General features: G+C 42.4%; 1 protein-coding gene across 2 annotated transcripts; it reads right to left on the reverse strand.

Moving 5' to 3' along the window:
- Positions 1–5,616: 5,616 nt before the first annotated feature.
- Positions 5,617–34,333, reverse strand: LOC109875530 (EGF-containing fibulin-like extracellular matrix protein 1). Of its 2 annotated transcripts, XM_020467865.2 has the most exons (9): positions 34,124–34,333; positions 31,982–32,072; positions 21,227–21,272; positions 20,522–20,797; positions 11,906–12,025; positions 11,596–11,715; positions 11,138–11,261; positions 8,313–8,505; positions 5,617–7,215 (listed from the first exon to the last, which is right to left on the reverse strand). In XM_020467865.2, exons 2-9 carry the CDS (start codon positions 32,060–32,062, stop codon positions 7,054–7,056), a joined length of 1,122 nt encoding a protein of 373 aa, XP_020323454.1. In that variant the 5' UTR covers positions 32,063–32,072; positions 34,124–34,333; the 3' UTR covers positions 5,617–7,053. The 2 variants fall into 2 exon arrangements, with proteins under 2 accessions (XP_020323454.1, XP_031655491.1); XM_031799631.1 differs by lacking the exons at positions 31,982–32,072; positions 34,124–34,333 and adding an exon at positions 22,767–22,889.
- Between the last annotated feature and the right edge of the window lie 37,756 nt (positions 34,334–72,089).

The following is a 72,089-nucleotide window of genomic DNA, read 5'->3' on the forward strand; positions in this document are numbered from 1 at the left end:
TTTGAAAAGTCCACTAATAATGTGATGTGTCTAAATCCAAAGTGTCACTTAATGTTACTCAATTTATATGAAGGGAAATAACATTGTGATCAACATTTTTAATCATATCACTTCAGTAAATCATTTTTGATGACCTCAGATTTGAGCATTTGAGGCCTCCATTTCATTTGTGTTACCTACTCCTACTGGTGACACAATGTTATTATGATGGTAAAAATCATTTAAAGTCATTGAGCTACCATATTATTTGATTAAGATTGGGAAGATGTCCCCAAAAACATTTCAATAAGAAAAATAATACATTTTACCAAAATGCCATGCCCAAATGCCACCGTAATTGAAGAACCATCCTGCACACACACTTTTTAATTGATTCTGCTTAATGTAAAGTGTCTAGTTAGTACGTCATTTCTAAAATGTGGCATGGGGACAAAAATTATGAAATTATGTGTTAATTATACTCTAGTCCAAGAGAAAACAGGAGAGCAGTTCAGTGGGTAATGCAGGTAGAAATGTCATAGTAAATTAAGGCTATTGTATGACTCACAGATATTTAATTAAATTGATTTAAATAGGCAAGTCAGTTAAGAACAAATTCTTATTTTCAATGACAGCCTATTTTCAATGACAGTGGGTTAACTGCCTCGTTCAGGGGCAGAACAACATATTTTTACCTTGCCAGCTCGAGGATTCGATCATGCAACCTTTCAGTTACTAGGCCAACGCTGTAACCACTAGGCTACCTGCCACCCCAGTTATGGATTATTGTTGTTGTCCATTTGTAATCTGACAATAATAAAACTATCTTTTCCTTCTTGATTTTGAATAAATAACAGAACCTGTTGAAGACAAAGTAAAATGTAGCTCTTTTTTTAAGAAGCAAATATTCTCAAAAGCTGTGACAAACTTGTGCTTGGTGGAAATACACTACCGCTCAAAAGTTTGAGGTCAGTTAGAAATGTCCTTGTTCTTGAAAGAAAAGCACATTTTTGTCTGCTCTCTCTCTGGCTTCGAGGTCACCTGGCTGCTCATTATGGCTCACACCTGTCACCATCGTTACGCGCGCCTGCGTGTCATCAGACTCACCTGGACCCTATCACCTCCCTGATTACCTTCCCTATACATGTCACTCCCTTTGGTTCCTTCCCCAGGCGTTATTGTTTCTGTTCCAGTGTTGAGTCTGTGCGTTGTTCGTGTTTCTTATTTAGTTTCGTGTTGCGTTTATTTTATAAAACACTCCCTTAACTTGCTTCCTGACTCTCAGCGCACATCGTTACAACATTAAAATAACAGCAAATTGATCAGAAATACCGTGTAGACATGGTTAAAGTTGTAAATGACTGTTGTAGCTGGAAACAGATGATTTTTAATGGAATATCTACATAGGTCTACAGAGGCCCATAATCAGCAAGCATCATTCCTGTGTTCCAATGGCACGTTGTGTTCGCTAATCCAAGTTTATAATTTTAAAAGGTTAATTGATCATTAAAAAAAACCTTTGCAATTATGTTAGCACAGCTGAAAACGATTGTTCTGATTAAAGAAGCAATAACAATGGCCTTCTTTAGACTCCCTAGCTGCTGGTTTTATCAGTCCCTCTTCCTCTCCCGCCGGCGCAGGGTTCTTCGTGAGGACAAGGACAAGACCCTTCGCTCGTGCATTGACTACCGGGGACTCACTCATCTTCTCTATCTTCGAGCCGCTCCAGGGGGCCACTGTGTTTTCCAAGCTGGATTTATGGAATGCCTACCACCTGGCGCGGATACGAGAGGGGGACGAGTGGAGAACCGTCTTCAACACAGCCGGTGGCCTCTACGAGTATCTGGTCATGCCCTTTGGCCTCACCAACGCTCTGCTGTGTTTCAGGCTCTGGTGAATGATGTCATCTGCGACATGTTGAACCGGTTCGTCTTCATCTACATTGACATCCTCGTCTTCTCCCGCTCCCCTCAAGAACACATGTGCCACATCCGGCAGGTCCTTCAACGCCTTCTGGAGAATCAGCTGTTTGTGAAGGCGGAGAAGTGCGAGTTCTATCACACCACCATCCTTTTTCTGGGTTACATCATCTCTGCTGGGAGTGTCCAGATGGATCCTGGGAAGGTGAGAGCAGTGATGGATTGGCCTCAGCCTACATCCAAGGTGCAGCTGCAACGTTACCTGGGGTTCGCCAACTTCTATCGGCACTTTATCCAGGGTTATCTGGGGTTACAGCACCCTGGCTTCCCCCCTGTCAGCACTCACCTCGCCCAAAGTTCCGTTCACGTGGTCTCCAGCTGCTGAACGGGCATTCCGGGACCTCAGACATCGCTTCACCACAGCTCCCATTCTGGTTGATCCTGACCCATCTCGTCAGTTCGTGGTGGAGGCTGATGCTTCAGATGTCGGAGTGGGGGCTGTCCTGTCCCAGCGTTCTGCCCTTGACCTCAAGCTACATCCCTGCACCTTCTTCTCCCATCGTCCTCTCCCCAAACTACCCTCTGCCAAAGAGAAGGCCCAGCTCATGGACTGCCCGTGGACATGGTCTCCGACCAGGGTCTTCAGTTCTCGTCGCAGTTCTGGAAGGCGTTCTGCACCCTCATTGGGTTGTCGGCCAGCCTGTCCTCCAGGTTCCACCCCCAGTCCAATGGCCAGTCGGAGCGAGCCAACCAGGACCTCGAAACTACCCTGCGCTGCCTGGTCTCCGCCAACCCCACCACCTGGAGCCAGCAGCTTGTGTGGGTCGAATACGCCCGCAACACCCTTCCCTGCTCTGCCATGGGCCTATCTCCATTTCAGTGTTCCCTGGGCTTTCAGCCCCCACTCTTCCCTGAGCAGGAAGAGGAGGTTGGCATACTTTCCGCCCAGATGTTTGTCCACCGCTGTCGTCGTACCTAGAGGAGAGCCCGGTCGGCCCTCAAGACCATCTCCAGGTATCGTCGACAAGTGGTTCGCCATCGGACCCTGGCTCCCCGGTATTGTCTCGGGCAGAAGGTATGGCTATCCACCCGGGATCTGCCCCTCTCCTTTCCCCATCTCCAAGATCATTAACCCCTCTGCTGTCCACCTTCTGTTGCCACGTACCATTCGTATTCATCCTACATTCCATGTGTCTATAATTAAGCCCGTGTCTCACAGCCCTTTGTCTTCTATTTCTAGGCCCATCCCTCATCCCCATGTCGTCGATGGCCATCCGGCGTACACGGTGAGACACCTCCTGAGGGTTCGACCATGGGGCAGGGGCTTGTCCCCGCTAGAGACATCCTGGACCTAGCCCTCATCGCCAACTTCTACCGCCGGCACCCCGGTCAACCAGGTATGCGCCCAGGTAGGACGTTTCACCTGTCTTTGTGATTGTCTCCATCCCCCTCCAGGTATCGCCCATATTCCCCTTTATCCCCTGTGCATTTATACCTGTGTTCTGTTTGTCTGTTGCCAGTTCATCTTGTTTGTCAAGCCAACCAGCGTTTTTGTGTCAGCTTCTGATTTTCTCGTCCTCCTGGTTTTTGACCCTTGCCTGTCCTGACCCTGTACCCACTCACTTGACCACTCTGCCTGCCCCTGACCCTGCCTGCCATCCTGTACCTTTGCCCCACCTCTGCCTGACCTGACCCTGAGCCTGCCTGCCGTCCTGTACCTTTGCCCCTGTTGCTGTAATTAACATTGTTACTTCGAAACAGTCTGCATCTGGATCTTACCTTGAAACCTGATAGGATTAGCTAACACAATGTGCCATTGGAACACAGGAGTGATGGTTGTTGATAATGGGCCTCTGTACGCCTATGTAGATATTCCATTAAAAATCAGCCGTTTCCAGCTCCAATAGTCATTTACAACATTAACAATGTCTACACTGTTTCTGATCAATTTGATGTTATTTTAATGGGCATTCTGTCAAAAACAAGGTCATTTCTAAGTGACCCAAAACTTTAGAACGGTAGTGTATGTTAACTTGCAAGAATGTTTTATATACACTGCTTAAAAAAAGAAAGGGAACACTAAAATAACACATCCTAGATCTGAATGAATGAAATATTCTTATTAAATACTTTTTTCTTTACATAGTTGAATGTGCTGACAACAAAATCACACAAAAATTATCAATGGAAATCAAATGTATCAACCCATGGAGGTCTGGATTTGGAGTCACACTCAAAATTAAAGTGGAAAACCACACTACAGGCTGATCCAACTTTGATTTAATGTCCTTAAAACAAGTCAAAATGAGGCTCAGTAGTGTGTGTGGCCTCTACGTGCCTGCATGACCTCCTTACAACGCCTGGGCATGCTCCTGATGAGGTGGCAGATGGTCTCCTGAGGGATCTCCTCCCAGACCTCGACTAAAGCATCCGCCAACTCCTGGACAGTCTGTGGTGCAACGTAGCGTTGGTGGATGGAGCGAGACATGATGTCCCAGATGTGCTCAATTGGATTCAGGTCTGGGGAACGGACGGGCCAGTCCATAGCATCAATGCCTTCCTCTTGCAGGAACTGCTGACACACTCCAGCCACATGATATCTAGCATTGTCTTGCATTAGGGCCAACCGCACCAGCATATGGTCTCACAAGGGGTCTGAGGATCTCATCTCGGTACCTAATGGCAGTCAGGCTACCTTTGGCGAGCACATGGAGGGCTGTGCGGCCCCCCCAAAGAAATGCCACCCCACACCATGACTGACCCACCGCCAAACCGGTCATGCTGGAGGATGTTGCAGGCAGCAGAACATTCTCCACGGCGTCTCCAGACTGTCACATGTGCTCAGTGTGAACCTGCTTTCATCTGTGAAGAGCACAGGGCGCCAGTGGCGAATTTGCCAATCTTGGTGTTCTCTGGCAAATGCCAAATGTCCTGCACGGTGTTGGGCTGTAAGCACAACCCCCACCTGTGGATGTCCGGCCCTCATACCACCCTCATGGAGTCTGTTTCTGACCGTTTGAGCAGACACATGCACATTTGTGGCCTGCTGGAGGTCAGTTGAAAGGGCTCTGGCAGTGCTCCTCCTGCTCCTCCTTGCACAAAGGCGGAGGTAGCGGTCCTGCTGCTGGGTTGTTGCCCTCCTACGGCCTCCTCCACGTCTCTTGATGTACTGACCTGTCTCCTGGTAGCGCCTCCATGCTCTGGACACTACGCTGACAGACACAGCAAACCTTCTTGCCACAGCTCGCATTGATGTGCCATCCTGGATGAGCTGCACTACCTACTTTATTTTTTGAGCAGTGTATTAGAGCTACAAGTTTACTTCCTGCCTATAAAATAAGACATTTTTATTGGCAATTTTCAGTCTTTAATTACATTTTATTATCACACCAAGAAATAATTTCATATTGATATGTAGCCACATGTGGTTCCACATAATATTGTTGCCAGAACTATGTATCTATATGGTAGTTATATAGGTATATTATATAGGCAGGTACATTGCAACCACAGTGTAGGTACACATTGTTATTTATAGTAGGTCTACAACTGTTACCTCCTTAACACTTTTTACAAACAGACATTTGCTCAAAATTGACTGTTAAAACCATAGAGATATGCAATACTGTAATTACACTACCTACCTATATATAGTACATACACAGTTGAAATGGCATGTTATTGGAAGTGGAAAACATTTGATTGAATTGAGCTTCCCTGTTGATTGTCAAGCATGACATTTATTTCCAAAAATCTTATGGAGTCAAATCCTCTACTTAAAAACCTGAGATATCTCAAATTGTGATACCATGACTCCTTATGAAAGGCACTCTGTGTTGAAATGACCTAACTGTTTGTTGCAGATCGTTGATTGGAAATGCTGTGCAGGATCAAAAGGCACTCTGGCACACATACAGACATGTTAAGCAACAATTCCCCTGCCTATATGACCAAACAACACTGCCAATGATTTCCTGAAAAGTATCATTTTTGCGTCCAAAAGCGTTATTGCTTTATTCCCAATGGGCAGAGGTTGCCGAGCAACTCTCCGATGGGGGTTGACGTGATCATACATTTCCATTCGTTAAGGATGCCATTAGATTACAACACATTGCAAAATGTTCCATCACTGTCCTCACACTACAATTGTAACCCAATAAATCACACTTCACCAATAAGCTTGACTGTTTTAGGTACCTTTGTCTCTCTTCTAATCTCGGTTAACCCAGAACTAAAATCTCACGTAATTTGGTCAGAAACTCGAAGTCCGTCCAAGAGATAATCTCTCTTCAAGAAAACTGATACAGATATGTCTCTTTTCAAAGACAATTGGTATTTATAGTGACATCACATTGCATTACTGTACATTTCTTTTCAACTACATAAATGAAAAGCTCTCCAAACAAACAAAATCAGTGATCTTTAAAGGGGATACGATGTGATTGTGAACCTCACTTGGCAACTATGGTAAAAGATAAAAAAGGGCAAGTGTGATTTCAAACACTGGTAATTTCTCTATAGGAAAACACATCTTGACTAGACTAAGGTTGAGATTTCACAAAGATTTCAATGTAATGAGAACTCCTACTACTCTGCAATACATACATTTAGCAAGGGATGAATAAGAAGGATTGTGTTCAATTTAAGTCACGTTATGCTCTTACTATGTTATCGTTAGCCAGTGATGCATAAAATGACTATTTTGTGGCCTGGCTATTTCACCCTCCTGCTCCTACAGTATGTGCTCTGTGTGTGTGTGTGTGTGTGTGTGTGTGTTGGTTTTCACTGCAATTATCCAATGGTTCCTTCTCTAAGAAAGGAATACACACTGAGCTAAAACAAAACAATTTCACCCAGTCCAGTGCTCAACCAGCAGATTAGACAATATACATTCAATCACAATTTATACAGCCATCAATTTGAATGAAAACTGGCCAAAACAGGACAAGGACCAGGAATGGGAAACCCTTGCATGGAGTATGTGGATATCTCTATTAGATCCAAGCAGTACAGAGAGTGTTAGGCCTTGTGAGGGTCTGGCAGGGAGTAAGAGGGCTGAGTAGTTTTGCATTTTATCCACTAATGGATAATATGAGATATGGGGACAGGTAAACTGATCTAAGATCAGTGCCTAAGAGCAATTTATAACTGGAACTTAGAAGGCATAGGGTCCCACGATGATGGTGAGCCGGAGCAGAGAGCTGGAGCGGTAGTTGAGGGCATTGTTGTGGGTGACCATCTCCAAGTCGACCACGTGCTCCCGCGGTCCGGTCAGCGGCTTGGTCATCACCAGCATGGCGCTGACGTTACTGGAGCGCTGGTAGGTTAAAGGGATTATTTAGGTTAGCATGTTCTGAGGATGCTAACAAGGGTTCTATCACTACCATTATTTTACACTTGTTGGATAAAAACAAGCAATTGTCAATAAACATTCCTAAAATGTTGATAGAACAAAATACGCTAGACTAGAGTGGATAATGTTTTTGTCTGTGAAATAGATAAATAGCAAATGGCAGTGTAAACACTTTTTTGCGCATTTGTCACAGTAAACTTGCAGTCACACGGTGCTATGTTGTATGGTCCTTCTACTACAACTTGGGGGAAAAAATGCAGTTTATTAGGCTACAGATGAAATAAGTAATGATACATTTTACAGAGTGGTGAAAGTTCAGTGAACTTGATGCTCCTTTCCAATAAATATTGAGGGTCTTAATTTGTATGCTGGTGACATGATTATCGGTGCTTGGCTGCCAATTGACAAATAAAACTGATCTTGCGCTTATCCATAATCTCATCATGTATCCTCTGCACTATGTACAGCTGTTGGCTGGAACAAAGCACATTTGCTGTTTATCGCAGACTTTTTGTGCCAAAACTATCGACAAAGTTAAAAGTGGGATGGAAACATATTGAACAGTTTTTTATTCTGTAAATTAAGTACCTTTTTATGTGCACTTCGTCATTAAGCACAGCTTTTTAGTCGCAAGAAGTCAGTTTGATGGAAACACACCACTGCTGGTAAAATTTGTATAATTTTTGGTGCAAATATTAGAATATTTGCCTCAAACCTACTTTTTATTTGCTTCAAACTACTTTTTAGATATCCAATAATAAATGATTTATGTGGGAAATGTGTGTGAGCTATCCATTTAAGGGTAAGGGATCGCAATGAGGGGAAGTCAAAAGATGATTTAATTAAAGGGACTGTCTCACATGATATTCCCAAAATAGCAAAGGGCAACCAGAACATCTGAAACCACCCCCTACCACAAATAAGTGTTTAAATAACAGTAGATGAGAGATCATTCAATTACGCTACCACTTAGGTAGAAAAGCAAGTGACAAATGCTGACACCATCTGACATGATGGTAATGTTAATGCCTGGTGAGTGACTGAAACATCTCTGGGCTCACCCTGAGGAAGAACTCCCCTCCCTCGTTGCCAGACTTGACCCTGAAGGTGTTGTGCATGTTAGGATAGACGCTCGTGGCCTGGATCTGGAAGATGTCGGCTGGGACGGAGCGCTCCGACGAGATGCTCATGTACTTGTAGACGATGGACGGTGGCAGGCCTCTGCACACTGTGGGCGACTGGCAGCTGCAACGCCTACAGACATGCAGAGACAGAGAGAACCATTGGATGTGGTCATGTTAGCAGATACTTTTATACATACGGCCTGTGGTTTTTAGCTATGTGGTCATTTTAGCAGACACTTTATCAATCTCGTCCTTGTGGCTTTGTCTACAGTATGTGTTTTTTTTAGCTAGCACTTTTATTGATGTGGTTTTGTGTAAATGGTCATTTTAGCACTTTAATACATATTGTTTTAGCTATGAGGTCATTTTAGCTGACACTTATCCATGTGGTCCATGCTGTCTGTAACTCCCCACCAATGTGTGTAACTTATGTTGTAGCCTAGATACTGACTGAAAAGCAGGGGGGGAAAAACACTTACACTGCCTGGCTGCCTCCTGCTTATAGTTGCAATTATGTAATCTTAACCTTATTAACCTAAATGAGTTTATACGTCATGTCGATCATATCCTCCTAATTTTTGAGAATGGTTTGATCCCTCGAAGGTATAGGCCAAGTGAGAATAAAAGGCTGAGTGAGGGAGCAGCGGAGGAGCAGAAAGTGCGTAAAGTTTTTTTGGCGTGAAGTAACACGTAAGGTTGTTTAGTGCACGGGGGAAAGGAATCCTCAAAGTCAAATCAAATGTTATTTGTCACATGCTTCATAAACAACAGGTGTAAAGTAACAGTGAAATGATTACCTCCCAATAATGCAGAGAGAAAGGAAATAGAGAAATAATAGAAAAGTAATAACACAAGTTAATAAAAGTAATAATAAACACACAATGACTTGGCTATACACACAGGTAGTACCGAGTCAATGTGCTGGGGTACGAGGTAACTGAGGTAGATATGTACATATAACTAGGAATAATGTGACAAGGCAACGGGATAAATAATCAACATTAGCAGCAGTGTACAGGGCCTTCAGAAAGTATTCATACCCATTGACTTATTCCACAGTTCGTTGTTTTACAGCCTGAATTCAAAATTGATTAAATATTTTTTTCTCTCTCACCCATCTACACCCAAATACCCCATAATGACAAAGTGAAAACATGTTTTTAGAAATGTTTGCAAATTTATTGAAAATGAAATACAGAAATATCTAATTTACACAAGTATTCACACCCCCGAGTCAATACTTTGTAAAAGCACCTTTGGCGGCAACTGAGTTAGGAAGGACGCCTGTATCTTTGTAGTGACTGGGTGTACTGATACACCATCCAAAGTGTAATTAATAACTTCACCATGCTCAAAGGGATATTAAATGTCTGCATTTTAATACATTTTTTATCCATCTACCAATAGGAAAACCTCCCTGGTCTTTGTGGTTGAATCTATGTTTGAAATTCACTGCTCGACTGAGGGACCTTACAGACAGTTGTATATGTGGGATACAGAGATGAGGTACTCATTCAAAAATCATGTTAAAGACTATTATTGCATACAGAGTGAGTCCATGCAACTCACTACGTGACTTGCACATTTTTACTCCTGAACATACAGTATTTAAGCTTGCCATAACAAAGGCATTGAACAGTTTTATTTGTAATTCATTTGCAAAAATCTGGAAAAACAATTCCACTTTGACATTATGGGGTATTGTGTGTAAGCCATTGATCCAAAAGTCTCAATTTAAATCAATTTTAAATTCAGGTTCTAACACAACAAAATGTGGAAAAAGTCAAGGGGTGTGAATACTTTCTGATGGCACTGTATGTGATGAGTCAAAAAAGTTAGTGCAAAAAGGGTCAATGCAGATAGGCCCTAGAAATGGGACTTCCTCTGACACCGCCTGGTATAGAGGTCCAGGATGGCATGGAGCTTGGCCCTAGTGATGTACTGGGCTGTAAGCATTACCCTCTGTAGCGCCATGCGGTCAGATGCCAAGAAGTTGCTATACCAAGCAGTGATGCAGCTAGTCAAGATGCTCTCAATGGTGCAGCTGTAGAACATTGAGGATCTGAGGGCTTATGCCAAAATCTTTTCAGCCTCCTGAGGAAGAAGAGGCATTGCTGTGCCCCTCTTCAAGACTGTTGGTGTGTGTGGATCCTTAGTGATGTGGACACCGAGGAACTTGAAGCTCTTGACACGCTCAACAACAACCTCGTCGATGTGAATGGAGGCATGCTCAGCCATTTGTTTCCACGATCAGTTCCTTTGTCTTGCAGACATTGAGGTTGTTGTCCTGACACCGCACTGCCAGGTCTTTGACCTCCTCCCTATAGGCTCTCATTGTCGGTGATCAGGCCTACCCATAGCCGCGGGAAGTAGGGGTGCTGAGGGTGCTGCAGCACCCCCTGATAAATCACAATAAATAAAAAAAATACTCATAAAAAATGAATAATAATAACCAAATTAGTGCACTAGGCCTTTATTACTCCTGTATGAGCGTAGAAAAATACTTCTCAGCAGAGCAGAGAAAAATACCCCCCTCCGTTGACAGCAACCCCAGCCCAAAACATCATCCCGTCAGCAAATAAAGGTCATGCAGCCACTCTATGTGGTCATTTAAGGGTCCATACTATGTATACTATGTAACCAACTGGATTTGAACCTGGGTCTCCTTCACCCCACAATACTGTGTTAGCCCGCAAAGACTTCAGGTCCCAGTCAAGGTCATCATGTGATTATCATCATGCATTTCACCGGACCATACTCACCCCTCTCCTGTCTTCACATAGGGCTCATGGCAAGGGTTCCTGGGGTAGCAGCGGAAACCGCCAAAGTAGTTCCAACACATCTCGTCCTCGCGGCAGTTGTTTCCTGTTTCACACTCATCTATGTCTGTTAATGGAGAAAAAATGTAGTCAATGGTAATTTCAATAAGAAAATAGCTTAAAATAGATTGAGTTTAGTGCAACTGTCTTGAGGTCTTTGTAAACAAGCAATGCGTAGCTTAAAACTAAATGTGAAACTATAACTATCTCATGTACTGTTTGTTAATCAAGTCAAATACTGACTTTATACCAAGATACAAGTAAAAATCTAGGCCTAAAGCCAATGAGTTATCATTGGGGATTCAGGTAAACAGGTATTGAGATTCATTATTATGACGTACGACTTGCTGCTGGTGTAAGAGAGGGCTAGATATTATACTAGTTGAAACAGGCCTATTTACCTTGGCACATTCGGTTGCCTTGGAGCTGGTATCCCTCGGGACAGGCACAGACATATCCTCCAGGCTGATTCACGCACTGCCACTGGCACATGTAACTCGAGAAGGCGCATTCGTCGATATCTACGAATATATAAATATTATGAAGTCAACCCTTAAAGAGGAGAAGGCTGACAGAAACTTCTCAGGAAAGAAAATATTAGATGTGAGTGGGGGGATTGTGAAATTGTATCAGTATACATTAAGGTACTGATAAATATACACGGAGATTACCAAACATTAGGAACACCTTCCTAATATTGACTTGCAGTACCTTGGCAGGAGGCTTGGTTAGAGGCTAGCTCATAACCCTGCTCACACTGGCAGATGAAGGAGCCCATGATGTTGTAGCACTGGTGCTGACAGGGGTTGCTCCCCTCACACTCGTTCACATCTGCAAGACAAGGAGGGACTAATAAATTAAAATAAAAATTGCAGAAAGGCAGAGCGGAAGTGGAAAAAGTCAAAATTTCAGGTCCATTATGATATTCCAAGAGAACAACTTGACACATACTGTATAACAAGGCAATTAGAAATGCTAGACGGGCTCATTTTTCTAACTTGATCACTAATAACCAGAATAATTTGAGATTGCTCTTCTCGACCATTGATGGCTGATAAATCCTACCCCCGCAAACTTATTTGAACTTTTCTCCACATCTAAATGTGATGAGAGATAAGATAAAAAACATTAGGCTTGGTATCAGCCAAGCAAGACCTGATGAGAAGTTTGATGATATGTGCCTACCATGCAAAGGCACTATGGATTTATTCTCCTTGGGTGACACAGACATGCTCAGGAAAGTTGTCACGCCTACTCCCGATCTCCCGTGTCGGCGCTCAATGTCGCCGGTCTAACCACTGGTCCTGGCAACCCACATTACACACTTCTGGCAACCATCATTACGCACACCTGCTCCCGATCGTTATGCACACCTGGACTTCATCAGTACCTTGATTACTTCCCCTTTATCTAGCCCTCAGAAGCCTCAGTCTTCAGGCTGTATTGGTTTTGTCACGTCTGCTCCCGCTCTTCCCTCCCTCTGGCGCTTGAGGGCGCCAGATTGCCTTGCATCACGCACTCCTGCCATCCATCACGCACACCTGCCTTCCCTCGTCACGCGCATCAGCGTTATTGGACTCACCTGGACTCATTTATCACCTGTTTATTTCCTCCCCTATATTTGTCAGTTCCCCAGCTCTGTTCTCCACGGCTGCATTGATTGTTTTTGTCTTTGTTTTCTGTATGCTGACGCTGTTCCTGTCTCATTCTATGTCCATTATTTATTAAATGTTACTCCCCGTACCTGCTTCGTCTCTCCAGCGTCAACTCGTGACAGAATGCAGCAGCCATACATACGAAGCATCGGGGAGTACTGGCGTTCCAGTTGGTATGGTGGCATCGGCTCTGGGTCGCCACCGATGGAACCGTGGTTGCCTAGCCAGCTCGTCGGGCTTCCACTCCCTCGCTGGCTCGAGAGATTTCTTGGCCCCGGTTGGCTCGGATGGCGCCCATCCCACGTTGGGCCTCAGCTGGATCGTCAGTTCTTGTTTGCCCAGCCGGTCCATGAGTTTCTTTTTTTAATTTGTTTGTTTTGTTGGTGACGTCAGGGTGGATTCCACCGCCGATGGAACCGGGGGTGCCTAAGCCAGACCGTCGGGCTTCTCCGCGGCTTTCGATTGTTATTGTCTTCTGTATGCTGACGCTGTTCCTGTCTCGTTCTATGTCTGTTATTTATTAAATGTTACTCCCCGTACCTGCTTCAGAATAGTGCCTCAACAAATGGAAACAGCAGAAAATCCAGACATCTCCAGAGAGTCGGCGAACAGGGACACCTAACCCCACGACCAACTGGCGCAATTGGGTACGGCTCAACATCATCCGAGGGGCATCACCTCCAACTAGTGAAGGACCCTCTACCACGAGCTGCCCCAGCGAGCCAGTCCCCAGCCCATCCAGCAGTCCACCCAGGTCAGCGATGCCCGATTGTCCCGCCTGTACAAATATGAAGGAACTTCATCTAAATGCCGTGGCTTCCTACTCCGGTGCTCCTTTATTTCACCCATCAGACAGGAGCCCGTACCACTGAGAGGTCCAAGGTTGCCATAGTCATTTCCCTGCTGACTGGACGGGCGTTGGAGTGGTCTACGGCGGTCTGGGAGAGAGGTGAGGGGTTCCTATGAAAGGTTCATGGCTCTGTTCAGGGCGGTCTTCGATCATCCAAAGGAGGGCAGAGAGGGAGGTGAGCGCCTACTCCAACTCCGGCAGGGTGCCCAGACTGCTGCGGAGTACGCCCTCACCTTCCGGACTGTGGCAGCCTCCAGCGGATGGAATGAGCCAGTACTCTGCACCTTATTTATAAGGGGACTGTGCGAAGAGTTCCAGGAGCTAGCGTGTTAATACGACAACCTCTCCTTGGATACGGTCATCCTGATGGCCACCTGTCTGGATAACCTTCTTCGGGAGAGTCAAAACCGCCATCGCCATCACCTCCTACCTTCCTTATTTGGCCATCCTGAGACAGAGCCTGAACCCATGGATGTAGGGTCCACACACCTACACGCAGAGTTTGGGCTCTGTCCCTATTGTGGTCAGGAGGGTTACCAGCTTCGGGTGGAGCCCAACCAGGGGTCCACAAGGGCAGAGGGACAGTCCCGTGATCATCCGTCTCCTGGGGTAGGCGTGAGTATTCCATCGTCATCACTTTCCACCAAACCTGTTCTGGTTTCAATTTCACTGGCTGGCTGTCCCTCCTTTTGTCTTTACAGCTCTAGTGGACTCCGGTGCCATGGGGAATATCATTGCAGACAACACTACAATGGTAGGCTTGATTACCAACAACGACGGCCTACAGGGAGGAGGCGAGGGCCTTCTCGGAGTGTGGTGTCAGGAAAATAACCTCACACTCAATGTCAACAAAACAAAGGAGATTATCGTGGACTTCATGAAACAGCAGAGGGAGCAGCCCCCTATCCACATCGACGGGACAGTAGTGGAGAGGGTGGAAAGTTTTAAGTTCCTCGGCTTACACATCACGGACAAACTAAAATGGTCCACCCACACAGACAGCGGGCTGAAGAAGGCGCAGCAGCGCCTCTTCAACCTCAGGAGGCTGATGAAATTTGGCTTGTCACAAAACACTCACAAACTTTTACAGATGCACAATCGAGAGCATCCTGTCAGGCTGTATCACCGCCTGGTACGGCAACTGCTCTGCCCATAACCGTAAGGCTCTCCAGAAGGTAGTGAGGTCTGCACAACGCATCACCGGGGGCAAACTACCTGCCCTTCAGGACACCTACACCGCCTTCACAAGAAGGCCAAAAAGATCATCAAGGACAACAACCCCCCGAGCCACTGCCTGTTCACCCCGCTATCATCCAGAAGGTGAGGTCTGTACAGGTGCATCAAAGCGGGGACCAAGAGACTGAAAATCAGCTTCTATCTCAAGGCCATCAGACTGATGGCCATCACTAACATTGAGTGGCAGCTGCCAACATACTGACTCAACTCTAGCCACTTTAATAATGGAAAAATGTATGTAATAAATGTATCACTAGCCACTTTATATAATGTCTACATACCCTACATTACTCACCTCATATGTATATACTGTACTCTATACCATCTACTGCATCTTGCCTATGCTGTTCGGCCATCACTCATTCATATATTTTTATGTACATATTATTATGTACTTATTCATTCCTTTACACTTGTGTGTATAAGGTAGTTGTTGTGAAATTGTTAGGCTATATTACTTGTTAGATATTACTGTATGGTCGGAACTAGAAGCACAAGCTACACTCGCATTAACATCTGCTAACCATGTGTATGTGACAAATAACATTTGATTTGATTTGACAAGGCCCTCGCCTCCTCCCTGAACATCACCTCTCCTCTCCTTTTCCGGTTCAAGCACTGCATAGTCAACCACTGGGAACTGGGACAATCAGACACATCACATCACAGCACCACTCATCATCACCATGGGACCCCTGCACCGAGAAATCCTTCCCTTCCTCATCATCGAGGCACCAGTACACAAAGTAATCCTCGGCCTCTCGTGACTCCAACCATCTCGTGACCCCACCATCTCCTGATCGAGGTTGGAGATCAACGCCTGGGCACCCAGATGTCGGAAGACCTGCTTTCCCTTACCCTGTGATTCCATGTCGGTTGAGAGTCCTGTGGTTGCCCTCCAGGCCAACATCCCGGAGGTAACCAGGATCTCCGGGAGGTTATCTCCAAGACCTGTGCTACCTCTCTCCCTATTCGTAGCCCCTGGGACTGTGCCATTGACCTGCTAGCAGACTCTGTGCACTGTCTACCCACTGTCGGTGGTTGAAACCAAGGCTATTGGAGGAGTACATCCAGGAGGCTCTCTACAGGGTTTCATCCATCCATCCACTTCCCTGCGACGGCAGGCTTCTTCTTCGTGGCCAAGAAAAGAGGGAGGTCTACGTCTGTGCATCGACTACAGAGGTCTCAATTCCATCACCACCAAGTACCTCTACCCTCTCCTGTTGGTGCCGGCTGCCATCGAACAGCTCCACGGGGCCCTGTTTTTTACTAATCTGGACCTGCGGCGTGCCTACAATCTGAACAAGGTGTTCGGGGACATGCTTGGGCGTCAGGTGGTCGTGTATATTGACGACATCCTGATCTACTCGGCCAACTTGGAAGATCACACCGCCCACGTCCGGGTAGTCCTGGGACGCATCCTGTAGAACAACCTGTACATCAAAGTGGAGAAGTACCAGTTCCATCAAGCCGCTGTCTCCTTTGGATACCGGATCAGCCGACAAGGAGTGGTTATGGATGAAAGGAAGGTCGGTAGAAAGGTCAGGGCCAGTCCCAACCAACATAAAGGGACAACGTTTTTTGGGGTTTCCCAACTTCTACTGCCGCTTGATTAAGAACTTCAGCTCTATCGCCTCTCCTCTCTCTCCTCAAGGGTGACCCCCGCAAGTTGGTGTGGAGTCCTGCAGCCGATGAGGCCTTCCACCGACCGAAGGGGCGTTTCACCTCGGCCCCGTTGCTGAAACACCGAGACCCTATGCTGCCCTTTGTGGTGGAGGTGTCCTGAGTGCACATATCATTCCGCCCACCCGAATCATTGTCCTCGTGCTTTGGGATGTAGACATCTGCCAAGCTCTGGAGAGGGATCCCGCGCCTGCTAGCTGCCCTCCGGAGCACAGCTACATTCCCAAAGAGGTAAGGGATTGGCTGTTGACCTGGGCGTACACATCCCTTGCCGCTGGACACCCAGGTATCACCCGCACCATTCAATCCATCTCCGCTAAGTACTGGTGGCCAACCTTGGTGCACGACATCGTCCGCTACTTCAACACCTGCTCCGTATGTCCCCAAACCAAATCTCCCCGGCACGCTCCAGCAGGGAAACCCTTTCCGTGCCTCAGCAGCCTTGGTCTCATCTGTCCATTGATTTAATCACTGATCTCCCCTCTTCCGGGGAGATCAGCACAGCCAGAAGAGGACTGGCCAACCCTCAGAGCCTGGTTCCTCTCTAGGTTCCTTCCTAGCTTCTGGCCTTTCTAGGGAGTTTTTCCTAGCCACCGTGCTTCTACTTCTGCATTGCTTGCTGTTTGGGGTTTTAGGCTGGGTTTCTGTACAGCCCTTTCTGACATTGGCTGATGTAAAAAGGGCTTTATAAATAGTTGGAGGTGTTAGATGTGTGGGAGAGAACACTGAGTCTGTTCAGAAAGCTCAAAGGCTCAATGCACCATTCCCCTCATACCCTAGCCTGCTTCCAGATATGTTTGTGCTGTATTTATTGCCAAATCCTATGGTCATTGACAACACAAACAGATCTGAGACCAGCCTACTCTTACCCTGCTGATGTAACTCATTTTATGACGACAGTGATGGACACAAGGTGAGAATTATGTCATCCTGGAGGCTGGTAGTCTGTGGAAACAAGTTCCCCTTTCAACCACACACACACACATACACACACTTCCAGTTAACAAAGCCCGGCTGACCCTGCTTTTGGCTGGTGGGATTGGGAGGTGAATAGCTCTAATGATCAAAGCTGGCCTCCACTCAGCATATATGAGGGGAAAAAGTGACGATACTGTCACCCTGCAACCTTTTTTCCCTAGAAATTAAGACCAGTGACAAGTTGACATGCTGACAGAGGTGAACCAATCCTGAAATCAAACTTGAGTTTGATGTAGCATATGTGTAATTAACACACTGTGCCAGAAATACGAGTGCAAAGACCATTAAAATATAGTACTTCTTGCCAGAATTGGATAAAACTACAATGTTGAAATACAACCGCACTACAGAGTGCATGCACATATTGTCCCCCACCCGCCCCCAGAACATTTCATACAAAAAGCTTGGTTTACAAAGATCCCTGTGTCTTTGCAAGAATGCTGTGCCAAGCACCCCTATATATTCTCATTCCGTCAAGGTGTCAGGTTCAAAATGCTTCATCGCAAGGGGACTACTGAGGGAAGCCCCCCCCACCCACCACTTCAAATATGTAAACATCCAGGATGAGAAACCACTGTTTTGAGAAGGGCACCAGCTCTTCCTTTGAAATGACGAAAGAGAGTAAACAAGGGAACTAAGCTTCTGAAAGAATATGCCGCAGACCAAATCAAATGCTAAAGACTAAAGCCCATAAGTAAGCACATGCAGTGATGTTGTGACTACTTTTTTGGTGGACCTATCCGTCCATGTCTGAGGTGGATGAGATGTGGGATGGCTCTAGTCAGTGTCTGCTGGTTGTCTCCTCTTTGGCGCTTCAATAATGAGTTTCTATTGAACCTTACAGTCAATGTATTGATTGAACAGTAGAATACTCAGGCTCTGTTCCAATACTTTAGAAATATGTCCTTCCTTCCTTGGGGAGAAATTACAAATCACTAATCTGACCAGGTTGGATTGGGGAAAGCAATAGGGTGGAAATCAGTGATTACAGTTCCTAAGGGTTTACCTAGTCCACTTCTAACACAAATGGGGCACAGACCTCTCCAGGCTTTTGAGCTGTGCAGGACGGAAATGAAGATGAAGACGAGCTAACTTGTCAAAAATAAACTTGCCTGTAACATTGTCACAATTGAGTTAGGAATATTGTTACCTAAAGCAATCTTACTGGAAGCAGCCACTCATTTTTAGGAACTAATTTTAAGTTTGTCTCCACAGATCAAATGCTGAGGTCAATTCAAAAGTGTTTATTTATGCCCACATTTCCTGGAAAAGGAATCCCTAGGCTGTGTTCAGTAGGCACGTAGTGGGAAAAAACTTTCGGAAACAGAGTGAAATGGGGATCAACTATCTGAACTTACCCAATAAGAAATACTTGTTTTCGTTTTCTATTGCAAAACGTTTTTGCTACTGTATATCCTAATGCACACAGCCCTGCTTTCTTCAGCAGTGCAACATAATAATAGCATGGCTAATTCCCTCCCTATGCCTTCCTCTTGGCCCTAACCCTTCAATGTTTGCCTATCTGGAAGGTGGAAGCATTTTGATGAAGCTATACCACTACACTGCTCAAACCTTTCCAGATCTGTAAACATTAAAGAATTAAGGCTGGAGTTAAATCCCGCCCTGTGAACTTTTATTAATGGTTTAAGTGCCACGGTCTTATTAGCATTAGTTACCAGACTCGCAGGCAGCATGTGGCAAATGTTTACCAGTTGTAAGAACAAGACACTGCAATAACCTTTCTTGGTAACAGTGTATGTTTTGACTGTGATGACAAACTGGAAAAGTATCAATGCAAATGACTAAAGCCATTTTCTTTGGAGATGTTGCATCGTCTTGATTTTGTATCTGACACTGTATAATACTGTACAGTACATACCACTAATCTGTCTGCCTTTAGTTTGTGAATCACTCCAACTTAAGGACAGTCCCTCTGATGAAAGAAACAATATGATTAAATGAGAAAAAAATATGTTTCAGGAATGTGTTGTTGGCGACCATCTCCTTCCTTCCCTGAGCTCGGCTTGGCTGTCGCCCCATGTTGATTCAATGGTTTATGTAACAGCAATTGTTTCCCTCTACTGCCAGGATTTGGCATGTTGCAACTTGACTAAAATCTTGCACCGTTTGCCAACAGGAGATTGGAGGACGCACCCACACGCATGTACACACACACACACACACCCACACACACATGCATGCACACGCATGCACACGCAAACAGAGACAAATGAGGACATTCTTTAATGACGGCTGCAAATCCATCATCCAAAGAAAGAGAGCAAAGGGGTAAATGGAAGTTAAGTGGTTCCCCACTTTACAGATCAAACACAATGAATCTTCATAACCTGCAGACAGCACATAAACTGTTCATATACGGTGTTATTGGCTTAACAAAATAGGACTACATGTAGTGTAAGATCTTCGTGCCAGTAAGGAATTTCACTAGAACTGTTTTCATACAAAGTGCTCTAAACTTGAAAAGGGACTGCAATCAATTTGAATGAATTCCAATTGGAATGAATCCTGAATTGACTGAATGACAATATGTGATGGCTATCTTTTGCCTCAATATCTGTTCATAAACTAGCATCGGTAGTACTCCAGAGGGAAATCTGCCTGCTGGGATTGCTCATGCAAATTGGGGCTCCTGCAATGCTGAGTACTGTAGCCTTAGTACTGAGTTTGTATAACTGCACTGCACTACAGTCCACTTATAAGAATCAACCTCTGGTCAAAAACTGTTTGGCAGATCCATTCCTATATACTTCAAATTACATTCGTCAGGGAGTGATGGAATCTTTGTATGTAGGGTTAAAATGATGCTGGACACTTCCATAACGAATCAGGGTATTTGTATTTTACTATAGTGTGCCCTAATCCTAATAAACACGCCCAAGTTAAGTTGCGTGGGCTTACTCTTACCACGGCAGTAGTTGAGCTCGTCCACCACAAATCCCGCGGCACACTGCATGGTGCCCTGGCTTTGGAAGGGGCTCTGGATGACCCGTCGGACAGGCAGAGCAGGGGCGGGTGCCAGAGGACGCTGTTCCTCCACCAGAGGGGCCACGGTGGGCTCGTCGTCACCATTACTGACGATGATCTGGGCATTCTGGGGCAGGCAGAAGTAGCCTCCGAAATGGTTGATGCACCTCATGCCGCCCTTGCAGGCGTCGGCCACCGTGGTACACTCGTTGATGTCTGAAACAGGGAGGACTGCATTCAGAGACAGACCTGGGTTCATATAGTAAGCCACGGCTTATTTTCTTTCAACTACTTAAGCTGCGCTTGATTGAGCTTGCCTGGCGCAATGACACCAGTGGAATAGCCCCAAAAGTGCTAATCCCACCCACCTGTCACTCCAGGTTGGAAAAAAACTAATAGTATTTGAACACAGGTCTGGTCGGAGTGTAACACCACCAAGTCAGCATGAGTGTACCAGGAAAACCCCCACCTCCACCATCAAAATGCTTGGTATACACATACTGTATGGTATGTGTACAGTACGGTGTCTGCTAGAACTGATCGTATCTCTTCTATAGTGCTATTCAATTAATCTACTAATCAATCTATTCATTAAGTCAGAAACGTACAAGGACATTTGACAAAGTGTTGATAAGCACCTCTTACCTTTGCATTCTTGTCGTTCCATGTCAAATGTATAGCCATCTGTGCACTGCGAATAGAAATAAGGGAGGATAAGTATCTGGTCCTCAATTGATTGGTTTGTTGATTGATTGAGGGATTGATTGATTAATCGATTGATTAATTGATCTACAAAATACGTATCACATATCTCTGAAGCTTTACAGTCTACATCTCATTAAATATGTAGTCTTATGCTCATTTGTTATGCCACTTTGAGCCTATATATGAGGAAATCAGGCAGACAGCAATTAAGGAGTCAGCCTGAAGAACACCTGTGTCTCCCTAATTCACCCCAAAACAATGTGTTTAGTCTGTCGCCATCCAGGGTGGAATGTCTGCTCTCCTCGCTTGCTCTCTTCTGAGTCATGGGACTTGCCACTGTGTGTGCACGGGCATGTGTTGTCTCTAGTCTCCATGAGTCCAGACTCATGTTATTACCTCCATAATTCATCAGCTCCAACAACAACAACTTCAACTACAGTCATTTGTCGAGAAGGAGACATCCTCCACTGGAGACATGCCAATGCTATCCCACCCCATCAGTGTCCATTCCAAGCCCTCTGTTAATTTTCATTAACGTTCACTTGGTACATGAGTCAGGGTGGGGGTCAACTCACATTTCAATCCAGGAAGTGAATGAACATTTTAATTCATAAAATGCAAATTGTCCATTTTCTTACAATGACGATTTTCATTTCCTGAATTAAAAAATGTAATTGACCCCATCCTTGACTTGAATGAAATACCACTTTGAAAAACGTATATTGTCCTTCAGTACTGGCTCTTGCTTGTGCTGCCAATTACAAAAATAAGTTTGTGGCTAATTTGCTGCAAATTAAGTATTGTGTGACATAATTTTGCAAATGTTGGCCACTGGTGGTGAATCTGCAGCAAACCTTAGGCAACAATAATATTTATTGCCACTAGTGGCAAACAGTTCGCCAGAGTTTTTTTCTGACAAACAATTCTCTCAAGATTCTATTTTAATCTGTGGCAAACTTGTGGCAACAATATTTAATAGTGGCAAACCAGAAGTAGTTCCAAGACCAGTAAGCATTGATGACCAGTCGGTGGGAGAAGACAAATCTATTGGAAATGCAAACCAAGTGATCTACCTACCGAAGTTGTACAGTGAGTGTCTAATTTATTAATTAAACATCCTAATAAACTTAAATCATGTTAGCTAATTGATGCCTGTTTAGCAGTTTTATGGGATAGAGTGAAACACATGTTGTTACAAACTGTCAGTGCCACAGACTGGCTAGTCCTCAGCTAGTGGCTAGCGCTTAGCTATATAGCTATCATATTTTTGCACAATTAATGTGGTAGCTAGCTAGCTAACTAATGACTTGCCTAAACACATTTTTAGGTAAAGACTTGCTGTCTTGTAATAACAAATGTCAATATGCTAGTGTCACTGATCAGTACCATGTTAGCTAGCACAACAGCTAAGTTAAAGTAGCAACAAGCAATATGAGCTGACTTGACCAGCTCAATATGAACTGACTTGATCAGAGCAAACCTTAACTTTTGAAGATGGATCCCCTGCCCATACCCGTCCTGTCGGAAGAGGATGCATCAACACCCTGGAAATATGTTTGTGGTGTCACATGTGCTCCCTGTCCGGCCTCTAGGTCACCAGGCTGCTCGTTATGGCGCACACCTGTCACTATCGTTATGTGGATTATGACACTCACCTGGACTCCATCACCTCCTTGATTACCTCCCCTATATATGTCACTCCCTTTGATTCCTTCCCCAGGTGTCATTGTTCCTGTTTCAGTTTCATGACTGTACTTTGTATTATGTTTTGTTTATTGATTGATTAACTCACTCACTCCCTGAACTTGCTTCCCGACTCTCAGCGCACATCGTTACAGAATGACGCCTCACCAAAGTGAAGCATCAGGGATTGATACATTCTTTTGGAGGTGATGTCGCGTCCGGGTGTCAGAACCGGAGCTACCTGGGAGGCCTTAGCCGGTTTGTCAGATTCCCATGCCTCGGTGGGTTCGACGGGTTTCCCTGCCTCAACGGGCTCGATGGCTTCCCCCGCCTCAACGCGCTCGACGGGCTCCCGTGCCTCGACGGACTCCCGTGCCTCGACCGAGGCAACCGAGGAGGTCTCAGCTGGCTCATCAGGCTCTCCCGCCTCAGCCGGTTCGTCAGGTTTCTGCGCTTCAGCGGAGGCGACCAGTCCTCTCCTAATCCCCGGAATCATCCCTGTACTTGGCGTCCTGCGGCTGAAGCTGAATGTGCCGGGGAGGGAGTACTGTCACGTATGCTCTCTCTCCGGGCCTCTAGGTTGCCAAGCTCCCGCGCCTCAGCTGGATCGACAGGTTCCAGCACCTTCGCAGTGGTGACTGGTTCGCTCCTGATCCCCGGGATCATCATCTTGGTCCCCGGGATCATCATCTTGGTCGGAGTCCTGCGGCTTGAGCCGTGCGTCGGAGTACTGTCACATGTGCTCCCTCTCCGCACACCTGTCACCATCGTTACGCTCATTATGGCACTCACCTGGACTCATTCACCTCCTTGATTACCTGCCCTATATGTCACACCCTTTGGTTCCTTCCCCAGGTGTCATTGTTCCTGTTTCAGTATCATGTCTGTGCGTTGTTCATGTTTCTTGTTTTGTATTATGTTTTGTTTATTGATTAAATTACTCACTCCCTGAACTTGCTTCCCAACTCTCAGCGCACATAATTACATGTGGTGCATTCACTCATAACACTTTTCTGTGATAAATGAGTGTAATGTAATCTTCAAGCTTGATAAGGTAAGCAAATTCATACATGTAGTATTCTCATAAATGTAGCCTGCTATACATTTCATCTTTGCAAAAATCTGCTCTTTAAACTGCTAGCTCATCTTGATCATGTGTTGTTCCTTCTCTTTCTAGAAGCAAACAGTTACCAAGCAGAAACACAGATTGATTAGTTTGAATCAGTTGTGTTGTCGCTTGGCTGGAGAAATATCTCATACTGTGGGTCTCTAGGAACAGTTGGCAACACATTTAGATTTAATAGTCCTGAGTCCCAGTTTATGCTAGCAATTATAATTTTTTTGTATAGCATTTGCACAAGGTAGAATCATTTGTTTTCTTGTTGAAAATATATAAAATGCCAGTTTCAGTAAGAAGCATAGTAAGATCAAGGCAACTTTAACAGCTGACCCCAGTAATTGTTTTCAGTATCTTAATGTTTGTGTTTTCTGATTGTGTCAGTGCATGCAGTCATTAAGCATTGTACGAAGAACAAAGTTCACTCAAAGGTAATAGTTCTGAACTGTTTTTTAATTTTCTTTTAACTTCCATTGGTTGAAAGCAAATTTCTTATCAGTTATCACTTAGTTCATGAACATTTGTTAGTTAAACATCCTAAGGTTAAAATCCCCATAGTGTTCACATTTCTCTCATGTAGGAAATATTCAGTCTTTGCTCATTTTTTTTCCTTAGCATGCTGATAATCATTTCAAGTTGTATTGGATTTATTTTTGTATCTGTTATTAATACATTTAATATATGTAGTTTAGTATATTTAGTACATTAAGTATGTTTAAATGAACTTGCTGCTCACAGAGAAGCTAAACAAAAAGTTGTGTGATTGGTTTTATGTAGATAAGACATTTAATCAGTGTTGAGGAAGCTACTCAAAGTTTTCCAAGCTACCAATTACTTCACACTGGAAGAAGTTAAACTACCTTTAACAAACAGTTTACTTAACTATATCTGAGAATTAGACGTTCATCCATGTTGTTCAAATGTCAAATTTCGAAGTTGTTGCAAACGTCACATTTTGATGTTTTTAAAGGTTAAGTTTAGGCATTAACTCTGAATGTTTAAGGAACAAGGTAAAGTTTGGGTTAGGCTTAAAACAAAAATCTCAAAAACAACTTTCTATCATTGGATTTGAACTTGCAACCTTTGGGTATCAGAGGCAGATGCTTACACCCACATATGCCATCCCTGTCCACAATGCCCTTGCACAGCATTTCCCAAACTCGGTCCCCAGGTGCACATTTTGGCTTTTGCCCTAACACTACACAGCTGATTAAAATGATCAAAGCTTGTTCTTTAGATCCTTTTTTGATTAGGCTGTGTAGTGCTAGGGCAAAAACCAAAACGTGCACCCCTTGGAGTCCCGAGGACAAAGTTTGGGAACTTCTTGTCGCGCGTGGTGGGGGTGAGCAGGTCATCTGTTCATCTGTTCACCCACACACGCTCGCAATTACCAATAACCCATCCACAACCGCCCGACTATAAGTGATGAAGTGAAAATCTGGAGGCCCGGAACCGACCCTAACCCGTAATATAGAAATGTTTTTGCTGTAGGCCACAGCCAGAGACGGTAGAAAGATTTTGACAGGAGGTGCATGCTTTTTTTTTGCATGATTAAGATATGTTTCTGCTTATAATTTCCAATTTTTTTTGTAGGCTATTTGTTAGTCAACATATCTATAGATACATACAGCTTCTCTTCTGTCATTTATGTGACTAAATAAACCCTTGCTCGCCAGAAGAATGCCATATATCTATTGAATGAATGCTTCAATCTAGTTGACATTGGTTCTCTGTCATCTATGCTTCTTTAATGGAGAAAACATGTTAAGGGACCAGTGAAAAAATGCAATAACGCCCCCCCCCAAAAAAATAAAAATAAATTTGAAAATATTTTCTGTGTAAAATGTCCAAATTCCATCAGTTTGACCGGTTGCAAGGAAAGGAAAGAGAAAGCTGTGAAAACGACCCAACATATTTCTGATAAGATTTCAGTTCGGCTTGGATGCATATTTTATGTGGTTGAAATACTATTAGCTTTAAGGATGCTGATAAAGATAGCATCTCTACAGACATTATCTTTTTTTCACATTTAATTTATTTTAATTTATTTATAGTTTTTTTGTATTAACACCCCATTTTTGTCCCACATTTTGTGGTATCCAATTGGTAGAAGTTACAGTCTTGTCTCATCGCTGCAACACCACGCGTCTCCAAAACACAACCCAACCAAGCTGCACTGCTTCTTGACACAATGCCCATCCAACCCGGAAGCAAGCCGTACCAATATGACGGAGGAAACACCTTACACCTGGTGACCTGGTCAGCGTGCACTGCGTCCGCCCCGCCACAGGAGTCGCTAGTGTGCGATGAGACAAGGATATCCCTGCCGGCCAAACCCTCCCCTAACCCGGACGACACTGGGTCAATTGTGCGCCGCCTCCCATGGGTCGCAGCCGGCTCCAGTGGCACAGCCTTAGACCCCTGCGCCACTCGGGAGGCCCCTTACCTTAATTTAACTAGGCAAGTCAGTTAAGAACAAATTCTTATTTACAATGGCGGCCTACACCGGCCAAACCCGGTGTAGGCCGGGCCAATTGTGAGCCGACCCTATGGGACTCCCAATCACGGCTGGTTGTGATACAGCCTGAATCTAACTGCACATTAACATTCTCTCAAGATGCTGAAAGAAATAAATAATATTTCTCCACTCCGGTTCCTGAGTCAAAATTTTGCCTACAGTTGGTGTATCATTTTACTGGAAGAAATGCTTCATTCTGCAGGAATTAATATTAAGATTATAGACCTACAGTCAGATTTAATTTATTCCATCTGAACAGTAGGCTACAGTAGGCTATTATTTTCTCTTTATTCAACCTGCCCCCCACCCGCCCTTCATCCACACCATATTGCATGACCCTAAACCTGCCTTCCCCGCAGTATAACTGTGGGGACTGCGGGTTATGAGTTCAGAAGGCTGTCAGTCAAAACCCATACAGAGCTGTGAAGTGGAGACCCTGAGATCTGACGTCATGTATAGCATGTTCAAATGTAAGCACATTTTATTGTTAGATGTTATTGCGAGTGTAGTAAAATGCTTATGCTTCTAGATCCAACAGTACAGCAGTATCTAACAGGTAATATCTAGCAATTCCACAACAACCCTAATATCTAACAAATTCCACAACAAAACCTAATAACACAATCTAGTAAAGGAATGGGATACGAATATATAAGTATAAAATATATGGATGAGCAGTGACAGAACGGGAAGATGCAATGGATAGTAAAGAATAGATAGTAAAGAATACAGTATACATTATTGCTCAAATGAGATGAGCAATGCGAGATATGTAAACATTCTTAAAGTGGCATTATTAAAGTGACTAGTGTTCCATTTATTAAAGTGGCCAATGATATCAAGTCTGTAAGTAGGCAACCGCCTCTGTGCTAGTGTTGGCTGTTTAACAATCTGATGGCTTGAAATTGAAAAACAGCTTCTATCTCTCTGTCCCAGAATTGCGACTCCACTTTGTCTCTATATTGACAGTTTGCTTGTTTGATTGCCTTATGGAGGGAATAACTATTCGGCCATATTTCCAGTCACCTCGCCATGATTAAATGCGGTGGTACGTGCTCTCAGTTTTGCACGAATGGTGCCATCAATTCACAGTTTCTGGTTAGGGAAGGTTTTAACAGTCACAGTGGGTAAAACATCTCCTATACACTTCCTTATAAACTCCCTCACCGAGTCAGCATATACAGTGGGGCAAAAAAATATTTAGTCAGCCACCAAATGTGCAAGTTCTCCCACTTAAAAAGATGAGAGAGGCCTGTAATTTTCAACTATGACAGACAAAATGAGAAAAAATCCAGAAAATCTCATTGTAGGATTTTTTATTAATTTAATGAATGGTGGAAAATAAGTATTTGGTCAATAACAAAAGTTTATCTTAATACTTTGTTATATACCCTTTGTTGGCAATGACAGAGGTCAAACGTTTTCTGTAAGTCTTCACAAGGTTTTCACACACTGTTGCTGGTATTTTGGCCCATTCCTCCATGTAGATCTCCTCTAGAGCAGTGATGTTTTGGGGCTGTTGCTGGGCAACACGGACTTTCAATTCCCTCTAAAGATTTTCTATGGGGTTGAGATCTGGAGACTGGCTAGGCCACTCCAGGACCTTGAAATGCTTCTTACGAAGCCACTCCTTTGTTGCCCGGGCAGTGTGTTTGGGATCATTGTCATGCTGAAAGACCCAGCCACGTTTCATCTTCAATGCCCTTGCTGATGGAAGGAGGTTTTCACTCAAAATCTCACGATACATGGCCCCATTCATTATTTCCTTTACATGGATCAGTCTTCCTGGTCCCTTTGCAGAAAAACAGCCCCAAAGCATGATGTTTCCACCCCCATGCTTCACAGTAGGTATGGTGTTCTTTGGATGCAACTCAGCATTCTTTGTCCTCCAAACACGACAAGTTGATTTTTAACCAAAAAGTTATATTTTGGTTTCATCTGACCATATGACATTCTCTCAATCTTCTTCTGGATCATCCAAATGCTGTCTAGCAAAATTCAGATGGGCCTGGACATGTACTGGCTTAAGCAGAGGGACACGTCTGGCACTGCAGGATTTGAGTCCCTGGCGGCGTAGTGTGTTACTGATGGTAGGCTTTGTTACTTTGGTCCCAGCTCTCTGCAGGTCATTCACTAGGTCACCCTGTGTGGTTCTGGGATTTTTGCTCACCGTTCTTTTGATCATTTGAAACAGAGTATGTTACAATCCTAGATATCTCTTTGGAAAGCAACTCTTACCCTGATTTCGTCAACTTTGTTAATTAGGGACTGGACATTAGCGAGTAATATACTCGGAAGCAGTGGGTGGTGTGAGCACATCCGAAGCCTCACTAGAAGACCGCTCAGGCGCCCTCTCCTCTGGAATCAGTTCAAATGCCCTTGGAGGTGCAGACTGTCACGCCCTAACCATAGAGAGCCCTTGTTTCTCTATGGTGTAGTAGGTCAGGGCGTGACATGGGGGTATTCTAGTTTAATATTTCTATGTTGTGTTCTAGTTTATATTTTCAATGTTGGTGTTTTGTATGATTCCCAATTAGAGGCAGCTGGTAATCGTTGTCTCTAATTGGGGATCATATTTAAGTAGCTATTTTTCCCACCCGTGTTTGTGGGATATTGTTTATGTTAGTGTGTGTGGGCACTACGACTTCACGGTCGTTGTAAGTTTTGTTTCACTTTGTATTAAAAAGATGTGGAACTCAATGCACGCTGCGCCTTGGTCCGATCATTTTGAAGTTTGTGACACAGGCAAAGAATCCGCTTTGGGAAAATTGTATTCCTGGTCGTAGTGCTGGTTGTGCTGGGAAGTTGATGTCTCTCTGATATCCAATAGTTCTTCCCAATAGTTCTTCCAATAGTTCTTCCCGGACTAGAAGCGAAGCTGCCATCTCTATCGGCGCCATCTGTGGCTGTACAGTAATGTTGAAAACGTGTGTTCAAATTTACACTCTTGTCAGTGTCCAAATCTGCCATTTCCAACCTGTATACCCGTATAAGTACGAGGGTAAAGGGCTACCTAAAGTTACTTTGAAAAAGTAGTTCACTGCATTTAAACTACCTCGTGAAAGAATGATCATGTAAATCTGAAATGTCATAGACCACAAATTGCAAGAACAGATCACGTTGAATTCATATCTTAACAGAATGTTTTTGTGTTTAATAGACCATGTTTTAAGTGAGAGTTGGGCAGGTTTCATGCCTGAAAAATAAAGTAAATGATTGCATAATTTATAACATTTTTGCAAACAAAGTATTATGTAGTTCCAGTAGTTAGCTGCACCACTACCTGGTAAAAAAGTTGTTAACTACCTAGATTTTTATTTATCTCAACTACCACCAAGCTACTGGAAAATGTAGTTAAATTACTAGTTGAAATATGCTGAACAAAAATATAAATGTAACATGTAAAGTGTTGGTTTCATGAGCTGAAATAAAAGATCCCAGAAATGTTCCATGTGCACAAAAATGTATTTCTCTCAAATTGTTCACAAATGTCTTTCCATCCCTGTTAGTAAGCATTTTTCCTTTGCAAGATAATTAATCCACCTGACAGGCGGATATCAAGAAGCTGATTAAGCATGATTATTACACAGGTGCACCTTGTGCTGAGGACAATAAAAGGCCACTAATATGTGCAGTTTTTCCACACAACACAATGCCACAGATTTTGTTTTGTGGGAGCATGCAATTGGCATGCTGACTGCAGGAATGTCCACCAGAGCTATTGCCAGAAAATTGAATGTTAATTTCTCTACCATAAGCCGTTTTAGAGAATTTGGCAGTTCATCCAATCGGCATCACAATCGCAGACCACGTGTAACCACACCAGCCCAGGAACTCCACATCCCACTTCTTAACCTGCAGGATCGTCTGAGACCAGCCACCTAGACAGCTGATGAAACTGTTGGTTTGCACAACAGAAGAATTTCTGCACAGACTGTCAGAATCCGTCTCAGGGAAGCTCATCTTCCTGCTCCTCGTCCTCACCAGGGTCTTGACCTGACTGCAGTTCGGTGTCATAACCAACTTCAGTGGGCAAATGCTCACCTTCGATGGCCACTGGCATGCTGGAGAAGTGTGCTCTTCACGGCTGAATCCCGGTATCAACTGTACCAGGCAGATGGCGTCATATGGGCGAGCAGTTTGCTGATGTCAACATTGTGAACAGAATGCCCCCATGGTGGCAGTGGGGTTATGGTATGGGCAGGAATAAGCTATGGACAACAAACACAATTGCATTTTATCAATGGCAATTTGAATGCACAGAGATACTGTGATGAGATCCTGAAGCCCATTGTTGTGCCATTCATACGCTGCCATCACCTCATGTTTCAGAATGATATTGCAAGGATCTGTACACAAATCTTGAAAGTTGAAAATGGCCCAGTTCTTCCATGGCCTGCACACTCACCAGACATGTCACCCACCCATTGAGCATGTTTGGGATGCTCTCAAATCAAATCTATTGGTCACATACACATACACATATTACCCTCAATGTTATTGAGGGTGTTTGTGCTTGTGTTCCTAGCTCCAACAGTGCAGTAGTATCTAACAATTCACAACAATACACAAATCTAAAAGTAAAAGAATGGAATGAAGAAATACATTAATATTAGGACGATCAATGTCGGAGTGGCTCTGGATCGATGTGTATGACAGCGTGTTCCAGTTCCCGCCAATATCCAGCAACTTTGCACAGCCATTGAAGTAGAGTGGGAGAACATTCAACAGGCCACAATCAACACCCTGATCAACTCTATGCTAAGGAGATGTGTCGCACTACATGAGGCAAATGGTGGTCACACCAGATGCTGACGGGTTTTCTGATCCACGCCCCTACCTTTTTTAAGGTGTGTATGACCAACATAATCATATCTGTAGTCTCAGTCATGTGAAATCCATAGATTAGGGCCTAATGAATTGATTTCAACTGACTGATTTCCTTATATGAACTGTAGCTCAGTAAAATAGTTGAAATTGCTACATGTTGCGTTTATAGTTTTGTTCAGTGTACATGTAGTTCACTACTCCCCAACACTGCATTAAATGTTGTTAATACAGAAAGTAACCAAAAATCTGAACTAATTGGTATATTCATATGTTGCAGGAAACAATAGATGTTCGCTACAAGCTTTCTAGAATTGTTTTCCAGAAGTTTTCCAGAAGTTCCACAAGTCACTGCAAATTTGACGCCAGTTTGCCACAAAACTGAACATTTGACCTTGGCACAAACTTGTGGAAAATTGACCAAAGAGTTGCCACAACTGTTGAACGGAAGCCGGTTTTTTCGGTAAGGAGCTGCGTCTTTTAGTGCCATTTTGTTGTTGCAGCATGCACTGTAGTGTATGCATGTGGAGGTTGTGAGAGTGGCACTTGCCGTGTATGAGATGGGTTCCTCAGCCTCCTGCGAGACGGCCACGTTGACAACAACACTCAAGCACAAGTAAATCCGTAGCATTGTGACGTCCCTGCGACATTGAGAAAAAGATTGAGTGAGAAAATGTGTTTTTCAAGTAAGTGTCCTTGTGAACATGTTGAGTCTCAGAATGTTCCAGAAATGTCTGTATACATTGGCAAAATGTTTGCAGAATACATATCATTTGGTCCAGTTTTCTTTATGTTTCACAAATGGAAGTCCACAACCTTCCTGTAACATTCCCATGGCCAGTACTCACTTTCTAACACATGCTGAGGAAGGCACTAAGTTGAGATCTGTGTCAGCATGGACATGATTCTCACAAACCAAATTCATAGCTCTGTCCGTTTTATGTTATATTATCATGAAAGTATATAAGATATGATATGATATGCTGATTATAACATTATATGGTGCATACATTATAATTGCCATTACTATTTGAAAATTGGCATTATGACCTGTATAGCAAAACTTCCTTAATGAAGAATTCAGCACATTCTATTACTATTTAACTATTTTCCTAAGCTGGATAGAGCAACATCCCCTTTGCACGATGTCCCTTCATTGAAAACAGGAAATGCTTGGAAAATCATGTTCAAATTCCAGGGCATGACCTGTGGCAAACTTACAGTAATACCACAATGCCTAATGCTGGCATATCGATATTGCGTATCCAGTGTCTGAAAAAGTAGGTACTGTATGTATTAAGGTTGTCCCAAATAGTGGGTCAGCTGGGATGCAGACACTAGTAAATCACACAGCTATGATTCTGCCATTCTCCTCCATAATTACAACAGTGAACTTGACTACAGAATAATTGGCTGTGTGTGTGTGTGTGTGTGTGTGTGTGTGTGTGTGTGTGTGTGTGTGTGTGTGTGTGTGTGTGTGTGTGTGTGTGTGTGTGTGTGTGTGTGTGTGTGTGTGTGTGTGTGTGTGTGTGTGTGTGTGTGTGTATGTGTGTGTGCAGAGTGAAAACCAATTGTAAAGCGTCTTTATTGCACCATCAGTTGGTGTATGTTGTTAAGAAAAATAATTACATCAGGAGAGTAATTGTTAGGCAAGTACAAACATCTCCATTGGGAGCCCAGCCTGGTCTCATAGACTAGATGTAACATAGTAAAAGTAAATCCAGGACACCCAATTTAGTATGATATGTTCCGTTTGGTATGGTTACATGAGACAGAATGTTACTTAAGGGAAAATCATAAGGAGGTTGGGTGTATAACAATGTGAACATCTAGCAACCCAAAAGGTTGCATGTTTGAATCTCAAAGACAACTTTAGCATTTTTGCTAATTACTTACTACTTTTTTTAGCTAATTGGCAACAACTTATCATTAAAGCTAATCCTTCCGCTAACCTTGCGACATCCACAAATGAATACTTACCATAAAATAACTAAATGGATTGTCTCAAATGTACTTACTGAATGATACAAAATGCTCTGAGACCAGGTTGCATTCACTTTTTTTTGGCAAAGGTTCAAATCCCCCTCCAGCTATCTTCTGAATCACCCTATCAGTTTAATGTTTTCTCTGAAAGTACATCCCCATTCCGCGTTTAGCTCTTGTTAATAATGTAAGTACTTTAAAGTTTAATAAATCATTATATCCTATTGGTGTCGTATCTAGCGTTATCAACATAACATATTTTAACACTAATCGCCCCACGTAGTAACGTTTGAGTTACAAGATAAACCACAGGCTAGATAGCCAACTATCTTCCCAGGGACTAAAGATGAAAACTACCAAACTGGCTAAATCTGGCACATTAAATGTTAATTAATGTGCATTGTCCCTGTCAAATACATAAATTGGCCTAGAATAGAAACGGTCAATTCCGACATGGTGCGAATGTCTGATGCAGCGATTATAAACAAAACCAATTTCCGATTATAACAATGATGCAATATATACAAACATCATATATTGGATTTGTAATAAATGATTTAACGTCTCCTGAACAATGCGCATTCAATTCAACAGATCAAATGTAGATTTGTATCATAATGACATGCAACCTAATTTGGAGTAGTGCAAAATGTAACGTTAGGCTATGCAATGTACGGTTTCATTTGCATTCGATAGGATTGCAATTTACCTGTAAAATTACTTTTTAGTTGGGTGTGTATCAATATTGAATTGATTATTTTCCTCCGGAGGGTCCCGTCAGAAGTGATGGTGAGTCTGAAGAAGCAACTTCTCCCTGAAATCAGTACACTTATGTACAAATTACCAGGGTATCACAGGGTAACAAAAGGATCGGGAGGTGGTGCTATCTTTACAGGTTACATCCGCGTCAAATGTTTTTGTCTCTTTAACGTTGCAAAGTAATTTCTACTGTATCTAATAAAAAGCATTGCGCCCCCTCTACCGGAGATGTGAAAATATTGAGGCAGGTAAATGTAATAGGACAACTTGGCACTGCCAGAATGTCTTTGTTCCAATGTAATTGTTAAGCCCTGTTTGGAGGGATCAGAGAGTGTAGCGTAAACTATACGAAGTCTTAGACCAGACAGAGACAGCATACAGGAGCTCTATAAATCGTAACTTTAATCTTGACAGGCAACTACCATCTCAATTAGTTCAGATGACAGACAGGATTTTATAGTCACCGGTCAGGCATTACTTATCAATGATGAACATCCAATTTTCATCCTAACATTGACAACACAGGGACAATCTCAATTGGATACTCCTGATGTCCGTTCTCCTCCCTTCCTTCTCAAAACCCATTGGAGAAGGTCAGAGGGGACAATTGAGATTCTTTCGTTATCACACTTCCTCTGACAGCCTCTGCCTGTAAGATTTACATTTATTTAAATTAATGAAGCAACCGTTGATTTATAGGCCTAAGACTAGTGTTAGGTTTGAAGGGTAGACATGACCACAGATGTCATAGCAAACTGTACTCTTTTAATTATAACTTCAACTGAACAATACAGAACGTTGGGGGGCTTAACATATCCCCAGGGTCAGAGAAACCAACTAGAGATGGGACAATTATGGAATTTTGGGTCACAATTAATTGTCATGCAACATGTTACACAATGAAACGTTTTTGTGTTCTCCTTTTTAAAAGAATAATTAACAAAAATGCATTCTCCCTCTGCATTCACAAGGACAACTAACCTTGAAAGAATCTCAATTGGTTTTGCTCGCCTCCTCTCCTCTGTCCTTCTTCCTCTCCTCACCTATTTTTGAAAAAGGTCAAAAGTAATCGAGGAACGGAAACGAGGAGAGGAAACAAATGCGCTTGTATAAAACAAAAGCACCATGTTTGCTGAAGAAGACAGGACTCCATGCTGCTCCTCCTGCTCCCTATCATGCTGGACCTGGAGATGTGGAGTGGGATTTCTGCACTGGGATAGAACTCAAAGCAGTCAAGGTCTGTCTGGTGCTTTACTGTGAACCTCACCCCCAGCCTCACTATGAAGTAGCTCCATTAAAGAAACATTAGCTGGTCAAAGCCTCCACAACTACAGGAGAAGATCTGCTCTCATCATGAAGCTTTACTGCGATACCGATCAGCACCGTAGGTAGGTCTGTCTGTCTGCTGTGTGCAATGGATGAACATAAATGCCATTATACAGTCTCAACTGCAGAAGAAAGGACTGAGAAACAGGTAAGGATGGAAACTCCACTGTTTTATATCACCTATTTGCATTTAAACATAGAATGATATATACTATATAGAGTATATTCATAATTAAACGGAAGTGTTTTTGCTGAGGTGATATACTGTAACTGGACGAGCAAAAAAAAACAGCCAATGACCAGAAAATATCAAGGTACTGTTGTCAGGATAAACTTCAGTTGACTTTTAGGAATACATTTAATCTCATTGTGTCACGAAAGCTAGGAGTGGTGGGTGTGGAGTCAGGCGCAGAGAGCAAAGCTTCCAATGTAGACGTATTTATTCAGCTGGGTCTAGCCAACATACAGGCACAATGACCAATAAACAGTTAAGTCCCCCAAAACCAGGGAAAATAACGAACAGGAAAAATACGTATAAGCAAAACAAACATCTACCATTGACAGAGAGGAATAAGCCCACAAAAAGCAGGCGGGCCCTGGAAGTTTAAATAGCCCCGAATTAACCACAAATAAGGTACAGGTGAAAACATCAAGACAAAACCAACAGAAAAGAAAGAGTAGACCGGTGTCGACGACCGCCGAGTGCCGCCCGAACAGGGAGAGGAGCCACCTTCGGTTGAAGTCGTGACACATTGTTTCAAGTTTTATTATTAGTCGTATGTACGGGATACTCATGGTATACATCGTCCAATGAAATGCTTACTTGCAGGTTCCTTCTCGACAATGCCACAACAATAAATAATAAAAGATAAGAATACAAACATAAAGTAAATGGCTCATTACAATAGAAAAAACCTTTATCATTTATAAGTATAATACAGGAAGGCACAATTTATAGTCCAATATTTACATGTGTGTGTGTGTGTGTGTGTGTGTGTGTGTGTGTGTGTGTGTGTGTGTGTGTGTGTGTGTCTGTGTGTGTCTGTGTGTGTCTGTGTGGGTGTGTGCATGAGTGAGTGCACGTGTGCTAAGGTGCGGAGAATCAGAAGCAGGTGGTCAGTCCAGTTCAAGTGTTCAGCAGTCTGATGGCTTGTAGATAGAAACTGTCTCTGAGCCTGTTGGTATCAGACCTCATGCTTTGATACGTCTGCCTGACGGTAAGGGTAAGAACAGCTCATGGCTGGGGGGGCATTGCGGCCGTGGAAGGAGCAATTCCCATACCAGGCCATGATGCAACCTGTCAGGACGTTCTCAATGGTGCAGCGGTAGTATTTGGAGAAGACCCGGGGCAGCATGCCACATTTCTTCAGACGCCTTAAGAAGTAGAGACACTGTTGCGCCCTCTTGACAAGAGTGGTTGGGTTGTTGGTCCATGACAAGTCCTCTGGGATGTGGACGCTGAGGAACTTGAAACTTGTGACTCTTTCTACTGCAGTTCCATTGATGTGGACTGGGCCACATCTTCTGCTTCCTGAAGTCAACAATCAACTCCTTTGTTTTGCTGGCAGTGAAGGAGAGGTTGTTGTCATGACACCACCACACAGTCGTGGGTGAACAGGAAGTACAACAGTGGACTGAGGACACACCCCTGGGGGGCCCCTGAGTTAAGAGTTAGCGTGGAGGAGTTGTTGTTGCCAATCCTCACATTGAGTTCATGTAGGGCCTAACATATTTATTTTGTATTTTATTTTTTTACCCCTTTTTTTTCTCCCCAATTTCATGGTATCCAATTGGTAGTAGTTACAGTCTTGTCTCATCACTGTAACTCCCATACACAACACAACTCCCATACAAAACCCAACCAAGCCGCATTGCTTCTTGAGACAATGCACATCCAACCCGGAAGCCAGCTGCACCAATGTGTCAGAGGAAACACTGTACACCTGGTGACCTGGTCTGTGTGCACTGCGCACGGCCTGCCATAGTGCGCGATGAGGCAAGGATATCACTGCCGGCCAAGCCCTCCCCTAACCCGGACGACACTGGGCCAATTGTGCACCGCCCCATGGGCCTCCCGGTCGAGGCCCCACTGTGCCACCCGGGAGGCCCCTAGAGCATAACATATTTCAAACTTAACAAACACTAGAATATAAGGCATTTCATATTCGGGATTCATTTCTATGCAAAGAGTTGGGGGAGAAACATCCGAAATCCCAACAGACAATCCAGGAGAGACAGAGGGAGATGCAGGATTTGAGACAGGCTGTGGACTCTGTGAAGCTAAGTGTTGGTGTCATCTATGTAAATTATTTACATATTTGCATTTCCAAGCTGTCTGGGATCCAGGTAAGAGCTGAGTGAATGGGCTGGTGTAAATGGACCCCCTCCTCTGTGTGTGTGTCCTTACAGCACTCTGCACTGGCAGCAGTGGAAGACAGTGAGAGGATTTTCACTGAGCTCATGCACTCCATTGAGAGAAGGTGCTCTGATGTGAAGGAGCTGATCAGAGCCCAGGAAAGGTCTGAAGTGAGTTGAAAGAGGAACTGGAGCAGGAGTTTGCTGACCTGAGGAGGAGATATGCTGACATGGAGCAGCTCTCAAACTCAGAAGATCAAATCCATTTCCTCCAGGTGACATCCATAAATGTCCCCCAAAATACTCTCTACTGGATCTGAGGCCTGTCTATCCATACATCTCCATCTCCTATTGTTAAGGGAATTTTTATCTATAATGACTAATTATGTATACATTTCAATCAGGATGTACTAATCAGAATACAATTATGGTACTGTATATGTACTAATCAAAATACTAAATTTTACTGTATATGTATGAATTGTCTTATCTGATCCAAGTGAATGTGGTCAAGAGTTTAGTAACAATGACAGTCTGTTCATTGGTACAAATGAATCAGACCGGCTAGAATGCTTATCTACACAAGAAAACCTTGACTCGTAAAATATATTAAATTGGTAGGGAGACGGATGTGGGAAGGCTTGAGACACAGCCTTGGTACTGGAACGGAGGTGTGTGAACGTGGGCAAAAGTTAGGACAATGACGGTCTGTTCCTTTGTACAAATGAATGAACTATCTCCAGACTGTCGAGAATGCTTATCTACACTGACTGACCTTGGCTTTAGGCGAGGAGGGAAGGCTTGAACTATAGGGCCTCTCTACCAGTGTCAAGAAGAGATAGAACGTTTAGAAAACGCTGACGTCATTTTCAGTTTATAACCTGTGGTCAAATGTGTATGAAGGGAGTACTCTCTTGAATTAAACACTGTTACCTGACTTTTAAGACCGGGGCTCTGTCCATTCTTATAAAATAAGGGTCTTACAAACCTCTTAATGCATTGACAGAGTGTTTAATTTTGAAATAAAACAGAGGAATTTAGAATTCCTTCAACACCTATCCATAAATTTTTTTGGAAGAAACGGAAAGATCAGCTACAGGACAAACATTTTTATATTTTAGTCATTTAGCAGATGCTCTTTTCCAAAACGACTTACAGGAGTAACTATGGTTAAGTCCCTTGCTCAAGTGCACATCAATTGATTTTTCACCTAGTCGGCTCAACTCTCTTAGTTGGCCCAACTCTCTTAACCACTAGGCTACCTGTCGCCCTAGTGAAAGTCTACACACCCAGTGAAAGTCTACACATCCCTTGCAGTCTTCTGATTTTGCTGCCTTAACATTTAATTTAAAAAGGGATTAAACTGGATTCCACCCCACAGATCTAAAAAACCTACTCCACATTTTCAAAGTGAAAGAAAATGTCTAAATTAAAAATGTAAAAATATTTTTAAAATTAAGATGTCTTGATTGCATATGCCTTCACACCAATACTTGACAGAAGCACCTTTGGCAGCCATTACAGCTGTGAATCATTTCGAATATGATTCTACCAACTTTGCACAACTTTTACATGCTGACCACACTGCTCGGGTCACACGCGCGAGCATTGCAAGATAAATGTACACATACACGTTATTCAATCATTGCACCCATACTGCTCGCGAGCGTCAATGAGCATCTGCGTAGCCAGGCGTTAAAATAGAACTTGGTTCTATTTGTGATGCTCGACGCACTGCAAATCCTCCCACTCCCATCTCCTCATTGGTTTTTAGGAGCATATACCATTTAGCATTTCAGGTTAAAAAAAACTACCAAATATTTATATCCCAGGATAAATTATTTAGGAACAGAAAGCTAGCTAGCTAAATTGCCATAAATGTTTAATGCTTTTCGACCTGTCCCCAAATTAATATATTTGGTTCAGAGTTTGTTTTGATATTTCAACCTGCGTGTCCTGATCATGTCTGGTGTGGGTGACAAAATCAACATGTGCGCGATGGTGCACGCAGACGCACAGGGGTGTGCTGTCTGGTCAGCATGTTGGTGCAACATATATCCATATATATATGCCTTGACACAATCCTGTCCCGGAGCGCTACCGACAAATTCCTTCGACCTCATGGCTTTGTTTTGCTCTGACATGCACTATCAACTGTGGGACCTTAAATAAACAGGTGTGCCTTTCCAAATCATGTCCAATCAACTGAATTTACAACAGGTGGACTCCAACCATGTTGTAGAAACATCACAATGATGATCAATGGAAACAGGATGCACCTGAGCGCCAATTTTAAGTCTCATAGCAAAGGGTCTGAATACTTCTGTGAAAATGTATTTCTGTTTAAAATAAATTCTACATTTGCAAAAATGTCTAAAAACCTGTTTTCGCTTGGTCATTTATGGGGTTTGGTGTGTAGATTGATGAGGATTTTCATAGGACAAAATAATTGTGCAAAGTGCAAAAATGACCATACACGCGATCATATTCTGGCCAGCTTTATTTAATTTGAGACAATTCTTCAACCATGTGCATTATAAGCTGAGTCGGTCTGTCACCATAGTGACTGAAGTTCAGATGGAAACGCCCTGTTGAGCCCAAGACCAGAGAGGAGTTTTTTGAATGTGAGTAAATTGAGGCACGCACACACATTCATTTTCAATCTCTTTATTTCTCCTTCTCTTAGACTCTTGCCAGCTGACATTGTCTCCCAATACAGTAAATTAATTAGTCTGTCTGCAGGGTACAAAAAAGTGGCCATGAATCTTCCCATTCGTACCATCCAGTCAGACTTCACCCACTTTCAGGTGCTGTGTGGAGGGGGTCTGTCTGGTGCCTGCGTCTACTGGGAGGTAGAGTGGAGTGGGCAATCCGCTCATATAGCAGTGTCAAATGAAGAGATCAGGAAAGTAGATGATCAGCATGGGATGAATGATCAGTCCTGGATGATATACTGCTCCCCTCCGCTCTACACTTGTTTCTTCCACAATAATGGAGAATGCACTCATATTAATGTTCCTCGCTCCTCTGGTGCAGGAGTGTACCTGAGCCACAGTGCAGGGACTCTGTCCTTCTAAAGCATCTCTGACACAATGACCCTCCTCCACAAATGCCAGACCACATTCACTCAGCCCCTATATCCTGGGTTATGGTTTGATTCAGCATCGTTTGTGAGGATAGTAACACCCATTCAGTGATAAAGCTAGTATCTGGTGTCAATGCATTGTGAGCTTTACTTGGAGGCCATGTGACTATAAGAGATCAACTGTTTTACACACATACACCCTAATCCAAAATGAAGGACCTATTATTGTGAAGAATTTATGGATAGCTTCACATAATGTTTTAAAAAGTAGTTGCTCTCATGGAATGTTCGATATACAGAAAGCAGACAGTATTTGCCTGTGAAAATATAATGCACTTACTCCATAGATGGTATTGATGGAGTGTGTCGATTCCTGTCTTTGTTTAAAAATATCATCATATGAAAATATAGATACTTTCATATTGTGACTGGCAGGTGGCGCCCTTGTCATTGATTATGGTATTTACAGTTCTCAATTCTGTCTTGAAGTCGATTGTCATGTTTGCAGCAATTTTCATCTGAACTAACACATCTGAATCACAGGAGATTGGTGGCACCTTAATTGGGAAGGACTGCTCGTGGCAATGCCTGGAGCAGAATTAGTGGAATGGTATGAAATACAACTTGGGTTCCTGAGTGGCACAGTGGTCTAAGGCACAGCATCTCAATGCTAGAGGCGTCACTACAGACACCCTGGTTTGACTTCAAGCTGTATCACAACCAGCGGTGATTGATAGTCCCATAGGGTGGCGCATAATTGGCCAAGCATTGTCTGGGTTTGGCTGGTATAGGCCGCCTTTGTAAATAAGAAACTGACTTGCCTAGTTAAATAAATGTTACACAAACACACATGATTTCCATGTGTTTGATGCCATTCCATTTGCTCTGTTCCGGCCATTATCATGAGCCGTCCTCCCCTCAGCAGCCTCCTGTGGTCTGAATAGCCATGAGGAAATTTACTTGAGGTACAGCATACTACACTTCTAAAACATCCTTTAATAGCGTCATCATTCTGCATTGCACACCACACATTTACCAGAAAATCAATTATGGACTTATAAAAGAAATACAATCGCTTATATATGTCAAACCATTCATAACAAGCATTCTCTTTAACACAAATTCTAACCAAAGGTACAATGACACAGATTTATTCTATTCCTTAAATATCTCAAAGTACCTGCTGTCCTAATCTTTGCCTTAACAAAACATTGGTAACACTTTATAATAATTATCATGAATAAGCATTAATAATCTATTTATAAACAATTACACATTTATTTGTAAACATGTATAAATGTGAATAAGCCTTTATAAAGGTTCATGATGCTCAATTACAGTATTTTAAATGATTAAATAAATAAAAAAATGAATTACTGTACAACATACATGGAAAAAACTAGAAAATCATAGTTTAAAAGAGCAACACACTGTGTGGTGTTTCTTTCAATGCTGAAGGCAATGCATCAAGAACTGATGGCCCATCGACATCATCCAATCAGTTCCTGATGCAGTATCATCAACATCAGAAAGCTCTGCATTCAGTCATGGAAACCGGGGTTCCACTCTGGCTCAAAAAGAACCAACTGCAAGTGGGCAAATGAGGGAGTTAGTACATGTTTAAAACAAGATTATGAGAGGAAATGGACACCCATTATAGAGAAAAAGAGACACCCCACTTAATTGGATAGCCCCCATAGTTGCTCTATAATGGCTCAAACTATCAACTGCAGCTTTATTGATATGCCACCACCTGCCAGTGTTAGGGTTAGATTTAGTGTTACGGTTAGATTTAGTGTTACGGTTAGGGTTACATTTTGCCTTACGGTTAGGGTTAGATTTAGCGTTACGGTTAGGGTTAGATTTAGCGTTACGGTTAGGGTTAGATTTAGCGTTACGGTTAGGGTTAGATTTAGCGTTACGGTTAGGGTTAGATTTAGCGTTACGGTTAGGGTTAGGTATAGAATTGGAGTTATGAGGCCTTATATTAATAGTATTTTATATATATATATTTATTTATTTCCCTGGGATGGAAAGGGAGGTTGGGACTGGGGTAGGTGGGGGCGAGGGACTGAGCTGTTTTTTTGTATAAGAAAATATATACACTGCTCAAAAAAATAAAGGGAACACTTAAACAACACAATGTAACCCAGAAACAGCGGTTGCACTTACCAGCTTCTGCCTGGCTCGAGTTACAATGATATTTGTGTGAGGTACACATGATGTGTAAGTGGTATTCATCCACCCCATAATTGGCATGTCTAGTTTTCACCAAAATTATTGCAGAGGTATACTGTACATAAATCTTAGTTAGGATAAAACAGATACAGTTGAAGTCGGTCATTAAAACTTGTTTTTCAGCGACTATTGTTTTGGCAAGTCGGTTTGTTGTCAGCACATTCAACTATGTAAAGAAAAAAGTATTTAATAAGAATATTTCATTAATTCAGATCTAGGATGTGTTATTTTAGTGTTCCCTTTATTTTTTTGAGCAGTGTATATATGTATCAATGTTGCAATTGCAAATTTGAAATCTGTAATAAAAAATAAACAAAAAATTGGAGTTATGGATATGGTTAGTGGATGTTAAACAATTTGTTGATAGTTCGTTCAAGATCTGTAAACCATCAGTAGGGGACTATCCCATGCTAAGTGCTAACACCAGTGACAATTTTGAAGGCAGGACACTGGGGCGGCAGGTCATCTCTATTGACGCCTTGGAGACTGGACGCCTCTCCAAAAGCTTGTTCCAGCGAGGGACCTACTGTACTGGACTTTACTGTGGTGCAGGAGAGGCAAACAGCTACGTTTAGCAGAACCCCAGTAGCCACTGTGAGAGGAAACGCTGAACTGCTCACAGTTGCCAGCTGAGATTAGGCCAAATCACAGCAACTCATCGGATCAAGTTGGACTTTGATCTATTCCGTGGAGGAGTAGGATACTTTTTTGAATGTTTATATTCACAGGAAGATTCTCATTTGGGCAAAAAACTGTCCTCTCTCTCCTCCGTGACCCGGAAACCAATAAGTGGTTGAGTGGTCGAGGAGAGTGTTAGTTAGTAGGCAAACAGAGAAATGTCCTTGCCTCCTCGATAGCCTCCTCCCTCCGAAGAAGCACAAGAGTATCCTACCTGAGTCCTTCGTGGAAGAGTTATGGGATCTGCCACACCCCCTTTGAATCTGCTGTTGTTTACTTGGAGGAGAAAAGGATGCACATATTTAAAAATTATATGCAACTTATCACTTTATCTATAAAATGCCTAGGACAACTAGCTAAATTGATTTTTTACTACTTTACACATTTAATTAGGGATTCCACCCCTGTAAACATAATTTGCATGATGACGTGAAAGTAAAGAAGGATGGTCTCATTTCATTCAAGTGCATTTGTTTCCACATTTCCTTTCCTCCCCTTCTCTCATTGGTTACCTTTTACTTTTTCCAAAAGGAGGCGAGGAGAGGACTGAGGAGTTGAAAAAACCAATAGAGAATCTCCCATAGGCTCCAACATGGGCTCCTGAGACAGAAACAGCGGTTGCACTTACCAGCCATTTCTGCCTGGCTCGAGTTAATGATATTTGTGTGAGGTACACATGATGTGTAAGTGGTGTTCATCCACCCCATGATTGACATGTCTACTTTTCACCAAAATTATTGCAGAGGTATACTGTACATAAATCTTAGTTAGGATAAGCCAGATACAGTTGAAGTCGGAAGTTTACATACACTTAGATTGGAGTCATTAAAACTCGTTTTTGAGCGACTATTGTTTTGGCAAGTCGGTTAGGACATCTACTTGTGCATGACAAAGTAATTTTTCCAACAATTGTTTACAGACAGATTATTTCACTTAGAATTCACTGTATCACAATTCCAGTGGGTCAGAAGTTTACATTCACTAAGTTGACTGTGCCTTTAATTAAACAGCTTGGAAAATTCCAGAAAATTATGTCATGGCTTTAGAAGCTTCTGCTAGGCTAATTTAAATCATTTGAGTCAATTGGAGGTGTACCTGTGGATGTATTTCAAGGCCTACCTTCAAACTCAGTGCCTCTTTGCTTGACATCATGGGAAAATCAAAAGAAATCAGCCAAGACCTCAGAATTTTTTTTTAGACCTCCACAAGTCTGGTTCATCCTTGGGAGCAATTTCCAAATGCCTGTAGGCACCACGTTCATCTGTGCAAACAATAGTACGCAAGTATGAACACCATGGGACCAAGCAGCCATCATACCGCTCAGGAAGGAGATGCGTTCTGTCTCCTAGAGATGAACGTACTTTGGTGTGAAAAGTGCAAATCAATCCCAGAACAACAGCAAAGGACCTTGTGAAGATGCTGGAGGAAACTGGTACAAAAGTATCTATATCCACAGTAAAATGAGTCCTATATCGACATAACCTGAAAGGTTGCTGAGCAAAGAAGAAGCCACTGCTCCAAAACCACCATAAAAAAAGCCAGACTACGGTTTGCAACTGCACATGGGGACAAATATCGTACTTTTTGGAAAATGTCCTCTGGTCTGAAAAATAGAACTGTTTGGCCATAATGACCATCCTTACATTTGGAGGAAAAAGGGGGAGGCTTGCAAGCCGAAGAGCACCATCCCAACCGTGAAGCACAGGGGTGGCAGCATCATGTTGTGGAGGTACTTTGCTGCAGGAGGGACTGGTGCACTTCACAAAATAGATGGCATCATGAGGCAGGAAAGTTATGTGGACATATATCAGTCAGGAAGTTAAAGCTTGGTCGCAAATGGGTCTTCCAAATTAACAACGATCCCAAGCATACTTCCAAAGTTGTGGCAAAATGGCTTAAGGACAACAAAGTCAAGGTATTGGAGTGGCCATCACAAAGTCCTGACCTCAATCCTATAGAACATTTGTGGGCAGAACTGAAAAAGCATGTGCGAGCAAGGAGGCCTACAAACCAGACTCAGTTACACCAGCTTTGTCAGGAGGAATGGGCCAAAATTCACCCAACTTATTGTGGGAAGCTTGTGGAAAGCTACCCGAAATGTTTGACCCAAGTTAAACTATTTAAAGGAAAAGCTACCAAATACTAATTGAGTGTATGTAAACTTCTGACCCACTGGGAATGTGATGAAAGAAATAAAAGCTGAAATAAATCCTTCTCTCTGCTATTATTCTGACATTTCACATTCTTAAAATAAAGTGGTGATCCTAACTGACCTAAAACATTTTTTTTTTACGAGGATTAAATGTCAGGAATTGTGAAAAACTGAGTTTAAATGTATTTGGCTAAGGTGTATGCAAACTTCCGAGTTCAACTGTAGATGGATGCATTGAGATCTATGTTTTAAAATAATGATCTACATTCTTTTGTGTTTTCACTCCGAACGAGAGGGCGTATGAGCAGACCAGACTGCAGAACCTCTCCAGGTCAATGTGAGAAACCATAAACCATCACAGTTGCCTGCAGAGATTACCCAGTCTATCCATGGATCTCCATGTTACCCACACACACGGATACACACACACACACATTCAGTTACAATGCCCTTGTCCTTCTTATGAGATCGTTCTCTTCGATCCAATGAATCCCAATCTGTCCCAAAAGCGCCCACACATGGGTCATGTTCATTACAACACACAATATAAAACTTTTAAACATTTTGAAACAACATGTGTTTAGTCCAGGTTGTCCCTCTCTGTTTTAGTTATTTCCACTTGGTGCCTAATGAACACGAACCTGGCCACTGTGACCTCATCTCCCCAGATGTGGCCACTGATCGGATCAAATGACTCATACCTGTGTTAAATGACTCATACCTGGGTCGTGTTCAGTAGGAGCACACTCCAAAACAGAGTGAAACATGAAGGTATTATCTGTACATGTCCAATAAGAAACAGTAATTTTCATTTTCCGTTGTGAAACATTTTAAAACAGTGTGCTCCAATGAACACAACCCAGAATCTTATTAAAGGGTTACCCAAACCACAATCCACAGTAACACAGAGCATGGAGATTGTATTGGCAGCGGTAATACTCTCTCTCTCTTTTGAAGCCAAGCAGGACTTAAAAGCCAATGACGGGCTGGCAGCTGAGTTGGAGGAGGACTACTATGGGCAGTTCTCTGTCCCTCTGTCGGGCCTGAAACATATACATATGTAAACGGCCATAACAATAGAAGTGTGCTGTAAACAAACAGCAGTGAAGCTAATCCACTCACCCCTCAAACCATGAAGGAGGGGTTGGATGAGGGGGTTAAATCCTGCTTCCAGCTGGTGTGCTAAAAGGCGTCTCCCCGCCAGTGGCAGCTGGCGCGTGCCCCCTGTCCTTAGAAAGACCCCTCCAGGAGACCACTACCCCTTCCCCCCCCCAAAAAAAGCCGCCCTCACTCCCAGACCTCACCCCAATCCATCCAGAAGGTTCATCCACCAGAACTCGTTACCATAGCGAATGGGGGTCCCTCATTGTCAGAGAGCTCCGGGTCACCTTAAAAGTCACGGTCCCTGGCCTTTTGACACCTCCGGACCACTGCAACAAATTGAGAGGGATAGGGCAAAGGCAAGAGGAGGAATAGAGGAGTTTGGAAGAGAGAGGGAGAGAGAGACACACTTTCAGAGAATATATTCAACAGTGACCAGTAGCACACGGCAGTGTTCCTAAACCAGACCAGACTATTTGTCCTGGATCAGATGTTTGCTGATTTAGAACTAAATGTAAACCTACAGCAGTACATTTGTTTGGAGATACTGGAAGATATTTCAGTTTGGCTTTAACTGTTGAATGTATTAATTTCCAAAACCTAAAATGTGCCTCCACTGAAATTAACTCAAATGATTCCAGTTTAAGTCAATTCAAAAGCATGAAACTTTCATTTCTGGTTCGTTTTTAATTCAACACTTTGTCCACTAACTTTGTGGATGTCAGATACAACTAAAAAGCTACAGTAAAATGACATAATTCAAGGAAGTTTTAAGGGGGAAGGATACTTGTTGAACTGCATTGTTGAACTTTCTATAGGCATAAATACTTTCTAATGGTTTTTGCTTATACCATGAAGTGACCAGAGTGCAATTTCCCAGCTGTATGTGCAGATTTTATGACAAAAAATTGGAATCAGGCCAAATTATCTAAAAAGTGTATCGAATAATTACTGTCTAATCACAACATCATGCTATCTGCACACGGTATAAAGTGTAATCAAACATGAAATATAACTTACACACAACACAAGGCTGTTCATTGCAATTTTGGTAGTGATGACAAAGAATTGGGTCTTCTCAAGTAATAAGAGCATTGTTATTCACTCAATCTTTTTGAGTCCTAGCCTAGTGATCTACAAGCCCCGCAGAGCACAGCTGGACTCATACGCTCGCCACCATCTGTCAAAACAGTGGACTTTTGCCATAAGAGTACCTGCCCAGCACACGCTTTAGTTCAAACAGTAAACATTGCAACAAAAGCATATGCGTTATTTAATCGCCTCGCTTGGGCAGGATTGACTTTTCAAAACAAGGCTTCAAAATCGATGTCAAATGTGTTCATCCCTATGTTTTTTGGTAATTGGAGACTACAGATGTAAACTTATTGAAGGGATATGCATACATATTACATTTTGTAAAAAGGGGGATAATAACCTTTCTAAGCGAGATAGATGCCTTGAAGGGCACACGTTTTGGTGTGTGCAGGGTATGAGGCTGATGTACATGCAAATGTTGAGTTACTTTTCGAGGAACATTTTGTTTATCAAAGTGAAGTTATCCAGATGTGGTAGTTATCACAGTATACAGTAGTGGCTAATTTTACCATTGGCATTTACTGATAACAATAAACTTTATGACAAAGAGTCTATACGAACATTTTACTATAGGGGTTCTATTTTAGCAAACCTAATGCAATGGTAAATCTAAGCGCAGGCGGTAGCGTTCAGGGGTGTGTCAGACATACTCGTGCTATTTTCACTATTACAATTATCAGGGCACTTGCTGGTGTTGCAGCTAAAGGGATGGGTCTTGATGAATAAACACGTTGTGGGTGTGTCGAGGCTTGGCCCCTCACTGGCCAATCAGAACGCGCTCCATGGCGAAATATGTGGTTGCTTCAAGTTGTGTATTTACTGTCTTTTATGCATTGCCTTGGAATCAACTCCAATTCCAATGTTAGTCCGTTATAGCTTGTTAAATGGCTTACAGAAATGAAATAACAACATGTAGACCTGTCTTTGCTATGTACATTGACTGGAATTTACAGTCCACATTGTTCTAAGTAATTGCATGGCTTCAATAGCATTCACACTGATATAGTGGCTAAGCCTAATGTACATTGCATTGTGGCTGAGCAATGCCAAACATTGTCAATAAGCAAGATTACATAAATGATTGATAAGGCCTCAAAAGAGAACGAATAATTCTAATCAAATTCTGAACAAAACGAAACATCAATTCATTTTAAATAGGCTATATCACACTTACAGGCACCATCATTTCTCGCAGTGTGCATATCATATTAAAACAACACAGACTATGAGGGTTTTACTCACATCTACACTTTTCACAGTAGCGGGATCCAATATAGATCCAATATAAAGAGAAAGGGAGAATGTCTACTCCCCGTTATACTGCTAGCAAATATGCTTTATGAGCATAATCAGAAGCATCTTACAGATCAGATCATATTCACACATCTCCAGGAGTTGCATTGCATGCGCGTCACGGTATTGTCACCATAAAACCAGGAAGGTGAATCAGTCTAATACGTTTGGTTGTAATAAAAGTAAACAAAAAACAAGCAATCGGTTTTTTTTTCAACAACAACAATAAATACATGTAAAATGCAACGATATCATAAAATCTCCGGGATAAACATTGCTGTTGAAACAGCCTTCGTTATAGTAGACCTGGGGTAAGGGAGGGCTTGGGTTTTGAACATATGGAACGGAAAACAAGCAATTGTCACACGAAAATAACTTCTAAATACAAGGTTCACTGGTACCGAGGTTCTCATCTCTCGTTTCATGGGAGGGGGTTTTACGCACATCCAAAACGGGACCCGCATGGTTAAAATTAGGTGGGTCTGACAGGACGGGAGGCTATGCTTGGTTTTTAATCAAATAAAACGAAATCGGGAAAAACATGACTTTTTTCATGTTTCTAAATACAACGTATACAGGCACCAAAAGAAGATTAGGCAACTCTTGTTTCGTACACATATGGACGGCTGGATAGGCTGAGCTTCCGCTATCAAAATGCATAAGCAACTGCGTTACCGCTAAAAACAGCTTTTGGTTGGTCTTAAATATTCCTATCAGCTCTGCCTGCCTGAAATTAGCACTTTGGATCATGTTTTTAAGGATACACCTCAAATATTTCCACCTCGCCTATCTGAGCACTAGGAACTGATATAAGGGAGGTAAATTGCCGAACCTGGCTTTAGGGCTGGAAAATGCCAGTGCGACAGTTTTTACATGACGAAATTGCAAACTAAAGTGCGTTTAACACTAGCGCCGCCTTAACGGCAGTCGAAATTAGAGCCTTTTACGCATGCTCTTGAAACAAAAGGGGTCCACCAAATAGACAGTCAGAAATGTTTTATGTGTCTGAACAATACAGCCACATTCAAGCCAAAACATGTCGTAATTAACTAAACTTCCATAACAAATACACGTTCAAAGTGTATCTTTAACAAATATCTGCATAATGCATAATGCAGCAACAAGAAACCCGTGGGCAACATATTGTCATCATTAATAAACACCTCAAGTGATCCATTACTTTTGCATTCAGTGGACTGTGAATACTATGAAGTCCAACCTTACTGGCTCTTTCCATAATTGAACGGGGTTGTGTAATTGTTACGAGACAGTGCCTCTATTTTTCCATACATTTTTTCAGTCACCCCCACTTTTTTTCCCATAAGAAAAAGATAAGTTGTGTCAGTTGGTGGTCATTCTCAAAGGGCTACTGTACAATGGCCCCTTCCGTGCGAATTATGAGGAGATTCGGGATGGACTTGCCTCCTGGAGAGGCCATTGTATTGTTCGGTTAGGGCCATCAGTGGAGTAAGGAACTGAACTGGACCAGAGAGGTGTTGGAGGGGGACGGATACACACCCCTGCAGCACACCCCTTGCCCTCCTTACGCTCTTCAGGGCCAGATCCCAAGACCTCAGGGCTGCGGGTTGCACACAAACAATTGCAATCTGCATGAGCGGAGATGACATTCGTGATTTGTTCCAGGCCTGAGGTTCTGAGTCCTTTCTTGCCATTAACAAGGGAAGATGATGGGAACACAAAGCTAAATTGGACCGGCTGGATTGGCAATGGATACCAAACTTGGCCCCCCTATGGCTCTGCATTGTCTTGTCACAAGAACTGAAAATAAAGACAATATGATTTGATTCTGGTACCGTGCACTTTAAAGGCTCAGAGACGTGACAGTGAGGTCTCCCAAGAGTAAGGCGGTGCTCTCTAATCTATTGTGTTCAACAGTATGCACTGTTCTGTCGTTGTATTACTTCTCATGGAGCATCTGGAACACATACTGTTGAAGATCAGTCATATTTCTTAGGAACACATGGTCTTCCCAGTGAGTTTGTGACCTTATACGTAAAATCTGCAATTGACTTTAAAACAAAGCAGGCTACTATTAAGGCTACAAATAGGTTACTATGCACGGCAAAATTTGTCTTCAGTTTGCATTCATGATCATTTTGTGTCCGCACAGACTCTAATATTTGATGGGATTTCTGTTAACATCGGACGTGGGTCAAATACGTACATGTGTCAAATACATTCAAATACTTATTGCACAATTGTTTTACATGTTAATTCCCTATATTAAAATGGAAGTCATGAATTCATGTGAAGCCCTTTACGGGGAGTTCATTGGCTCTTGTCCAAATGGAATGTGAACAGAAATATGTCATTTCTTTCAGCCTTTTCCACTACACACACAAATTAGAAAGACTATAGTGAAAATAGAAGGGTAAAGGATAAATCTGCTTGATGTCCCAATTCATTATTTCTTTCAATACTGGATCGCAAGAACAAACACCAAATGCCATATTGAGCAAGACAGAGACGGAGTATGTATGAGCATCAAATAGTTATAAATGAATAATGCTTACTACTGTAGATAGAGTACACTGCGGATATGCACCCAATTTCACATTGCTCCCCTTACAATTTTTGTGTAATCTCTATGATCATGAAATCCAACCGAGTCTTCATTCATACCAAATATAATACACAAATTAGAATACAATATAATCTGTGCTGGAAAATACAGATTTTCTTACCTTAGACCTTGCTACGAAACACAGGTCTGTGATACCTTCAGAGAAGCGGGCTTGCTCTGGCCCTCTCTCCCTGACAGACAATATGCACAGTCTGGGAGTGCGTTCACCCCACGTTGCTCTTACTAGACCATGTGCCCACGAGTTCCCTCCCTGTTCCATCCACTCCAAGGCGGAACCCTACCGTCAAGCCAAGCATTTCTCTTCCAATGCCCCCCCTGTATTGATCCAACACCCACACTCACCGCCTGATCCGAGCCATTTTCCATTATTCAAAAACTGAAGTTCACTGGTTGTCTTGTACCAATGTAATAATACATAATTATATGCCATTTAGCAGACGCTTTTGTTCAAAGCAATTTACAGTAGTTTATACATTTTGTCCAATCTTTCATCAGACCATGTTTAATTTTTTTTTGCCTTTTGGCAAACTCAAAGCGGGCTGTCAAGTGCCTTTTACTGAGGAGTGGCTTCCGTCTGGCTACTCTACTATAAAGGCCTGATTGGTGGAGGAAGAGCCTTAGGGGATCCAAACTTCTTCCATTTAAGAATGATGGAGACCACTGTGTTCTTGGGGATCTTCAATGTTGCAGAATTTTTTTGGTACCCTTCCCCAGATCTGTTCCTCGACACAATCCTGTCTCGGAGTTCTACAGACAATTCCTTTGACCTCATGGCTTGGTTTTAGCTCTGGCATTCACTGTCAACTGTGGGACCTTATATAGACAGGTGTTCCTTTCCAAATCATGTCCAATCAATTGAATGTACCACAGGTGGACTCCAATCAAGTTGTAGAAACATCTCAAGGATGTTCAATGGAAACAGGATGCACCTGAGCTCAATTTCGAGTCTCATAGCAAAGGGTCTGAATACCTATGTAAATAAGGTATTTCTGTTTGTTATTTCTTAATAAATGTGAAAAAATTCTAAAAACCTGTTTTCACTTTGTCGTTATGGGGTACTGTGTATAGATTGCTGAGGATGTATTTTTATTTAATCCCTTTAACAAACAATAACGTAACAAAATGTGGAAAAAGTCAACAGGTCTGAAAACTTTCCGAAGGCACTATAAGATGAGGGAGGACAATTATTTATTACAGTGCCTTGCGAAAGTATTCGGCCCCCTTGAACTTTGCGACCTTTTGCCACATTTCAGGCTTCAAACATAAAGATATAAAACTGTATTTTCTTGTGAAGAATCAACAACAAGTGGGACACAATCATGAAGTGTTGGTTATTTCAAACTTTTTTAACAAATCAAAAACTGAAAAATTGGGCGTGCAAAATTATTCAGCCCCCTTAAGTTAATACTTTGTAGCGCCACCTTTTGCTGCGATTACAGCTGTAAGTCGCTTGGGGTATGTCTCTATCAGTTTTGCACATCGAGAGACTGACATTTTTTCCCATTCCTCCTTGCAAAACAGCTCGAGCTCAGTGAGGTTGGATGGAGAGCATTTGTGAACAGCAGTTTTCAGTTCTTTCCACAGATTCTCGATTGGATTCAGGTCTGGACTTTGACTTGGCCATTCTAACACCTGGATATGTTTATTTTTGAACCATTCCATTGTAGATTTTGCTTTATGTTTTGGATCATTGTCTTGTTGGAAGACAAATCTCCGTCCCAGTCTCAGGTCTTTTGCAGACTCCATCAGGTTTTTTTCCAGAATGGTCCTGTATTTGGCTCCATCCATCTTCCCATCAATTTTAACCATCTTCCCTGTCCCTGCTGAAGAAAAGCAGGCCCAAACCATGATGATGCCACCACCATGTTTGACAGTGGAGATGGTGTGTTCAGGGTGATGAGCTGTGTTGCTTTTACGCCAAACATAACGTTTTGCATTGTTGCCAAAAAGTTCAATTTTGGTTTCATCTGACCAGAGCACCTTCTTCCACATGTTTGGTGTGTCTCCCAGGTGGCTTGTGGCAAACTTTAAACAACACTTTTTATGGATATCTTTAAGAAATGGCTTTCTTCTTGCCACTCTTCCATAAAGGCCAGATTTGTGCAATATACGACTGATTGTTGTCCTATGGACAGAGTCTCCCACCTCAACTGTAGATCTCTGCAGTTCATCCAGAGTGATCATGGGCCTCTTGGCTGCATCTCTGATCAGTCTTCTCCTTGTATGAGCTGAAAGTTTAGAGGGACGGCCAGGTCTTGGTAGATTTGCAGTGGTCTGATACTCCTTCCATTTCAATATTATCGCTAGCACAGTGCTCCTTGGGATGTTTAAAGCTTGGGAAATCTTTTTGTATCCAAATCCGGCTTTAAACCTCTTCACAACAGTATCTCGGACCTGCCTGGTGTGTTCCTTGTTCTTCATGATGCTCTCTGTGCTTTTAACGGACCTCTGAGACTATCACAGTGCAGGTGCATTTATACGGAGACTTGATTACACACAGGTGGATTGTATTTATTATCATTAGTCATTTAGGTCAACATTGGATCATTCAGAGATCCTCACTGAACTTCTGGAGAGAGTTTGCTGCACTGAAAGTAAAGGGGCTGAATAATTTTGCACGCCCAATTTTTCAGTTTTTGATTTGTAAAAAAAGTTTGAAATATCCAATAAATGTCGTTCCACTTCATGATTGTGTCCCACTTGTTGTTGATTCTTCACAAAAAAATACAGTTTTATATCTTTATGTTTGAAGCCTGAAATGTGGCAAAAGGTCGCAAAGTTCAAGGGGGCCGAATACTTTCGCAAGGCACTGTATTTATTTTATTTTTATGAATATGACTTTATATCTATTATTGCCTATTGGATGACTGTACTCCATTTACCCAGCTCAATGTAACATCGGTAGCTTTATTCAAATTTTCCCTATACCCATCATGATGTTGCTACAACCCAGCCTATGAATTAAAGTTGACAACATAGGTGCACACAGGTCGAGAGAAAGATTTGAGGTGACAGGCAGTGACAAATAATACACCCCTGATCACATGCAAACAGTTCAATTTCACAACAACATACTAACAAGTCATTGTATTCCTTCTCACATCTACGCATTCTCCTACTCTCACATTTTCCCTCCACTTATGGACTTCAATGCACAACACATCAGCTGTCTGTGACCAGGTGAAAAAACCTTTCCAAGCCGAACCTTCATATCATAACCACTACACACAGCCTACATCGTTGTCACCATATTAGCTAAAGTAACGTCATAGTCAACATAGGTAATATAACTAATGCGTTAGTAAACCTGCTACAATCATACAGTACAGTGTACAGTCAGTTTAGCAGTTACACCGGTGGGCCCCAGTGGCAATACATTAGTAAAAACCAAAAGCTTACCTTGACTAGGAAGAGTTCAAGTGTTGGATAGTCATAGCCAGCTAGCTAACATAGCATCCCTATGTTTTAGCCGGGTGTTTGAGTAGGTCAAACTAGCTAACTGCATTTGCTAGCAAAGTAAGTGAAAAGTGAAAATAAATCAAAAATAGACTAAATATAATTAGCTCTCTATTTCTTGCGCCTCCATTTTTGAAGAAATACATTTGTTCAAAACTGCTCAACTATTGTCTTTCTCTCTCTTTGAGTCAACTACTCACCACATAGACTGCAGTGCTAGCTAGCTGTAGCTTATGCTTTCAGTACTAGATTCTCAGTACTACATTCTCTAATCCTTTAATTATTGGGTGGACAACATGTCAGTTCATGCTGCAAGAGCTCTGATAGGTTGAAGGATGTTCCCCGGAAGTTGTCATAATTACTGTGTAAGTCTATGGAAGGGAGTGAGAACCATGAAGTTAATATACCCAGATGAGGACAGAAGCTAGCTGTCCTCCAACTACACTATGGTGCTACCCTACAGAGTGCTGTTGTGGCTACTTGGAAGCTCCTGACAAACAGTTATTGTGCTGACGTTGCTTCCAGAGGCAGTTTGGAACTCAGTAGTGAGTGTTGCAACCGAGGACAGACGATTTTTAATCGCTTCAGTCCCGTTCTGTGAGCTTGTGTGGCCTACCACTTCGCAGCTGAGCTGATGTTGCTCCTAGATGCTTCCACTTCACAATAACTGCAATAACTTGATTTTATACATTTATACATTTATACAATGGGTGTGGCTGAAATAGCCGATTGCACTAATTTGAAGGAGTGTCCACCTACTTTTGGCCATGTAGAGTATTTATAAAATGTGTCCTATAGTTTGTCCCATACAACTGGCTGAATTGCACTACAGAGCTGCATTGTTACAATCAAAGTAACATTCAAAGATAGTATCAAAAGGTTGATTCACACACAGCATTATCACTGTTCCTATCACATTATCACTGTAAGAACAATCAAAATAACACATTTTCTTCTGTATATGTGACGAAGTGGAAATACCGCCCCATCCAGGTCGCTAACTCACAGCCCTAAGAAGCACCATCAATACCACTGATTCAAAGAAAGCAAAGGCATTTCTGGATCCAGGTCTACAGTATCTCAAGGTCTCAGTAAGGCAGTACAATACTTAGCCATCCGCTTCATATAGACCATGTGTGGTGGACTGTGATGTCATTATTGCCTCATTTCTGTAGACCAGTGCTCATTTATTTAAAGACCATGTATGGTGGACTGTGATGTCATTATTGCCTCATTTCTGTAGACCAGTGCTCATTTATTTAAAGACCATGTATGGTGGACTGTGATGTCATTATTGCCTCATTTCGATATAAATCAATCAATTTGTATTATTTAAGCTTCATTTAACTAGGCAAGTCAGTTAAGAACAAATTCTTATTTACAATGAGAGATTAAGAACAGTGGGTTAACTGCCTTGTTCAGGAGCAGAATGATAGATTTTGACCTTGTCAGCTCGGGATTTGATCGAGCAACATTTCGGTTACTGGCCCAATGCTCTAACCACCTGCTGCCCTGCCGCTACCTCAATTGTTATGCATATAAAGGCATATAAAGATGTAGGCCTACAAAGTAACTGAGTTAGGCAGGTAGCCTAGAGGTTAAGAGCATTGGGCCAATAACCGAAAGGTCTCCGGTTTGAATCGCCGACCAGGTGAAAAATCTGTCTACGTCCCCTTGAGCAAGGCACTTAATCCTAATTGCACCAGGGTCACTGTCAATAATGGGTTATCCTTGGCCGTGACCCCACTCTCAGGGGGGGAGTGGGATATGCAAAGAAAACATTTCTAACTCACATGCGTATAATACAAACTTGTACGTGTGTGAATGTAAGAACTCCCATATCAGCAAACCCTTATCAGCGATGGCCACACAGCCGGTGATCTTCCCACACCTCTGCCTTTCAACTCAACCTGTTTGTCCCATCTCTATCATACACTGAGTTCTGTCCCTGAGTTCTGCCCCCCCCCCCCCTCAAACACCTGACATTATTCACAACAAGGCCCCACGTTGCACAACTCTGCTGAGATACAACTACAACCCTTTCCATTCACCATCTACCATATGCGTTTTGGCAAATATGTGTAAAGCCTATGGTACAGAGGCAATTTTTGGGGCAATATTGTCAAGCAATAATGCCATTAGTGATTGCCTTAAAATCATCCATTGAAAATGAGCAACTTTAGACATCCATCTCCCAATGAAAATTGCTATCACATGGCCCTCGTGTAATGGCTTGGTACTTATGTGAATGGATGTACTAAACCGGTACATCCAGGTATGAGATACAAGTTGAAAAAGACTATCTGTATTGGTACTGGTGAACTGTGCTGCCCAAGCAAGTTTGCACTTACAGCATCTGATGTGCCACCTAGTCTACCTACCAGGAGTGCATTATTATAGGTGTGTAGTATTATCTGAGAGGCCACTGACTATTGCTGATCTTGTTTACTTTCTAGTATAAAAAACAGGCCACATTACAGCAAACTGCAGTAAGGAAGGAAGGCAAGCCACCACATTCTTGATTATGTTGAACAACACTACGCCCCCATGGCCTATTATTGATGCTCAGACTAAAGAAACAAACCATTTTTAACCAATGAGCTTATGAGGTTATGAGATTGTGTGGATGTTCAATATTTGTATCATAAAGCTTCCATTTAGTCTCAGGACCATTTAAAATAAAGTGCCAATCAGCGGTAGAAACAATAACAAGGCATTTTCCCGCCCCTGTTCCAGCAAAAAGCTGAGGCATGGGTGTGGAGAAATGTAACCTCTCAAATTCATAGGCAGCGCTATGGATGCAAGGACTGACCATACATTATATCAAATTATATCAAATTAGTGTTTGTTTACATTTACTTTTTTACAAACATTGGAGTAAATCAAGCTTATATTTTGGGTCCTGATGGGTTACGACAGTTGAACTAAGCTCAGCTTAATGATACAAATCATTCAAATTCAGACAGAAAATATTTACACAAGAAGCAATCTAATATCACACAGTCAAACTCTCAGTCATTTAGTAAGTTCACCATTTTGCGATTCTCACTGTTAAACATCGCACGGTGTTTCAATACAACGGCTCTTTATGTCATCATTTGATCTGATCAGTCAACGCCAATTTATTTTCTAAAGTAATCTAGTATCATTTCATTTCAATCTAATAAGCAAAAATAAAACTGTACCAATCTTCATGTTAAACTACATGTTATATTCTTCAAGAATCAATCTTTAATTTAAGTCAAAAAATGGATGTAGCAACTGCTGATTTCCCTTTTAAGGATACAAGATACCTGAGGTCATCCTATGGCAAAAGTGTTCATATGACAGAATCCACAATAAGAACCACATTGCACTTTCACAAGTATAATTTCATTGAGTAAGAAATGTTATCATAACACTACAGAAACACAATCTCATCACCAATTAGGAATCAGGCAGCAGCACACGCAGGTTGTGTTGATAACGTTTGATGGAGAAAGGAAGGGCTGGATAGAATGATTGATTGAGGGATCCCTGCTCCAATCCTATTTTGGGTGACCTTGCCCTCTTGGGGGTTAAACTAATTAGCTTCTGCCTCTTCGTGACCCCTGGTGACCTTTGGCATGAAAGGCAATAGAATTGAAAGATGACCACAGGCCTGGTATCAGTGCCCTTCTGTTGCCAACCCCCCCCCCCCCCCCCCCCCCACACACACCCCACACACACACACACACACACACACACACACACACACACACGCTCCACAGATAATGCTATTAACTGGTCAATTCAATACAAGGAACTGAAAATAGGGGGACGGCACCCAGGTATTAGGATGTTTGGGCTGTTTGCGCTCCCTTAAATTGGTTGGCGAAGAAGTGTGCCGTGTTGTTTTTATATATGTATGTGAGGTTGAGACTGTCAAGATTTATTTTAGAATATTGCTCTAAAACATTAACCTAAAATGAGTAATAGCACCTTTTTCATTCCACTTTAAGCACTGAATTCTACCATCACCTTCAGCAGGGTGAGTAGGGCCTGGGTTTTTCCTGTCCACTCTAGGTCATTGCAGGCACTGTCTCTTCCCACAAAACAAAGGCTCAAGTCATACTGATCAACACATTTCTGTCAGGTTAAAATAAAACATTGTGTGCCAAGAGATTGACTGCAATCCTATTATCCTATCCTGTTTGTTCTGCTGCATGCTTCAAAGCACTGTAACTCACTGTAAATCAGCCTGTAACTGCCATATTTGGCTTATTCCTTTAAGCTCCTAGTGGAGCAAATGGCCCCTTAAACAACACAGCTGAACTACAAACCATGGGCCAGATATTGAAAATCTGGTCTATTCTGTCACTGTATTTCCTCCAAAATGGCTTCTGTGGTGCCAGTCAGGGTAATGAGAAAGGAAAGAGGCCTGCCTATATCACTATTTGAGGCATCGGGCATGAACCATAATAGATTCACTATCACTTTCAATTGAAACTATCAATTACATTTTTCAGTTGGCCTTTAGAATTTTAAGTTTAGCTCTGGTCCCCTCAATCTCAATGAGCTTGTATAGTCAATAGTCAACTTGTCTGCTCTGCTCAAGCTGGCAAGGGTTCTTGTGCCCAAGACACTACATTTACTATGTGGTCCTATGTGGTTCAGTTGGTAAAGCACGGCACTTTCAAAAACAGGACTTTTGGTTTGATTTCCACCCAGGCCTCCCATACTTAAATGTTTCCACGCACTACTGTAAGTCGCTTTAGATAAAAGCATCTGCATATAAGTGATAATACTTTGGCAGACAATATCCTTTAGCACTCTATCACTGGAACAGCATCCTCCTCTCTTAGCTCAATTCAAACTGGAATGGTAGGTTTGTGAAAAGAATTTCAAATATTCCATTCTATCTGAACCTTTGTGTGGTGCTAAACTTTATGTGGTGCTATTGCCGAAATAGGAACACTATAGCTTTAAAATGGGGTGTGACTCCAGGCTTTTGTGATAGCTCGAGTTTAGCCAAAAAATGTTTACCCCACTGACACAATTAATACTTTTTTCATCAATGCTAATTTGGTAATTGTATGTTTATGCTGGTTGTAAAAGATAATATTTGTCTTGTTCCATCTTTTTGAAGGACTACATCCATAATACATCTCTAGTGAATTGTGCAAATAATCATCCAATCGTTTCAAAGCATATTAAACCAAACCATTTGATTTATGTGAAATAAAGTACTGCAGAGAATTTAGGGGGTATTCTGAACATCTTGACTATGTTGTAAAATTGTTGTGCTAAGGTCGCTACAGTACCATCTGGCATACTTGTGCTAATTTAGCAGGAATGAGGTAGACACCACATTTATCAGTAAATACCTTATTGTACGACAAAGTCTGCTGTCAAATAAAATTCTAAGCATTTTACAGCGTCACATTTGAGATGGACTACTTTATGTTATATCAACAACGGGTTAATATTATGTAAACTTGTAAGTTGTTCGTTACTTTGATTAACTGATAGTATTACATCAGTAAGATTCACTACATTTTCATTTGACCTAGTATTACAGAATATATTACAGCCATAGAAAACTGGAACTATCTTCACAGGTCAAATAATTGTAATATCATGACCGTCAATATCATGAATATCAAAGCATGACCATAAGATTATCAAGATTAAAATATGTGTCATTTTACAATTTTAACTAACTGCAATTAGTATTGATCATATTGATTTGGGGGGAAAAACATGAAAACCTAAAAAATACACACATCAAATTGACATACTGATGAACTATACTGATTATCAATTAAAAAGAGAATCATAATTACTTCAGTTAACCTTCTGGCATGAGGTAGGCAATACACTCCTGTGTTATGACTGTAACCATTCGTACAATATATAATTGAAAAGTTTCACATTAAATTAGCAAACATTTACGAGATGAAAGAAAGTGGGGAGAATAGACAGGGAGAGAGGGAAAGATGGAGGAGGGAAAAATAAATAGAGAAAGAAAGGGGGTACCTCTTGCATGCATCGCAGTGGAGTGGCAACAGCCCGGACAGGTGTATCGCTCCAGTACTCCATGGCAACACTGATTCAGACAATGAGAAAGAGAGAGAGAGGGGGGGGGGACAGGGATAGGGAGCGAGAGGAAGAGAGGACAAGATATACAGAGAAAAGAAAGGAGAAAACAAGAAGTCTTCCAGCCTCGGTCCTTGATGCTTCTTTTCTCCTGGCAGCTTGGGAGTGGTGGGCGTACCATAAGCTCCCCCCTCATCCACCTATCTCCTCCATTGGCTGAAACTCCCTGCCTGTCTGTGTGTTAAGTTGGAGCAGCGACTGAGAGCAGCCTCCTCCTCCCATCTCCCTCCAACTCCTGAGAGGGTGAAATGGCAGGAGGGCTGGGAGGTAGTGACTAGTGACTACTGTCTGGGCAGCAAACCTGCTAATATCTGCCTTATCCCTCTTTAAATTATTGGAGCTCTCTCATTAATATCTGTTCCTTCGCCACCCTCTGAATGGACGTAGTGTATTTAGTCAGTACATGACTATGTATGTATGGATGAATTTCGGTGTGTGTGTGTGTGTGTGTATGCACGTGTGTACGTGAAAAAGAGATCATTTTGATAATTTGAAATGTCACTTCATGCAAGGTCTCCTCTCCACTCTTTCTTTTTTCTTCCTCTCATTCTCTCTCCCTTCTTGCACCCGGGCCGAACTGATATATCCTTACATTCATCTTTCTCCTGCTTTATTGGATACATGCTGCAGGATGAGTATTGATTTTCCCCCATTTATTTTCATCTGTCCTCTTCTCTCTGAATAGTCCATAGTGTGAGAGGGACACTAGAATATTTTTTTTTACAGAATTACAGAATTGATGGGACACAAGAGAGAAAATATGAATTGTTCTGCAAAGTACTGTATATGAGTACTGTATATGAGTACTGTAACCATGAGGCACCTTAAGAACTCCACTTGCATCATTATAAAAGCTACCAGAGTACACCACAGTCCTAAGAGATACTGTAATTGAACTTAACCAAAGAAGACAAAAAAATATTTGGAGTTGTTGCAGAATATAGTCATTTGAAACTGACTTGTAAGTGAGTCAATAGGTAAAAACATGGTCTCCCCCATAAATCTTTCACTAATATTATTGTATAAAATCAGTGATTTCCTCAAGGAATGGTTGTAGACCTGTTCCCAGAAATCAGTCCTAACTGACATAACACACCCACATCAAACCGCACCCCCAAGAAGCAAATCTTGTTTTTCATAATGAGTAGTAGAAAAGCCCAGGCAAAATCGGTCAGTTCAGCCCCCCTTTAAAGTACTCAAACAGGGCCCACCCGCAGGGCACAAACTGATTGAATCAACGTTATTTCAATGTAATTTGTCAAAATATTGTGACATGGTGTCTACGTAGAAAATACATTTGATTGGAAAAAGTCATTATCGTAAACTGTTGTTTTGAGAGTTACATTTTCAACCACAGGATTATGTCATCATGGTAACCAAATGTCAACATATACAAACCTATGTAGAATTTGTACCTTTAAAACATCAGATTTTCAACTTTATATCCACTAGCAGAAAAAAACTAGAGGCTGGGCAGCACCTACTACTTGAGAATTGAATCGGTTTTAAACAAGCCCTACTCATCTATGATATTTGTCACTGACTATTGTCAATGTGCTATTGTGAATATGCTCGTTGAGAGAGCTCCACTTAAAAAAATAATAGATTCATTGTTGCTATTGAAGTCATTCCATAGGGTAGGTTTAACAGAGCAAATGACATTTGACCATACTTTATCAATCATCACACTTTATTTAAAGGCCCAGTGCAGTCAAAACAGTGATTTCTTTTCTGTTTTGTATATATTTCCACACTATGAGTTTGGAATAATACTGTGAAATTGTGAAAATTATGATAATGCCCTTTTAGTGTAAGAGCTGTTTGAAAATACTATCTAAAACTTCAGCCTGTTTTGGTGAGATGGAGTGTTGGACTGCCTGGTGAGGTCACCAGGCGGTAAATTAGTTAATAGACCAATAAGAAAGAGAGTTCCGAACCTCTTTGCCAATATTAGCTAGTTTTCAGTTTTCTCCTCCCAAATCAGACAACTCCCAGACTGTCCTAGCTAAATTTTTGTTTGAGAAATTGCTCTTTGCTTAATAAAAGCTATTTTTGTTTCTTTTTGACCATTTTAATTGAAAACAATCACAGTAAGGTACTCATTTTTACCCAGAAATGATTTGGTATTGAGATCGAAACTTTAACTTTGATTTTGGTTGAGATGGAGACGCGAATCCAACATAACAATTATTAATTTGTAAACAAACTGGAATTAAAGTCAGGCTAAGTCAGTGGCACAAATGGAACTATCCAAGCAGAAGAAAAACATCCTTCAAATGTTGATATTTGGTCGCGTCGACAACCAAACACAATTCAATATCACTTTTGAAATACAATAAACAGCCTATTAACTTGTTAACAAATCATATGTTGGATTCATGTCTCCAATTTAAACAACAACAAAAAAAGTTAAAGAATGGTATTAAGCCAGTGGCCCAGACGGAACTATCCAAGCAGTAGATACATGTCCTTAAAATGTTGTCAACCAAACCCAATTCAATATTACTTTTATAAATAAAGCAAAATAGCCTAAAGTTAAGGCTATCTTAATGTAACGTTCAACCTTAAAATGAGTAACACATCCATGGCCACATTGAGGTTACTCGAACTACAAATGTGTTAAGTAATCATGTAAAGTGTGCATGTTCAATATAGCATGCATAGATCATCGCAGGTCTGTGATGATCGTCACAATTGCTGTAATAATCTGCACAGAATCTCGAACGGCATTAATCACTTGCACCATGTACTTTTAAGGTAATCTCAACTTCTATCGAGGTCATTTCCCACTGAGCATTTCAACCCCAAAAAAATCAATGGGATGACTTTGAATCAACGTGGAAAACTGATTAGATTTGCTAAAAGTCATCAACATAAGGGGATTTAGTATTTTCTTCACCTAACTTTTAATTTAAATTCAATAACAGGGTGAAATGTTTTGTTGATTTCACGTTGAATTCACATTAGTTGAACATTCAAACAATTGTTAATGAAAGCTTGACGTTGAACTGACGTCTGTGCCCAGTGGGTTGGTCCTACTATTAGATGAAGCACAGTGATAACACACTAATCTGTTGTAAAAATAATTAAAATATCTAACATTGCATTCCCATTTGAACTTCGTTGTGCTTTTAAATGGTTGGAAGTGCGTTGATGGACATTTGGGTGACAACTAAAACCAAAAATTTGACATTGTTTTTCCATTGGAATTTGGTGATGCTTTTATACGGTTGAAGGCATTATGATAGCACATTGGAAATGCAATTATCTTTTTGAGTGGTTGTAATCTCATTGATCAACATCTCAACCAAATATTACACAGTTATCCACGTTGAAATGACATGGTGTGTCCAGTGGGCAGATTTATCAAATGTGTTCCAGAGCCCATTTGGTCAAATCTGGCACCATCACCAGTGGTGTAGTGGAGGGTAAACACACAAACTCTGTTTATGCACCACCTATTTTTTACCACTACATCACTGACCACAGCACTGTGTGGTCCGGAGAATCTGGCAATAGCATCAGTAACCAGTCCAATTGCATGGTAATAAGATGTAAATGTAATCCACTTTGAGAACTGACCCCTTCACATTTTGGCCCTTCAACCTGTCCTAACTCCCTCTCCCCCATCTGAGGGTCACAGTTGTCCAGTGACCCCCAGCGCTCTTGGCCCTGCCCCCAGGACCCAAGAGTCATCCACTGAGAGGACACGTGTGCTGGGGTCCCCAGGGACCCCACCCGGGGTCATATGGAAATCACCGCAGGAACCTTCAAGTCCCCTGGCTGTTACATAACAGTCGTGACAGTGCAAAAAAAAAATGCTGCATTCCGCCATTTTATTTTGGTCACCATGTTTGCTCTGCGTAGTATTTTGATGTATGGAGGAATCTATAAATAGTGCCTCTGAAGTATAGATGTAATGTTGTCATTTCAGGACATGATGCTAACAATATTTGGAGTTACTGCAAACATTATTGCCATTTTGATAAAAGAAAAGTTATAGTGTGAGAGCACAATGATAATGGTTCCCCTTTTAAAAGGCCCATAGTCTATATTGTAGATGTGACATGGTGGTACATGACTGCATTTGTTCGGCTCATCCCTTAAGGTGGAGGTCACTGTTCTCGAGCGGCGCAGTGGTCTAAGACACTGCATCTCAGTGCAAAAGGCGTCACTGCAGTAGCTGGTTCAAATCCAGGCTGCATCACATCTGGCTGTGATTGGGAGTCCCATAGGGTGGTGCACAATTGGTCTGGGGTAGGCCGTAATTGTATATCAAAATTTGTTCTTAACTGACTTGCCTACTTAAATAAAGGTTTAATTTAAAAAATCATTTGAAAAGTATGGGACAAGTATAACCCTTGTCTTATATTTTGGATTGGCATTTTAAGTGTCTGTGCTCAGTTGCTATAGCCTAGTGTTTTTCTTGCACAATCACCAACATTTGATTTGCAGCTTTTAGGAAAGCAAGCTATATATCATTGCTTGGGCTATGTTGGGGATGTTCAGGTAAACTGGATAAATATTTTGGGACACACACATCAGGTAAATAGATCTTTCCAGCCCCAAACCCACAGACCTTCAACTACTTCAGGCGCACCACAGAGCAGCTGAAAGTGCCAGCTGCACAATCCCTTTCAGAGATTTGGGGATGATCTTGGCATGAAATGTAAAACATGCCAATATCGGGGACATTGACTTCCATTCGTTTTTGGTTAAAAAAAATTTGCTAAAGTTAGCAGTTGGTGACAGTCGCTAGGTAAACAAACTCAACGTGATTGCGCTGTGTCCATGTCTATAGACTGCTTTCAGGGTGAGGAAACAAATAAGTAAGTTGTAAATTCTGTGAACTATCGCTTTAAAGTGAAATAGGGACAGAGAGGTTGAAGAACAGAAGAGGAGGCTGCTGGTGGATGTGACACAACACCACCGCCCAGAACATATAAACGGCTTTCTCGATTCCCCCCTTGACGGGCGCATTAGGACACCTGACTGCACCCCTTCTTAGTAGCCCACGCAACAATGGCTACAGAGATAGAGGCAGGGTAGGGAAGGGGGTGTTGGCTGTTGTTGGTGGACCCCTGAGCGCGCCACGGTGAGGAGCACAAAAGAGAAGAGGGGTGGGAGTGGAGGAGGAGGGGGGTTACATGCTGCGCAGACTCCACCATCTGCCGCCAAGCTGGTTGGGGATTGTGGTGTGGAAGGCTGGATTGCGTGTGTGTGTTTATTGGGGTCACTCTGCCCTGTACGTGTTAGCCCGGGCCAGCGACAATACCCTAGTCTCCTAAAAATTTGACAGGACCCCCCGCGGGGTGATCTGCGGGAGACAGCCAATTCGTTCTTATTTCCTTGTGTTTGCTTAGTGCGCTTTTGGTAATTAGTGAAATTACTTTGTCTGGGCCAGATTAGGCGGCACATGTAGCACGCTTCTTCTCTGACTATGACCTAAATGGAATCCTATTCCTTAAATAGTGTACTACTTTTCACCAGGGCCAGCGTATAGAGTGCAATTTGGGACTAACACTCTGTTTCTCAAGTCTCTCCCCGAGGCTCATCATCCAGTTAGTCTGATTAAGATGCATCACCAAGGGTTAACAACTGTTTCGCAAAAAAATCCCCACTGTAATCTGTAAATTAGGGTCACTACCACCAGACTTGCAGGTTTTCTTTAAAACAATAGACTTCAAATGGTTAAATCATCAATTGGACTTCTGTGTTTTTTTTTACATCAATACTGAACATAACAAGTTAGCGTTGGCATTGCTACAACACCAATGGAAGGCGACACACACCGTCAAAACGTATTGAAAGAGAGAATTCCTGGCACTTTTGGCCATTGTGTTGAGTGTGTGAAGACAAGCAGCAGGTAGTAAACTATAGGATATTTTCATGTGGGTTGACGGTAACGGTAACTGTAATCTGTTCTGTTACATGCAAAAATATTGTAATCAGATTACAGATACTTAAAAAAAATAGATGAATACTTTGAGGACTACTTTTAAATTCAGAAAGGATTTTTGCTAAACAAAATATTTGACACTTTTCTGTTTTCTCAATGACATTCAAATCAGCATTGAAAAAAGGAGCAAATTTAAATTTGTTCCACCTGAGCGAATCTGACCACAAATCTGAGACCACTATTATGATACACCAAATGTATTTCATGGATCTCTGGAAATGATCAGGAATGGCCTTTTGTAGGCTACAGTCCAATGTATGTCTTCCAATGCTGCTACTGCTGTCGGCATCCAAAGATTATCCAACTTGAATAAATGCTTGGAGGTAAGGATGACAGCAGTGGTATGGCCAGCTATGTAAACTTGAACTTTATCCTGCAATAGATGTCGTTCAATTGGTAACATACATTTTTTTCTTCTTCTAATGTCACTTAAGGGGATAGTAATCTAAAAGTAACTGAATGTAATCAGATTACATTACTGAGTTTGGGTAATCCAAAAATTGAGTTACTGATTACAATTTTGGACAGGTAACGAGTAATGGTAACGGATTACATTTAGAAAATAACCTACCCAACCCTGACTGTAGTGTATTCACTGTAGCGTTTTTGTACTTTTTTGTACGTTTTTTACTGTTGTATTTAATGTAGTGCTTTTTTTACCTTTATTTAACCAGGTAGGCAAGTTGAGAACAAGTTCGCATTTACAATTGCGACCTGGCCAAGATAAAGCAAAGCAGTTCGACAGATAAAACGACACAGAGTTACACATGGAGTAAAAACAAACATACAGTCAATAATGCAGTATAAACAAGTCTATATACAATGTGAGCAAATGAGGTGAGAAGGGAGGTAAAGGCAAAAAAGTCCATGATGGCAAAGTAAATACAATATAGCAAGTAAAATACTGGAATGGTAGTTTTGCAATGGAAGAATGTGCAAAGTAGAAATAAAAATAATGGGGTGCAAAGGAGCAAAATAAATAAATAAATAAAAATTAAATACAGTTGGGAAAGAGGGAGTTGTTTGGGCTAAATTATAGGTGGGCTATGTACAGGTGCAGTAATCTGTGAGCTGCTCTGACAGTTGGTGCTTAAAGCTAGTGAGGGAGATAAGTGTTTCCAGTTTCAGAGATTTTTGTAGTTCGTTCCAGTCATTGGCAGCAGAGAACTGGAAGGAGAGGCGGCCAAAGAAAGAATTGGTTTTGGGGGTGACTAGAGAGATATACCTGCTGGAGCGTGTGCTACAGGTGGGAGATGCTATGGTGACCAGCGAGCTGAGATAAGGGGGGACTTTACCTAGCAGGGTCTTGTAGATGACATGGAGCCAGTGGGTTTGGCGACGAGTATGAAGCGAGGGCCAGCCAACGAGAGAGTATAGGTCACAATGGTGGGTAGTATATTTGGCTTTGGTGATAAAACGGATTGCACTGTGATAGACTGCATCCAATTTGTTGAGTAGGGTATTGGAGGCTATTTTGTAAATGACATCGCCAAAGTCGAGGATTGGTAGGATGGTCAGTTTTACAAGGGTATGTTTGGCAGCATGAGTGAAGGATGCTTTGTTGCGAAATAGGAAGCCAATTCTAGATTTAACTTTGGATTGGAGATGTTTGATATGGGTCTGGAAGGAGAGTTTACAGTCTAACCAGACACCTAAGTATTTGTAGTTGTCCACGTATTCTAAGTCAGAGCCGTCCAGAGTAGTGATGTTGGACAGGCGGGTAGGTGCAGGTAGCGATCGGTTGTAGAGCATGCATTTAGTTTTACTTGTATTTAAGAGCAATTGGAGGCCACGGAAGGAGAGTTGTATGGCATTGAAGCTTGCCTGGAGGGTTATTAACACAGTGTCCAAAGAAGGGCCGGAAGTATACAGAATGGTGTCGTTTGCGTAGAGGTGGATCAGGGACTCACCAGCAGCAAGAGCGACCTCATTGATGTATACAGAGAAGAGAGTCGGTCCAAGAATTGAACCCTGTGGCACCCCCATAGAGACTGCCAGAGGTCCGGACAGCAGACCCTCCGATTTGACACACTGAACTCTATCAGAGAAGTAGTTGGTGAACCAGGCGAGGCAATCATTTGAGAAACCAAGGCTGTCGAGTCTGCCGATGAGGATATGGTGATTGACAGAGTCGAAAGCCTTGGCCAGATCAATGAATACGGCTGCACAGTAATGTTTCTTATCGATGGCGGTTAAGATATCATTTAGGACCTTGAGCGTGGCTGAGGTGCACCCATGACCAGCTCTGAAACCAGATTGCATAGCAGAGAAGGTATGGTGAGATTCGAAATGGTCGGTAATCTGTTTGTTGACTTGGCTTTCGAAGACCTTAGAAAGGCACGGTAGGATAGATATAGGTCTGTAGCAGTTTGGGTCAAGAGTGTCCCCCCCTTTGAAGAGGGGGATGACCGCAGCTGCTTTCCAATCTTTGGGAATCTCAGACGACACGAAAGAGAGGTTGAACAGGCTAGTAATAGGGGTGGCAACAATTTCGGCAGATAATTTTAGAAAGAAAGGGTCCAGATTGTCTAGCCCGGCTGATTTGTAGGGGTCCAGATTTTGCAGCTCTTTCAGAACATCAGCTGAATGGATTTGGGAGAAGGAGAAATGGGGAAGGCTTGGGCGAGTTGCTGTTGGGGGTGCAGTGCTGTTGTCCGGGGTAGGAGTAGCCAGGTGGAAAGCATGGCCAGCCGTAGAAAAATGCTTATTGAAATTCTCAATTATGGTGGATTTATCAGTGGTGACAGTGTTTCCTATCTTCAGTGCAGTGGGCAGCTGGGAGGAGGTGTTCTTATTCTCCATGGACTTTACAGTGTCCCAGAACTTTTTTGAGTTAGTGTTGCAGGAAGCAAATTTCTGCTTGAAAAAGCTAGCCTTGGCTTTTCTAACTGCCTGTGTATAATGGTTTCTAGCTTCCCTGAACAGCTGCATATCACGGGGGCTGTTCGATGCTAATGCAGAACGCCATAGGATGTTTTTGTGTTGGTTAAGGGCAGTCAGGTCTGGGGAGAACCAAGGGCTATATCTGTTCCTGGTTCTACATTTCTTGAATGGGGCATGTTTATTTAAGATGGTTAGGAAGGCATTTAAAAAAAATATCCAGGCATCCTCTACTGACGGGATGAGATCAATATCCTTCCAGGATACCCCGGCCAGGTCGATTAGAAAGGCCTGCTCGCAGAAGTGTTTCAGGGAGCGTTTTACAGTGATGAGTGGAGGTCGTTTGACCGCTGACCCATTACGGATGCAGGCTATGAGGCAGTGATCACTGAGATCTTGGTTGAAGACAGCAGAGGTGTATTTAGAGGGGAAGTTGGTTAGGAGGATATCTATGAGGGTGCCCGTGTTTAAGGCTTTGGGGAGGTACCTGGTAGGTTCATTGATAATTTGTGTGAGATTGAGGGCATCAAGTTTAGATTGTAGGATGGCTGGGGTGTTAAGCATGTTCCAGTTTAGGTCGCCTAGCAGCACGAACTCTGAAGATAGATGGGGGGCAATCAGTTCACATATGGTGTCCAGAGCACAGCTGGGGGCAGAGGGTGGTCTATAGCAGGCGGCAACGGTGAGAGACTTGTTTTTAGAGAGGTGGATTTTTAAAAGTAGAAGTTCAAATTGTTTGGGTACAGACCTGGATAGTAGGACAGAACTCTGCAGGCTATCTTTGCAGTAGATTGCAACACCGCCCCCTTTGGCAGTTCTATCTTGTCTGAAAATGTTGTAGTTTGGAATTAAAATGTCTGAATTTTTGGTGGTCTTCCTAAGCCAGGATTCAGACACAGCTAGAACATCCGGGTTGGCAGAGTGTGCTAAAGCAGTGAATAGAACAAACTTAGGGAGGAGGCTTCTAATGTTAACATGCATGAAACCAAGGCTATTACGGTTACAGAAGTCGTCAAAAGAGAGCGCCTGGGGAATAGGAGTGGAGCTAGGCACTGCAGGGCCTGGATTCACCTCTACATCGCCAGAGCAACATAGGAGGAGTAGAATAAGGGTACGGCTAAAAGCTATGAGAATTGGTCGTCTAGAACGTCTGGAACATAGAGTAAAAGGAGGTTTCTGGGGGCGATAAAATAGCACCAAGGTATAATGTACAGACAAATGTATGGTAGGATGTGAATACAGTGGAGGTAAACCTAGGTATTGAGTGATGAAGAGAGAGATATTGTCTCTAGAAACATCGTTGAAACCAGGAGATGTCATTGCATGTGTGGGTGGTGGAACTAATAGGTTGGATGAGGTATAGTGAGCAGGACTAGAGGCTCTACAGTGAAATAAGCCAATAAACACTAACCAGAACAGCAATGGACAAGACATATTGACATTAAGGAGAGGCATGCTTAGTCGAGTGATCAAAAGGGTCCGGTGAGTGGAGAGGTTGGTTGGTGATTTAGACAGCTAGCCAGGGCATCGGTAGCAAGCTAGCATAGGATGGAGGTCTGTTGTTAGCCACCTCTTG

Source organism: Oncorhynchus kisutch, linkage group LG20, assembly GCF_002021735.2.
Source record: "Oncorhynchus kisutch isolate 150728-3 linkage group LG20, Okis_V2, whole genome shotgun sequence".
Classification (NCBI taxonomy): domain Eukaryota; kingdom Metazoa; phylum Chordata; class Actinopteri; order Salmoniformes; family Salmonidae; genus Oncorhynchus; species Oncorhynchus kisutch.

Excerpts from the sequence above, each read along its gene's own strand:
- LOC109875530 (XM_020467865.2), bottom strand. The coding sequence starts at position 32,062 with ATGCTACGGATTTACTTGTGCTTGAGTGTTGTTGTCAACGTGGCCGTC. Across the intron at positions 11,716-11,905 it reads TAACCAAGCCTCCTGCCAAG|ATATCGACGAATGCGCCTTC; the intron begins GTACTGCAAGTC and ends ATATATTCGTAG. Across the intron at positions 11,262-11,595 it reads AGGCAACCGAATGTGCCAAG|ACATAGATGAGTGTGAAACA; the intron begins GTAAATAGGCCT and ends CTCCATTAACAG.